General features: G+C 36.2%; 2 protein-coding genes, 1 long non-coding RNA gene, 1 other non-coding gene and 2 pseudogenes across 5 annotated transcripts; 3 read left to right on the top strand and 3 right to left on the bottom strand.

Moving 5' to 3' along the window:
* The first annotated feature begins 22,164 nt into the window (after positions 1-22,164).
* Positions 22,165-28,939, top strand: LOC147502244 (protein ROLLING AND ERECT LEAF 2-like; annotated as a pseudogene). Its single transcript, XR_015221640.1, has 6 exons — positions 22,165-23,757; positions 23,915-23,989; positions 24,633-24,847; positions 27,741-27,961; positions 28,053-28,702; positions 28,820-28,939. The product of XR_015221640.1 is annotated as a protein ROLLING AND ERECT LEAF 2-like (transcript).
* A 3,786-nt stretch (positions 28,940-32,725) lies between these two features.
* Positions 32,726-32,817, top strand: TRNAY-GUA (transfer RNA tyrosine (anticodon GUA)). Its single transcript is given in 2 exon segments — positions 32,726-32,762; positions 32,782-32,817. It is a non-coding gene; the product is annotated as a tRNA-Tyr (tRNA).
* Positions 32,818-33,690: 873 nt separating this feature from the next.
* Positions 33,691-34,705, top strand: LOC147502242 (3'-5' exonuclease-like). Its single transcript, XM_086603865.1, has one exon. The coding sequence runs from the start codon at positions 33,741-33,743 to the stop codon at positions 34,488-34,490; it is 750 nt and encodes a 249-aa protein (XP_086459991.1). The 5' UTR covers positions 33,691-33,740; the 3' UTR covers positions 34,491-34,705.
* An 8,099-nt stretch (positions 34,706-42,804) lies between these two features.
* Positions 42,805-43,200, bottom strand: LOC147502241 (uncharacterized). Its single transcript, XR_015221183.1, has 2 exons — positions 43,157-43,200; positions 42,805-42,991 (listed from the first exon to the last, which is right to left on the bottom strand). It is a non-coding gene; the product is annotated as an uncharacterized LOC147502241 (long non-coding RNA).
* Positions 43,201-44,738: 1,538 nt separating this feature from the next.
* On the bottom strand, positions 44,739-48,892 carry LOC147502240 (carbon catabolite repressor protein 4 homolog 1-like; annotated as a pseudogene).
* Positions 48,893-60,183: 11,291 nt separating this feature from the next.
* On the bottom strand, positions 60,184-61,255 carry LOC147502239 (uncharacterized). Its single transcript, XM_086603864.1, has 2 exons — positions 60,711-61,255; positions 60,184-60,635 (listed from the first exon to the last, which is right to left on the bottom strand). The coding sequence occupies exons 1-2, from the start codon at positions 61,194-61,196 to the stop codon at positions 60,294-60,296; spliced, it is 828 nt and encodes a 275-aa protein (XP_086459990.1). The 5' UTR covers positions 61,197-61,255; the 3' UTR covers positions 60,184-60,293.
* Positions 61,256-66,275: the final 5,020 nt, after the last annotated feature.

The following is a 66,275-nucleotide window of genomic DNA, read 5'->3' as shown; positions in this document are numbered from 1 at the left end:
TTCACCATTGAGTAATAATGTAAATAATCTTTGCATCGGTGTTTATGTGTTTCTTCATCGGGTCAAGTTTCAAGTTGTTCCCAAGGCTTATTTCCATAACATGCAGAAAGGGTCCAAGGCAATTTTGTGGCCGGTTCCATAACTGAAACAAAATCAGAGATCATGGTGGTGTATGGTAGTAGAGTTGGAGGGAAAGAAAACAAAAGAAAAGGTGAAAATGTGCAAAGATACTAAGCTATTTTCCTAAAGATGAAAAAGTTCAAAAGAGAAAGATTGTTTTGGCCGTTTGCCGTATTGGGGTCCTTTTGGACTTTAAGCACGATTAAGGTATTTCGTCTGCTTCTCAAAGGAAAAATGAAATAAGAACTCCAAACTTCACTATTCCACCATAAAAGTAAGTAAGATGAAAATCAATCAACTTTGGCTTAACAAGTTTTGTTTAAAAAAAAGTTGAAATATATACGAACAGAAAGATATATGAGAAGGAAAAAAAAAATTACTTGTGATAAACAAACTGGCATAACACAAATTGTGATTCTGAAATTGGAGAGAAAAAATAAACACACCTACCAAATTGCCAAAAGCAAACTGGCATAACACAAATTGTGATTCTGAAATTGGAGAGAAAAAATTTGTAGTTGCTATATTCAAATTACCAAATAGTTAGATGAAACGAATTCAACACATTTTACACAAACAATTTTACTGTTTCGTGATCTAGTGGCGCCACAAAACACATTGACATTCTTCGTAAAAATGTTTGGTCGTACTTGGTTGGATCTCACCATCATGCAGTCTATACTACTTAATTATGAATCACATATAAAATTTCAGATTATTGTGTTGAATTGTTGTAAAGGGTCAGAATCAAAATTGTCAATTGGTCACAAGTCACATAACACACAATCCATAGGCCTAAACCCTAAAGCAATGGACATGGTGGTAAACAAAAGAAAAAGAGTAAAACAACCCACGGCCACAGAACAACAGCAAAAAAAAAAAAGGTGGTGCAAGAGTGCAAACCCCACCACCAGAAGCTGATTCAGTAATGCACCACCCCCTGATTTTCCTCCACAACAAAACAAAAAGACAACCCCATAGGCCATATAAGAGCATCGTGAACGCGCTGTTATTTTTTATTGCTAATGTGACATGTAGCAATGTGGCAATTTCTTTCACCAAAGCACTGCTAAATTCCCGTTTCTATTTCAGTGATTGTTAAATTTTTGACCAAAATACTCACACATTTAACAGTGATTCGCACAGGACAAGTTTTCCCGTCATCCTGTTTCAATGTTTTGTTTTTTTTAGTAAAATAATTAGGGACAGACGGGACAACTATTCACGTTTCAATGTTTTATTTTATTTTTAATAAAAAAAATTGAAATGGGACGGAACAAATTTTGCGTAAGAAATAGAAACCCACAATTTAGAAAAATTGCGTTGGTAAATAAACTGGTTTTAAACAATTTCAAACCATATAAAATAGGGCATCTCCAATGGGGGGTGTAAAATTACGCCTCCACGTAGGTGCCATTAGGATTTTACACTTCAATTCTAATTGTATACTATATTGTATAGCCTATAAATATCCACACTCTATACTCTCCAATGGAGAAGTGTAAAAAAAAATTTGATTTTAAACTCGGACGTCACTTTAATTTAAAGTGGGACAAGTGACGTCCGATTTAAAAAATTACTTTAGAATTAGAAAGGGACGTTACTTAAAGTGACGTCTGAATTTTTTTGTTGGACGTTGGTTAAAGTGTCGCCCGAGCTATTTATCAATTGATCGATAGTGAGATGGGGAATTCCCCACCTCCTCTATCAACTAATACTCTATTATCTACGGTATACGACCCCCATTGGAAAGAGTTTTTTTATATTTGGAGTGTAAACTTTAGACTCTATACGGTTTACACCCTCCATTGGATATAAGGGCATCTCCAATGGGGTGTAAATGGTATAGAGTGGAAATTTTACACCCCAAATGTCAAAAAACTCTTTCCAACCCCAAATCAGTTTGACGCGACAAATAAATGTTGTACTCCTATAGGAGTTTCTCTTTATAGTTTTATTCATGTAACTACAACATTAGGAATTTAGGATTATGTATGTCTAGGCGACAGGCATACAGTGAACAATCTGCGAACTTGTGCCTCTACGACAACGATATTGGCCTATAAGGTATCGGTTCCATGTATACTAACAAAGTAAGCCCGGACGTTAGAATAGCTTATTGGCACTAACTACGGCCAAATCCTCCCGGAATAACATGAATCGAAATTTAGATTCATAAGTGAAAATGTCAAGGCAAATCACTTAACAAGAGCAAAGTCTAAGACATTTAAATTAATTAATACAGACTACATATACTCTCAAGACTCGCCATCAATTTAAGAAACAAATAAGTACGTTGCGCATTTAGGACTGTTATGAAGAAAAAACAAATTCTTGGGACTGTTACGAAGAAAACCGTTACAAACCCATACTTTTCTCTTAATACTCCCAACTCAAATTCGCATACCACTTTTGAACTTCGCCTTGCGTTACAATTATGACTACGGGTTTTCGACTTTAGACTTTTGAACTATGCCCAATTAAAAGAAGCATTTTCCAACTAAAACGACCATTATAAAGGATTCTTTGGAGTTTGGAGTAACGTTAGAATACTGAACACCAACCTCTCTTATGAAAATAGAATACCGAACACCAACCTTCTCTTATGAAAATAAATCGGTCTATTTTAGAACGAGGATCATATTCCTTCTTCTCTCTAGAACTTAAAATAATTTATAGCTTCTCTCTCTCTCAAATACATTTGGAAAGCCTCTCACAGCTCTCCCCCGTTTGCTCTCACTCTCTCATGTGCTCTCTTCACCTACTGAATCAATTATTATTTCTTCACTCACTAACGTCTACGAACCATACGTCTACCAATAAATTATATATTTTTTTCTTTTTCAAGCAAATTAAAGAAGAAAAGCTCCATTGCTTTAGAAATTAGTTGGATTGCAAGTTGTCACTGCTTTACTCTGTCTACTCTTTTTCAGGTATGATGTAAACTATTTCTAAATACATAGAACTACACTTCTCAACTACTCTTTGATTAATGTGTATCTTTTTCGCAATTGAGTTTCAGAAGATTGGTATTAATTTGGGACAAGTGTATATTTCTCAAAGTCCTACTACGGATCTCTTTGTACTTTTGTAAATAGTTAAATTAGCAGAGCTAATTACAACATTGGGGTAATTTAATTGAGGCTTAGAACAAATTGGTTTGTGATATTGGGATTGTAAAAGATTGAATAGGTTGTTGCAAGGTCGAAAACAACATTAGCTTACAGCACATGATAGTTTACTTAAACGACTTTTTCCATATACATTTTTTAGAATATGGGTTTTAGAAATTAAATGTAGTCAAGTTTTTCCCGTAGATATAGTTCTTTTATAACCGGACTTTCAAACTTTGTTATGTAAGGGGTTGATCTTTAACTTTTTCCACAAGAAGAACATCAAGCAGTATCCAAATCAAAGGCTCAAGCATTAACTATGGGAACCTATGAAAGATTAGATGACATTTGGTGTTTTATACATGTCAGTATGTGACACAAAGGGGGAGTTGAATTTTCGGGCTGGGCCTCCATTGGAAACCTTTAAGCTTAAGGGAAACACTTGCACAACTTTCATTATAGGCAATCAAATCATTTGGATGACTTATTATTATTATTTTTTGTTATTTTGTTATTTTTTATCTTCATATATACAAATTTCAAATGTGAATTGTAATACATTTTGCGTGTTAACTAATTCCATCTTGAGAAGTTTGTAAGGCAAATTTTTAGATCTAAATTGGTCAGTTTAGGTATTGCTATAGTGGGTTGCTCCTACTCACTGGAGCGGTTTTGTAGCTTCAAAATTTATGCACGATATACTTTTGCCTATGATATATAGTTGTTTTAGCTATATGGAGAATAAACTTTAATTTTGATTTTATATTTATTTTTCTCCAAGAAATGTATTATGATATCATATGAGATTAGGTATGATAACATTTGCATGCATTAAGCTAATTTTAGTGTGTTATTCTTTAACAGGTTTGATCAATTGGTTGCATTACAGGAAACAATAGTTATACAATATGGAGGTCAAATTAATTATCTCCTGCTATGTGCCCAAAACATATTGCTTTTTGAGCAGTTCTTTGTGAAACATAGTTAGATTGCATTGGCACATTATCTGCACCAAGGACGTTTATATTAGATGAAGCAGTTGCAAACATGGTCTTATTGCGACGTTCGTAGGATGCTTAGTGACAGTTGAGGTCAATGGATAAGTTCGGAGGACGTTAAGTAACAGTTAAGGTCTATGTCCCTACTACATGAATGTGTTATGGCCGCTATCTAGATTGGAGACTTTTAATTGTTACTGCCCGATTATCTGCCATGCACACATTTTACTTAAATTATCTTCTTTCTGACAAAAACACTTTTTTAGTGTGTGTGAGGAAATGATATTAATAATTTTGCAAACCACAACTTCTCATGGAGAATGCATTTTTTGTCATCCCATACCCAAAGTATATATGTTATTATTATTTTTCATTCTTTGTTTGTGTTTTTGTTTTTTCGTTACTTTTTTATCATATCTTGATTCTAAACCAGGTAATGGACATCTATACAAAAATGTTATTTAAGTTTGGGAAATACATTAGAGCATTGTTACTTAAATTCATTATCAATCCAAAAAACAAGCAAAATAGTGCATTGTTGATAGGAGACAATACGTGTAGCTCCAATCAAAAAAAAAAAAATACCTACAAATTCCGAAATATGCCACACATATGAAAATATCTGTTGACAGGACAGTACATGTACCATGATTAATACCTACAAATTCCCATATAATAAACACCTCATAACTAACCGTGGCGTAGCCACGGGTAATACCTAGTATAAAATAGGGCATCTCCAATGGGGGGTGTAAAATTACACCTCCACCTAGGCTCCACGTAGGTGCCATTAGGATTTTACACTTCTAATTGTATACTATTGTATAGCCTATAAATATCCACACTCTATACTCTCCAATGGAGAAGCGTAAAAAAAATTGGATTTTAAACTCGGATGTCACTTTAAGTGAAGTCCTTCTTTAATTTAAACTGGGACATCACTTAAAGTGACGTCTGAGTTAACAAATTACTTTAGAATTAGAAAGGGACGTCTGATTTTTTTTGTTCGGACGTTGGTTAAAGTGTCGCCCGAGCTATTTATCAACTGATAGTGAGATGGGGAATTCCCCACCTCCTCTATTAACTAATACTCTATTATATACGGTATACCACCCCCATTGGAAAGAGTTTTTTGATATTTGGAGTGTAAACTTTACACTCTATACGGTTTACACCCTCCATTGGATATAAGGGCATCTCCAATGGGGGTGTAAACCGTATAGAGTGAAAATTTTACACCATAAATGTCAAAAAACTCTTTCCAATGGGGGTGTTATACCGTAGGTAATATAGTATTAGTTGATAGAGAGGGTGGGAAATTCCCCCTCTCGTTATCAGCTAATAAAAATCCCGGGCGACACTCGAACTAACAACTGAGTAAAAAAAAAATCGGACGTCACTTGGAGTGTCGTCTCTATCTATTTCTAAAGTCACAATTTGAAAATTTTAAACTCGGACGACACTTGAAGTGACGTCCCACTTTAATTTAAAAAAGGACGTCATTTCAAGTGTTATCCAAGTTTAAAATTGAACTTTTTTACACTTCTCCATTGGGAACAATAGAGAGTGGATATTTATGGACTCCACAATAATTTACAATTGGAGTTGTAAAATCCTAATGACACCTAAGTTAAAGCCTATGTGGAGGTGTAATTTTACCCCCCAATTGGAGATGCCCTAACACAACCACATTCCCTTCTTACTCTTTCTTTTTCTCTTTCACTTTCACTTAACCATTTCCCCAAAAAAAACCCCCCAAATTCCATAAAGCCATTACATCATTCATTCTCATTAAAGGCTCTGTTTGGCAATCCAACATCATTTCGGTCATACACCCAAATTTTCTGACACATTACATTACATTTGCCAGTTAACACATTAAGAAAAGAGCCTTGAGAAAAACAAAAGAAAATAAATGAGGAAAGTACTCAAATTTCATATTATTGTATGAAATGATTATCTCTCTCTCTCTCTCTCTCTTTACATTAAAATTCCAATCTTTATCACAGATAACAATGGTGGATATTAACATGGGTAATTTCCCGATTAGACCATGATAATTGTAATTCCTTCTCAATTAGACCACACCCACACATTTTGACTTTTCAAAAGTTTTTTTGACTATTTTGCCCTTGCACATACTTCTAGACAAGAACCACGTGGACCAGCAAATTTGCTTTTGTCAGTTTCGTCGGTTCCCAACGTGATGTGATTTGTGTTAATTAGCAACCACACGATTAGGTTGAGATGAAAACTTGAAAATGAAGGGCAAAGATTGATTTCGCCAATTTGGATCAAATCATACAGTTTCATCCAGATACAACAAAGGGCAAAATCGTTTTCGCCATTTTTTACTGTATTGTTGAAAGTGAAGTTTGATTGTTGAGTGTTTCGACCCCCACCTACGTGGCAAACGTTCATTAGTAGGGGTCTCTATTTTATTCATTTAATCGACAGGGCTAAAGCCCAATTGGCAATACCATGGATCAATGTACAGGCCCATTAACTCATGTGTCTAAGGCTGAACCTTAGCCACATGGCTTGCCACTAATGTACGTTAATTTATGTCCAGATTCGTTTCTTATCAAAAGAGATAATTATCAGTTGAGAGTTATATTCTATCACAATGACTTAAGCTACAAGAATACTTGAGCTACAAGGATTCTCTACTCTACCTATATAAATACCAAACTAATTTTCATTCAGAACTACGTTCTTGAGACTTGATCCCATCGATAATTTGGGAATGCGTAGGCAACCGAAAAGGTACTGAGTCTCATCATTCTCTCAATCACCATCACTTTTCTCATTACTTTTCTACATAATTCATCTCTTTCGTCACCACTTAGTATTTTGATCATATTTGGTCGAAACATTGTGATTAGAAAGTGAAGTTTGATGGTTCAAATGATGAGAAAAATAATAGACATATTATAGTGCAAAATGTATCAACAAGTGCAGAAGAAAACAAGGGTAAAACAAAACAACATAAGAACAGAGAACAGAACTAACGAAAATAAAACCTGAACAACAAAATAAGACCAGACAAAATCAGTCTCTTCATCATCATTGTCCTCATCCAGCTCGCCATTAGCACCCCCATCATCGTCGTCCTCCTCGTCATTGTCCTTATTCTTCTTCTTCTTCATAAGAATATCTCCAGCATAGTAGGGATCCTGAAGCCAGTCATCTTCTTCTTTTTCTTCATTTGTGTAATCGTCAGTAAAGTAAGTATCCCACTTGTCCGAGTTCTCTTCGTCGGAATAGTCGATTGTAGGAGGGGTGTCATAATTTGGGATGGTTGGGATGGCTGGAGGTGGCATTAAAACTACTAAAATTAACAGGAACAAATTATTTAGAGACATGTTGTTATGTTGAAAGTATTTGCTTACCTTTACTGAGAGAAAAGTATGTTGGGCGGTGAATGTAGTCTCCACAAGTGTTAAATAGTAAAAAATAATAATGGGAAAATCAATGGATCGGTAGAAAATTTAATGGTTCATACTTATCTATAAATCTAAACGTATATTGGAAGTGAAATAGTCTAAATGCAATTAATTGTGTGAGTGAATTAAGTTTGACACATACAATAATAGAAAAATACTGGAATAATGAATGAAATTTAATTGCTGATAAAGTAAGAAATAAAGTATGTCTACCACAAGTCTATAGTGGTTGCATTGATAAGTGTATTTTGGCAAGAAAGAAATTTGGACATGTTTCCCCAAAAATTACCGAAAATTTATTAAGGTTGTTGAGTGCCACGTGTCAATCATCTCAATATATATCTAAACCCAATTAATTACATGAATTGAGGGGGGGAAGTTGCTATTTCAGATGAAATACGAAATTATGAGAAAAACAATCAAATTCGAAAGCCTAACTGTTATTGCCTTTCATTAAAATTGTCCAAATTCTAAAGTTTGAGTTTACTTGTTAGAGTTATTTTCGGAGAGAAATGAGGAAGCTAAATTTGACTTGTTGAATGTCACTAGATAAAATGCGCAAATTGTTCGATGCTTTTAGTGAGGAAGAAAAAGAGGATTTTCAGAAATCTTACTTTGGGAGTTTTATGCAAATTTAAATAAATATGCATGCAACAACTACACTTGTTTGTGCCATTTCTACGCACAGAGTTGGTATACTTTGTTACCGGATCGGTAAGAAAGATTTGGTGTTTAAAAAGAGTGATGTTGCTTTGATTATGGGTCTCAGTGTGAAACCTGTAGCAAACTCATTCTACATAACAGACGTGAAGAAGAAATCATCTGATTTTTGTTCGCGGTTTTTTAAAGGAACTACAGCTGGTGAGAAAGAAATATTAGCAGCTCTATAAATGGCAAAATCCAGTGGTAAGGATGATAAAACTGATATCTTTAGGCTCAATAGGTTGTATGTGTTGCTTCAAGTTGTTCTTCCTAGATCTGCTAGGACTATAGATGGAAGGTTTATTGATCTTGTAGAGGGGTATATATATATATATATCTTGCAAAGGAATTAGTTGCTTTTGATAAGTTTCCATGGGGCACTCCTTTGTTTGAGATGTTGGAGTATTGTCTAGATGATATTTACAAAAATGTTATAGCACAAAGAGATTCATATGCAGTTTATGGTTGTGTGATATGCTTCGATGTTTGGGCATACCTTCACATCCTCTCTTGGGGCTCGTAGGCGTGGAAGGTAGATTCCCAAGAATACTTGGATGGGAAGAGTTGCCTTCCAAGAACTTACATCTCCAAACTTGGAAGAAAAAACTCCAGCCTTTGAAGGGTAAGGTTGTAGCTTTTGACACTTTAGATATTGGTGAAGATGAAATTAAAGAAGATGTAATCAAGGAGGTTTTGCAGCAACAGGGCACCCAAAGTGCTGCATCAGTTTTAGAGCCCTACAGTAGTAATGAAATGCTTGAGAGACATGCTGAATTGCTCAAAGGCTTTGTAAGTGTAAAACTCTACTCTATGTGTTGGACGATTTACTAATATGTTCATCAAGTTGATATATTAACAATTCTGTAGTATTAATTGCCTTACATATTTAGTACTCATATGATATGCTGTATAACTTTGTTTATCAGCAAATACAATTTATTTATATATATCTTTAAATGTTTAAATGTGGATATTACCTTTGCAATGCAGGTAAGTGAGGAGGTTATGATGGTTAGGAAGGAGATCAATAGTGAAATAAGGGCAGGTATGGAGACAATAATGCAAGAGTTTTTTCAGACTGCGAGGAAAGTAGGTAGTGTAGGTGAAGGTTCATGTGAGGGGGTTATGAAGGGACCGAGATCAAAGAGAACAAGGGGAACGAATTCAAGGTCTCCCATTGCTGATGCTGTTGTCTAAGAACCTAGTGCAAAGTCTGCTCAGAAGAAGGTTAAATCAGTTGAGAAAGAAGTTATGGATTCAAGATCAAAGAGAACAAGGGGAACGAATTCAAGGTCTCCCATTGTTGATGTTGTTGTCCAAGAACCTAATACAAAGTCTACTAAGAAGAAGGTTAAATCAGTTGAAAAAGAAGTTATGGATTCAACAGCTGTGAAGAAGTCATCATCTTCTAAGAAAATTTCATTTGATCTTTCTGCTGAGACTACGGGGAAAAGAAAAAGACCGTTGGAAGATGGAACTCACATTGAAGTCGTCCAAGATGGCAAAATCCGTTTAGAGTTTATCAGTGACCAGGGAGCAAGTGAGAGTCTAGCCATCAAGATCAAGTAAAAAAGTAGCAGTACAAGCTACCAAAACTTGAAAAATTCAACATATGTGAAATAACTGAGAAAACAAAAGGATTGGAGATTAAGAAGGAAGCAAAGAAACCAAAAAGAACAAAAAATCTTATTCGTGCACATGAGTCAGAAAATGAAAATGATGCAGAAGAAACTACAGATGAGAGATTTGCATCTAATGTTTTGAGAGAGATTAGTGAAGAGATACCCAAGACTGGAGGGGATTTTGAAGTTGATAGTCAGCAAGATCTACATGAGGACGTGGTTTAGGTGCCTTCCAAAGAGCCTTTCAATGGTGATCAAGATGATTATGATTTTACACCATTGCCTTCCAAGGAGAATAATCAACTAACTGTTGCAGAGGATGTTACATCATTGCCTTCTGGACAGTTGGTCATATTTGTTACTCATTTGCAACAAACAATGCCCAATGCTATCTCAGATGTTGTTACTCCTGAGGCTAAAACTATAGATTTTCATGAAGATAATGTTAAGGCACTCTTTAACAATGAAATGGATAAGGTCCATTTCTCTGTTTTGCTTTCTGCCACTGGTGACATAATCGTGTTGCCAACTTTGTCACCTACCAGAGGAACAACTGATGAAGATGGTGTGGACTATCAACATGAAACTGTTGCTGAGCAGTCCAAACATGAGAATGATGTGGATGATGATGAAGATGCTGTGGACTATCAATATGAAACTGTTGCTGAGCAGTCCAAACATGAGAATGATGTGGATGATGATGAAGATGTTGTGGACTATCAACATGAAACTGTTGCTGAGCAGTCCAAACACGAGAATGATGTGGATGATGATGATGATGTTGTGGAAGATGATGTTGTGGAGGATGATATGGTGGTTCCTAATGTGGTCAAGATTGAGACTCAAATGGAGGGTCACATGGAAAAAAAACTGAAGAGACAAGCAAAAGAACTAAGAAATGAAGAGAAGGGAAGAAGGGTTGGTCATGACAAGAAACAATTGGAAAGGAATGTGTTAAGTTGATCAAGGAGGCTTTGTCTTCAACCTTTATCATGAAAACCACAATCAAAGGTGAGTTGAACATACTCCAGTATTATTGGCAGCTGTATAAAAGGAAACAAGATGCACATAGCTCTCCGGATGTGAGAGTGTTTGGATATAACTAGTCCATCTCAGTGCATAGTTTTCATTCATTGCATGGAAGATAGTGGGTGGATGGTGAGGTAAGTACACAACCACCATGACTTCATACACTAACTATGAGGTAAGTACGTAAATCACATGTACATTAGATTCCCTAATTAATTGGTTTATGTGATTTGAAGGTTATGAGTATATATATCTAAAATTTGTTGTCCAGTGGTACACCCAACATTGTAAGGATAATAACATTCTAGAAAAAGACTCATATATTGTCGTTCAGGATGTCTACTTTGCCGTAAGTTATCTCTCATTTGTTGATGTTTCGTTGAACAATTTCTAGACAATGTTCATTCATTAATTCATGATTGATGACTTTGTTGATGTAGAAATTCATGATGAGAGAATATGAAACCTTCCAGAAGAAGCTTAAAGAGCCAAGTTTTAGAGCAACATCACCTGATTAGAGACTAGAAAGTTTATCTTATCGTCCTTCTGAAGTCGTTATAGAGCACCTAGACACTTTTGAAGGAAGAATTAGAAATCAGGCAAAGCCAACCAAGGGTAAAGGTATTATCATTCCACTTCAAGTGCAACATAGTCACTGGATTCTTGAGGTATACAATTATTCTGAGGGAAATATCTACACATATGATTCTCTTGGTGGTAAGAGTGTTGGTAATGAGCAACTAGCATTGGAGTCATGTCTTGCTTATGTGATCAAGTGTACTGATCCATCTTCAGATCATGATATGAACACCTCTTGGACTTGTGAGTTTGTGCCTATGACCAAACAACCTGATGGGAACAGTTGTGGGCTATTTTGCCTAGCTTTTATGGATTACCTTCTTAGGGGAGTGCCTGACCAAGTTAACAAAATTGATATGCAAACCCATCGTATGTGGAAGAGGATTGGAATGGATATCATTAACTGTGGATTGAATCCAGACAGTGTTTGTAAAAGCCGACAACAGGAATTGAAGAAGCGTTTGATGGATGCCGAGAAGCGACTACCCACCATGGCGTAGAGGCAATTAAAGCGCATGGAAACAAGTGACACAGCCATAAATTATCAACATGTTGAAATTTTGTTAAACTCCTACACTCAAAGTTTGTTATTTTGCTTCAATTTTGTAACTCCCGTGAAGTTCCGATAGTATCTTCATGGGAGTTTGACTGTTCATGTGTCACATAGTTCATTTGACATTATATGTGTTTAGCTGTGAGGATAAATTTAACGTTTATGTAGGATCTTACTTTGCTATATTGATCTTTCTTCATATATGGCTATGTTTTGTGTAGAATCTTATGTCACTAATTATATTATTTTGTTTTGTCTACCTTGGTAGGTAATTGTTGCTGGCAACTTCAATGTAGTATGACCGTTGTAACAAATATTTAACGCACAATATGACCATATTTGCGGGAAACCTTTTGGGTGGGACCTTTTGGGCGGGAACATGTTGCTATATTAGTAGTCACTCAGACTTGTATTTCATTGGGTATTTCATTTCTATTTCTATTTTCTATGTCCAACAAAATGGGTGGGGGAGAAGGAGAAGGTGAAGGTTCTAGCAGTAATAAGGCAACTATGGATTCAGCAAGATCAACAGACAATTATTTTGGGTGCGGATCAATTGGCCATTGGAAATTCAATTGTCCATGGGCAAATATTAATAAGTGTCCAAGATGCTTCGCCACAAATATGCGGTATGCAGTCAGTAAAAAGGAATGCAGTCTGGGGAGACGATATCTCTCATGCAGGCAAATGGTGAATGGTGCAACGGTTTTAGATGGATTGATCTAGCAGGTAGAGACGACCAATATTTGGTTCTAGCTTTGGTGCTGTATCAAATCACTCACGTGGGCTTGGGCTAGATTGTGGGTTTCAATCACGCGGTTTTGCCAAAACCGCGCGAGAGATTGGGAAAGAAAAAAAATAAAAAAGTTGATCGCGCGGTTTTTGAAAAACCGCGTGGGCTATATGGCACGGTTTATCCAAAACCGCGTCATTTGATGTCGAAAATTTGATGTTGCTCCTAAAAATGGTTGGTGTTTTTTTGGTTTAGTGTTTGGTTTGGTTCAAAATTTTGGTGTTTTTTTTTGTTGCTCTCCTAAATATGCTCTGATAGTAGTTATAACAATTGTTACATAATATATCTAACTTAGCTTCGACTACTTCATTTATATTTTTATCCAAATCCGTCGGCGACACGTATCACTAGGGTAATCGAATGGCTAATTCGTTGTGGTCAGTCGCAATCACCAAGTACACCCAGAGATTGCGTGTATCAGGTAGGTCAGAGAGTGTAGCAGTTCCAGTTCCAGTTCCACGTCAGTTTTGTCCCAAAATACAACCAAGGGCAAAACAGTCAAAAAAACTTTTGAAAAGTCAAAATGTGTGGGCGTGGTCTAATTGAGAAGGAATTGAAATTATCATGGTCTAATTGAGAAATTACCCTATTAACATTAAGAATCACTGGTGGCTCGCATCCTATCATCATACTAGTGTTGATTTCCTTTTTCATTCTTACTTCCAGGATAATATTTAGTGCACACAGCAATGGATTTTGTGATCACACACACACATATGGAACTCGGGAAGTTACTGTTCCATCCATGACGTGGGGTGCAAGGGACGATCCTGGTTTTGTTGTTGCTACCTTTGGGTGGAACAAAGCAGTGACTGTCAGCCAGTGCTCTCTTGCCAGGGAATCCCATGTAATAATGGTCTACATTTTTGTCATTCTTCTTCTAAAGTTCTAATATCAACTACACTTGTAGCAAGCAAATCACAGTTGAGGTTCATTATGTTGTTTGATAAAATTCAGGGAAGGAAAACAGTGAATTTTTGTGAACTCTGTTCCTTGGCATGTTGTTTAGTGACATAATACCCCAGATGTGTAGATTGTGATACTTTTAGTTTGTAAATTACATTTTTGGGTATTCAATAAAGTGATGAAATATTTCTTAGCTTAGACCTTAGAGCAACCGACATCTATCTACAGTACTGTAGTTTTGTCTCGACTCGCTGTTGCTGATGCGGAGAGTATTTAATTTGTTGTCTTATGGTCTTACCACACTACTATATGCAACTTAAGCAAAATTTAGGTCTCTTTTCTCGTGCTGCTCTCCCATATGCAATAGGATCTGGTTGTCTGCCAGCATGTTCAACGATTCAATTATTCCTTTTAGCAATCTTTTCATTAACGAAGTGAATTGATATGTCATTGCATTATCTGCTATTTTGGTAGCTAGCAATGCTGTAACCAAAACTGTAGCTAACTCATCCTAAAAATACAAAAATTTGGTTTGATAGTCATTCTCCTAAGCTGAGTAATTTTTGGTGAGTATATGGGATCAACTGATGACAATTTGAACGCAGAATGCAACTATATGGTAGTAAAGTTGGAGGGAAAGAAAACAAAAGAAAAGGTTAAAATGTGCAAAGATATTCAGCTAATTTTCCTAAAGATGAAAAAGCTAAAAAGAAAAAGATAGTTTTGGCCGATTGCCGTATTGGGACCCTTTTGGAGTTTAAGCACGATTAAGGTATTATTTCGTCTGCTTCTCTTAGAAAGGGAAAAGGAAAAAGAACTCCAAAATTTACTATTCCACCAAAAAACTACAAGAAATTGGTCCCAAAGTTCAAATTCGATTCAAAACATCTCTAGAGGACAAATTTTTTTTATAATCACTCACAAGGACAAATTTCGAGTGAAAATAAACTGGAAAACCAATTTTCGAATGAAAAACCAATTTTCGAATGAAAATAACTTTCAAGGACAAATGGCCCAAATTTGAAATAAATATTTTCCGATTTTATCCTTTTTGTCGTTTTGCTATGAACAATGAGTGTTTATACCTTATGCTGATATATGAACAATGATTGTTTATACCCAAATAGGCGAACGTACCTTATACAATATATTGATGTATGAACAATGATTGTTCATAGTTCATATTGATATATATATAATGATTGTTCATACTCTAATAGGTGTTCTTACTGATCATACATTATGTTAATATATGAACATTGATTGTTCATAGCCCAAATAGGTATTAATAATAAGAATAATTATTGTTCATATCCGAAAATAGATATGAACAATTAATGATTGTTCATACTCCAATAAGTGTTCTTATTGATCATACATTATATTGAGGTATGAATATTGATTGTTCATACCCCAAATAAGTATGAACAATAATTATTCTTCATGTATTAACAATTATTGTTCATACCCCATACCCCAATAGGTAGGAGTGTAAAAAACCGTTGACCCATCATCGTAAGGGTACCCGGTCTTCACCAAGAACCCAAACCCGCGACCGAAAACAAACCGCTCGCCCGCCCGCCGGCCACCATTTTAACCCAACCCCGTTGACCCGCACAATTTCAAGACTTTAACTCTAATATTTTTGTATTTTGTTTATATTTTCTTTTAACTTTTGTAAGAATTTAGGAGATATGAACACAAACTTAATTATGAGTTTAACATCAATTTCAAATATTTAAGTTTGAACATTGGGTAAATATCAAAAGTTCAAATTCAACTTTTGAATTTTAGAGAAGATGAATCATTCATCCTTGTATTAATTTTGAATTCTTTTAGTTTATATTTTATTGTTTTGTACCATAGATCCTCGCTCTCATCTTCATTTTATCATGCTATGAAAAATAATCAATTTACAAATGGTAAATCACGATAAAGAAGTTTCAAATTTACAGATATGGTTTTGGGTTCAAGTTCAAGGTTTTTTATTTTTTTTTTATTTTTTATTGATATATTGATTCCATTTTTTTCTCTATGTTGTGAATTGGAAATATATTACTTGCAGAATTAAAAAGTTTTTTTTGGGTGAAATTGGGATAAAATGATAATTTCCACCCAACCCGGATGACCCGCCCAAAACCCGCCTCGTAAACTGACCCAACAGGCCGGGTGATGGTACTAAGATATGACAGTTCAACCTTCCCGCCCGCCCGTCGGGACCACTGATTTGTATCCCCTAGACCCCCCCCCGCCCATCACTATTTGACCCGCGGTTGACCCAACCCGCCCTGTATTACACCCCTACCAATAGGTATGAACAATCAATGGTTGTCCATACTCCAATAAGTGTTCTTATTGATCATATATTATGTTGAGGTATGAACGAGCATTAATTGTTCATACCTCAAATAGGTATGAACAATAATTGTTCATATGAATATTGATTGTTTATACCCCAAATAGGTATGAACAATGATTGTTCATAGCTCATGTTGATATATGAACAGTGATTGTTCATACCCCAAATAAGTATGAACAATGATTTTTCATACTCTAATAAGATCATATATTATGTCGAGGTATGAACATTGATTGTTCATACCCCAGATAGTATTTAACAATGATTGTTCATAGCTTCATGTATTGATGTATGAACATTTTTTGTCCATACTCCAAATATGTATGAACAATGATTGTTCATAGCTCATATTGAGGTATAAACAATAATTGTTCATACTCCAATAGGTGCTTTTACTGATCATACATTATGTTGAGGTATGAACAATCAACAATGATTGTTTATATGAACAATAAGTGTTTATACTATATACACTGGGTCATTTCGATTGGGCATGACAGTTTATTATTTCATACCAAGGGTATACTTGACATTTCATCTACCCGAGCCGTTTTTAATTTTGCGTCAAGGGTATACGTACTTGACCTTTCATCTACCTAGTCTTTGTAAGTGATTAAAAAAAAAAGTCCTCTAGAGTTACTTTTTCCCCCGATTTGTCCTCTAGAATTACTCACTGAAAAAACTAAGAGTACGTTTGGCAACCTTGAGAATTCTCATCTTAATCGAAATTGGTAGGTTTTCTTATTCTCATGTGTGTTTGGTTGCAAATAACTGATGAGAATTGGAATTCTAATAAGACTTGGATTCTCACTTTGGTGGGAATTTGATTCTCACCTAAAACCATGTTAATTGGGATTCTCACGGTAGTTAAGGGTAGTTAATTTCTTAAATATAGTTAACAAAGAAGTGCACCTTTAGAAAGAGGAGTTTGTGATATAGTGGTCCGAAAATATGGAATTTTTTTAAAGAACCATTATTTAATTAAATGACAAGTGTACATGTTTTTAATGGACTAAGAGAATTCTTACGAACAACCAAACGACTATATTTCTCACATTATCATTGAGAATTCAATTCTTCGAGAATTTTAATTCCCGTTTCCAAACGTACCTTAAGGGTGTGTTTGGAAATGAGAAATGGAATTCTCATGAGAGTTAGAATTATAATATAATCTGATTCTCATGATTATGCGAGAATTATGGCTGTTTGGCAAATTATGATAATTCTCGGTAATTCTCATTATCAATTTCCCACACATGTTGTTCGGCTGCTAAAAATTCACACATCAATTTTCCATACTATTTTTGTTAATTTTTTTTGCTCAAGTATTTCATAAAACCAAAATAATAGTCATTCCAAAACACAATAAATGCGAAGCTCAAATTTCATACATTACAACATATTATACATCATCAATCTAATTTATCTAAGCTAACATATAAAATGAGTATTGTCAAAATTATAGAACATCAATTTATTTAAAAAGAGTTGTAGCAAAAAAATAAGAAACAAATGTCCTGTCATAGAATTTTTATGTACTTTAGACAGAAGTACATAAAAACTTATTGAAATAAAAAAATCAACTAAAAATACTTAAAGATAGAAGGACATGTTTTCAATCGTCACATTACAGTACTTAATCTCTAATCTCTTCAGATAATTGGTTTTCAATAGGGAGTTCATTTTCATTCATTATCTTGATCGTTAAAATATTTAGCAAAACGTTGGTACAAAGGAAGTGATCTTCCCTTATATCGTAGCAAACGCCTTCTCTCCTGTCAAATTTACAAAATGTGTAAATCATGTGTGTATTAACTAAAATGGCATGTAGATAGAATATTTGTATATACAATTTGGTAGTACCGGCATTGTTGATAGAGAGCTCCAAATAGCTTCCTCGGCTTGTACCTGATTTGATTCATCATCCCATGCAAACCCTATAATTGACATCAATTTTTGTACATCCTCTTTGATCTTTTTCCATTGACGAACCCGGCTTGTAATACTGTGACCTAAGACGTCAACACCACATATGCAACTTATCTTATTGGCAATACGAAAAGAAATAATTCTAAATTTTCCCTTCTACTTATATTGTCTTCCAATTCTCTCAATGTGTCTACCAAAGCAGAGTCCATTTCAACTGTCTACATAACACGATGACGTGGTTGGAAACTTTGTATACATGTCTAAATAAGTATTAACACCAAATATATATAACTAAATATATATATAAGTATTTCATATAACTAAATAATGTTTAACAAAGCAAAAACACAAACTAATAAACAACCATCATCATTAGTACATCAATTATTTCAAAAACTTAATAAATTAAATAACTACTTATTAGCCTAAGCAAGATAACCATCTCCTAAAGCCAACTAGGAATAAAAAGTTTAACGAACCTAAAAACGATAAATCTTAAATGTGAAATAAGTGTTTTTCACACTATTTTATTATACTAAATTGTAGTTCTTTAGCTTCTACCAAATGTCAACTAAAATTGAAATGAATATGACATCGGGTAGTAATTAAACTTCCTAACGACCCATCGTTGACGTTGATGTTCGTTCATATTGAGAAACATTTTCCGCTTCTCAACATTTTGAGCAAACCACTCCATAGTTTCAATTTTAATATCTTCATGCACATCAGCAAAGGCTTTTAGAGCTTCCCTCAAAGGAGCCCAAAGAGAATCATTCATCTCATTTGTCGACTCCATAGCACCTGCAATGTAACCAATTTTTTTACGCATTCCAACTATCTCACGTTGCATCCTTGCAATCATAGACCTACGACCCTTTAGTTTGTCATTTGGTTGAGCAAGGATTGAGTTGAAAGCAACTTCGGCTAAGTAAGTTTTGCTTAATAAAAAGTAGAACTATATACAAACATAAAGGTATATGAAAAAAAAAAAAAAGGGGGGGTTTTACTTGAGATAGTTTGACAGTTCTGCTAATTGAAGATCATTCAGTCCTGACAGTATAGATAGTCAATTTATATAGATTAAAACACCTACCAAATTACCAAAAGCAAATTGGCATAATACAAATTGTGATTCTAAAATTTGAGAGAAAAAAATTGTAGCTACTATATTCGCATAGTTTGTTGAAACGAATTCAACACATTTTACACTAACAATCTACTGTTACGTGATCTAGTGGCGCAACAAAACACATTGACATTCTGCTGAATTCTATGTTAGTGGTGATGCTAGGAGAGTTGTGACATTGATATATTAGAGAAATCAAGAATAAGAACTGAGAAGACTAGAGATTGATTAGGGTTGGAATATAGAGTCTGAGAGAGATTGTTCTCTACCCAGATTTACATACTTATACTAACCTAAAACTTGGGAATAGAAACTACTAGATATGGATGTCCACACTTATAGAAATGTGGGACTTTCCATATTGGACATATTCTAATACTGACATATTCTAACACTCCCCCTCAAGCTGTAGTTACGCAAACTATGCAAATTACAGCTGGGATTACAAAAAAACGAAAGATAAGAATATTGCTCCCATTTTCGCATAGAACTATCTTTAGTTGAAGAACTCGAACAACTGTTGAGACGTTTTGGAGGTGAAACTGTCGATGTAGGCAATGACCTAACTTGAATACTGAAGGTGTACCACAGTCACAAACTGAAATCATAACACCGGTTTAGTGGTGTGCTCCTTGGTTACTACTCACTCCATTCGTTGTTATGGCTGTCATAATATAAATTGAAAACAATAACACTGACTTGATGTGTACTTCTTGGCTGCTACTATCAATATCACTGTTAACGTTAACAAAATACTATTATGGGTGCTCCGAATCATGAATAATTTGAGTGCGGTTATAACTTGATTGCTACGAAAACATACTTGGAGATTAAGGCTTGATCGCTACACGAAACATATACTTGCCGTTTAGGCTTAATCAAGCACGAAGCGATGAGTGCGGTTTAGGCTTGGCTGTTTACGAAACATACTTGCAGTTAAAGCTTGACTGCTACCTGAAACATACTTGCAGTTTAGGCTTGACTGCTACTTGAATACTGAAGACTGCAGTTTAGGCTTGACTGCTACTTGAATACTGAAGACTGAATAGTGGATATGCCTTGTCATGAAGAGTTCGTCAAGGCATCTTTGGAATATGGAGACGAAGTACTCTTTATCATCGTCTCCATATTCTCCTTCCCTCATATACTAATCAATGTCTTCATATATCCCTATTCCCCTCTTAAGTTGAATATACACAAGGTAAAGTAAGAACATATAAAGAATTGTCTATTCCGACTTGAACTTGAAGCAGAGAAAACCAAATACCAACTTATACAATCAACCAATGCCCACTTCAAAAAACAATACTTCATACTCCAATACACAAAAAAAATTCTAACAGATGATGCATCAAACAATACTCACTATAGAGGGTGGAGGGTGGGTCACGCCTTTTTATGACTGCAAACTTCTAGAACAATGGAAGATGGAAAGAATAATTTCTCATGGAATAGGGTCATGTGCCCTTATAATACTTCAAACAAACAACTTGATCATGTTAGAGATCGAGGCGTACCAATTGCAGCGGAAGCTAGAAACGGCATCAATACCAATGAGTGCAAGCTAGAAACTCAAACATCCATAAGGCGACATACACACAATACTATCCATCCAATCCTCGAATGAGAGTGCAAAACTACCTTTCAAAGGCTTGATACTTCAAAAATCTCGAAAATTGATGTGTGTGGATACATGGGCTTTTGAAAGTGTTACTTGGGATATAAATTAGAAGTCGAGTTGTGCGCGCTCTTGCTTAACTTCGACTTCCGATAAGACTTTTGAGGATATAGCCATATACCGGCCGACCGAGTAGCCCGCAAGTTCTAGCAGACTTGGTATGCGTCTTCTCTTAAAAATACAAAATGAACAATACTGAAAACAACTTTTGGCGTGCGGACTGAGCACGCGCGCGTTTCATCCAATACTAACTTCAAAGACTCCGGGATACAGAGAGGTTGTGCCTCCTTTACCAGTACTAAGACAGAGAGATTGCAGAAGACGTAGATTGTGAAAGCAAAACAATACTAATAAACCAATACTAAGAAACTTTAGATCTCTCTCCTAGCATTCTTCAAACAAACTTTAAATTCTAGCGGAATCTTGAAAACTTACTTTAACATGATGATGAATAGTAACGATGAACAGTGACGGTGAACAGTAGTGGTGAATAGTGCTTGTGAACAATAAATCCTTTTAGAGAATGATTGAACTTCTTCTTGTGAGAAATCCTTCTTCTTCTTGAAACTTAACTTGAATACTATACTGAAAAACTTAAATAAATTTGATTTTTTTCTTGGTGAGGGATTTCTCTCCTAGCATACCACTGAACCTCACTCTGATACCATGTTAAATTCTATACTAGTAGTGATGCTAGGAGAGTTGTTACATTGATATATTAGAGAAACCAAAAATAAGAACTGAAAATACTAAAGATTGATTAGGGTTGGAATATAGAGTCTGAGAGAGACTGTTCTCTACTCAGAGTTACATATTTATACTAACTTAAAACATGGAAATAGAAACTACTAAATATGAATGTCCACACTTATAGAAATGTAGGACTTTCCATATTAAATATATTCTAATACTGATATATTCTAACACATTCTTCCTAAAAAAAAAAATCGTCCTACTTAATTGGATGACTTGGATCTCACAGTCATGCTGTCTATACTACTTAATTGTCAATCACATATAAAATTCCAGGTTAATTGTGTTGAATTGTTGTAGAGGGTCATACTCGGATAAAGTTGATAAATTATCAAATGGTCATTAGGTCATACTCACAAGTCACAAGTCATACCCCTGATGGCTGAAGCAATGTGGAATGTTGGTGAACAAAAGAAAAAGAGTAAAACAACACACGGCATCACGAAAGAAAAAAGGTTGTGCAAGAGTGCAAACCCCACCACCAACAGCTGACTCAGTAATGCACCACCCCCTCATTTTACTCCACAACAAAACAAAAAACAACCCTCCTCTTTCTCTTTCCACTTGACCATTTCTCCAAAAAAACCCCAAATTCCATCGAGCCGTTACAGCATTCATTCTCATTAAACTTTAAACCCAAGGTCATTTCCGTCATCCCATCCCAATTTTCTGACACATTACAATTGCCAATTTGCCACATTAACAACTCACACTCTCTCTCTCCTCAGAAATGAGGAAAGTACTCAAATTTCTTATTATTGAATGAAATGATGATCTCTGTCTCTCTCTACATTAAAAATCCAATCTTTATCACAGATAACAAGGGTGGATATTAGCATTACCTTTGAATCACTGTCTCAGATTCCTTTTTTTTCTACTTTTTTCATCATTGCATTTGCTCTGGCACAATCTCTAATGACTAGTTCTAAATAAACAGGTACCTACTCATTTCTCTTTCTTCTATTCAGTTACCATTTCGAGAATACCACCATTCATTTTCCTCTTACCACCTTTTTCTCTTTCTTTCTTTGAAGTGGGCTTTTTGTTTTATGGACTATTGAGGTGGTACTTTTATAAAAACTTGTTTTTAGAACCTGGGCATTGTGAATGGTGTTTGTTTCTTGAAGTGTGGGAGTTGAAATGGGTTGTTCAAGTTCTAGGATAGACAAGTGTGAAGCTTTAAGGTTATGTAAAGAAAGGAAGAAGTTTATAAAAGAAGCTATTGATTCAAGGTATGCATTAACAGCAGCTCATTTATCTTATCTTAAATCACTTAGAAGTATTGGGGTTGCTCTTAGAAGGTATGCCGAAGCCGAGGTTTTGATTGAATCTTCGTTGTCGACAACTGAGGTGGATAAGACCCCTTCTCATTCTTCATACCCATCACCATCTCCTTCACATAATGCTGAAATTGTTGATTCACCATTGACTAATGGGAGCCCTTATACACCACCTAATAATGTGTCAAGTGTTAATTATATGAAAGCGGCTAGAAGTGATTCGGTTACTTTTAAGATTGATCCTAGTTTGAGTAGATTTGGTGATGAGGAGTCTATTGATTTCCCACCACCACCTCCTCCTTTTGAGATAGGTTCTACTTGGGACTTTTTTGACCCTAGTGATGAAGCTAAGAGATTGAAGTTTTATGGAGAGAATGGGTTGAGAGAGCACGGTGGGGAGGAAGTTGGTGTAGGGGAGAGGTGGGGGGTTGGTGTTGATGGCAATGGAAACTTTGACAACTTCGAAGACGCTGAACAGACACCTTTTGATGATAGAAAACTGCTCAAGCCCAAACATAAAGCCACTGTGTCATCGGCTGGCGATGATGCTGTTTTGGAACAGGCTAGTTCGAAAAGGGAGAATATGGAATCAGAGAAAGAGTTGTGTGCGAAAGGGAAGACCCTCTGAGTTTATCACCCACAGGGCTAAGGATTTCCTGTCAAGTATAAAGGATATTGAACACCGGTTTTTTAGAGCTTCTGAATCAGGCAAGGAGGTTTCCAGAATGCTAGAAGCTAGTAAAATCCGCCTTAAATCTTCTGAGACCAAAGGTAGATATGCTTTCCATGTATGTTTTAGTATTGAACTCTTGCAAATGGATATCAAAATGTGAAGATTTTGTATTTTGATGAACAACGCATAATTTTTTTTTTTTACATTGGAATATGAATTCTGCTGTGTGTCGCTAACTAGTTTTAGTTTACACAGGAAGATCACCTGCCATAGAATTACTCGCAGCTTTCCATCTAGCCTGTTGTCGGGGAGATAATGTCATACCCAATGGTAGGTACCTGTGTAGTTATTTATGAGAAAATATCACTAATTAATACTTTCTTCACACTCTGGTCATCTGCCGTCGTGAAGTGTCCGATGTGTCAAACACATTTGGAATTGACTTAGTGACATTATATTTAAATTTTGAAGTTTAGATGCCCCTACCTATTGGTTACTTGTACCTCTTTTTACAAAATATGTCTATAATGATACATTTTATCTAGGGAAGGTTGCTTTTTTACTACGTCGAAATAGCAGTGAAAATATGCAGAGCTTCTAAAGACTTGAAAGTGATTTTTTTTTAATTAATTAATTAATTTATTTATTTACTTTTTATTGGTAATGAATTATCAAAAGGAGGAGGATATGTGCGTACAAATTGCACTGCAAGTCCTTTCTGAACAACAAATCCTATTCTCCTGAATACAAATTCATTAGACCCTGCAGTCATCACATGTTTTTGTTTTTGTTTGTTCTCTTCCCCCCACACATTCTTAGAACTATACCAAACCAGGTAAAAAGTACAGCATGCAAAGATGGGAGGTGGGGAGTGTAGCATCTGTATGAACTTAGTATCACTCTTTGACATAGTAGCAGATGTTTCTTCATAGATGTGGATTTTTTTCATATCTAATTTTGAATCTCTGTCCAGAACCTCCACAGCAAGTGACAAAGGTTATTACGTGGCACCGATCAGTATCTTCACGATCGTCTTCATCAAAAAATCCCCTCAATTCAGCATCAAAAGACGACATTTCTGACAGCGGAAGTGATTTTGTTGATGAATTCTGCATGATTACTGGAAGCCACTCGTCAACCTTGGAGAGACTCTATGCATGGGAGCGGAAACTCTATGACGAAGTGAAGGTATTCCATTTTTATAAAAGAAATAAATGTGAACTTGTACTGTAAAAGTGGGTGTTGCTTCTATCATATGTGAAGTTTTCTTTTCTCCTTGGCTCCAATTTAAAGTTTGGAACGTCATCATACTATTTCTAACTTTAAATTTGTTTCATCGGGTCGCTACCTGTGATGCACGTGCTCTGTGTGTGATTAAACTTGTTTTATTTGGACAATTGTTTACCCATTTGATATTTGTTAATCACAATCATCTCCCCTGAGATATAAATATATGGGGAGGAATAGGAAGCATACGAAAGAACTCCCTGGACACTCTGTGCAAATAATATACCTACACAGTGAATTAACGCTGATATGGTGAAGATGATTCCCACACCATGGAGATCATCCTTACTTGATATAACTGATTTTTTTTTTTTATTTTTTTTCAAACTTTGTGAAATGAGGGTTTCAAATTGTGGTATGTGGACCTTTGTGTTTTCCCCCGACTAATGTACAAAATATGCAAATGAGTTAATTTTTATGGGCTAATCTCCATAATAAAAATCTTCTTCACCTAATGTTGGTCCCACCGGCAGCCGGATTACTAAAGAAGGGTTTCTTTTACTTTCTAAATAGTATGTTTGCCTGTCCCTATTGTACATGTGTATATTAAAAAATAAAGGGGACTTATCATATATGTATCTGGAAGACACACTGAAATGAAAACTGTTTTTTTATGCTGATGAATTTTCAGAAAATATGTGATGGAAAAGGTAGAAAGTTTGAACATTAGGTACACAAACAGGGTCAGTCAATTTTAGAGTTCAAATCCCAATGCTTAGCGTGCTAACAAAGATAAGCGGTTAAATCCCTGTAGAAGAGGACTTGCAAGCTATGTAGATAGGGATCATACTTGAAACGTGACTTTTGAAATCCCCTTCATCTTAGGCTATATATTGTGTGATTATTTTTCGTCTTCGTATCTTTTAGGCCTTCCATTTGGTGTGGAATAGAGAGGTAATGCTATTTGGATCCATTCAGTTTAAATTGGCTGGTTGGAAAGGCTGTCTGATATCTAAAAGTCAAATTCATACCTCATGGACTCTTTTTGTTTCCTGTCTATTGTATGTATGCCTCTCTTCCATATTCTGAAAATTATGATTCATAGGCTTGAGTTGATTATTATAAACCTTCCTTGGGAATACTGTGGAAACTTGCGAATTACATAAGTTTAACCTGGCCCCATCGGATAGATGATTATGAAGGTTCACTGAGAAGAGGAAGAGCATGTGAGCTGGCTCCTGTCTTCAGATTTTGTGTCTTGGAGGATTCAAATCTGTTTGATTACTTGACTGGTCCTGTCCAGTCTACTTATCCGTTTGTGGATTGAGGCGCATTTTTAATGGATTTGATCTTTTTTAGAGTTTGTGAGGATGGTCAAATTTGTCATTTTTTCTTGTTTTCCGCTCTAGAGGTCTTAGTGGCTGGGGGATGGATTTTGAAATAGGGCTTTGCATTTATCATATTTCATCTCTTTACATGAGAACTTCCCTTTTTTGAGTTTGTGGTCTTTGGAGACGATTTGATAGCTTGTGAGACTAGTAGAGGATTTTAGGGCTAGACCCCCCCCCCCCTCCCCACTCCCACTCCCCCTCCTCGTGTGTACTGGTGGCATTTCTAGTAGTATTTTAGTGCTATCTTTGTCCTATCATGAAACATGATTTTTGAGTTTAATGGTATTGTTTCATTTTGAAATTCTAATCAATCCTGCATCCTTATTATCTGATTTTCCATGAATTAAGATGTTACTTTAAACTCATGAATGAACACATTCTTCCTTCTACTATATGGAGCATTTAGGTCTGGTTCTGTTTTAATTCTTTCATTTCATAGATGGAACCTTTGTTTCTGATTTTCTCCGAGTTAAGATCCTACTATAAACTAGTGAAAGAACACATTCTTTCTTAAAAAATAAAACAAACTGAATACGTTTTAACAAGATTACCTATTTGACTTGCGGGTGATCTGCAGCAAAATTAAAGTTAGGAGCTTCAGCAGGTTATTGGTAACAGTAACAGACTGACAAGCCTGAAAAACTATTTAGACGAATCAATCATTCTTCAACTCATATGTGTTGCATTCTAATTTTGTTTACTACTTTACTCCTTTTTGGTTTGCCCTTGATTTTAGTTATCAGGATAGCGTGCAGTAAAAATGTAGAGATACTTGTTCCATCTTAAATTTTCACGAAGTTTAGAATATAGAGATCTAACTCTCAGCTTAGATCTCTGTATATCTTCACGGAAATTGTTATATATAGCAATGTGTGGCTGGTGTTTGGAAGAGTTCGATACTTAACTTGAAGATTTGAAATTGGATGGTGTTTGGAAGGGTTGACAAGGAGTTACTAGACAGTTGAAGGGAAACATGGCATTAAAATAGCTGAAGGGAGTAAGTCAGAGACATTACTCTTCAAGGATGTGGATTGTTTTCTAGAAAACATTTATTCTCGCACTTTATATGACATTCTCACAAGTCAGGGATATGGAATGGTTTCTAGGAAACATTTCTTCTCACACTTTATATATGACACACTTTATAAATAAAGTTGTAGATACTTAAGAAAAACGCATTGTTAGGCATCTGAATGTGAGTGACTCTGAGGAAGAGTTATCATATCCGCGCACATGGTTTCCTGCCAACCTGCAGTTGCGAAACAAACTTTAAACAACCTGGGGATAACACTTTCTTAATGGTGAAAAACTGCGGATACAATCCAAATGATAAAACATCCTATTTTTTGGGTTGTGGGGGTTTACTGATCAAAGCACTTGCAATGAACATTATAGCACCTTTAGTAATTTCATCATTCTGATAGGCATAAACAGTTTCTGACTAATTTCTTTATCTGGTTTAGGCAAGTGAATCTATCAGGAAAGCATATGATTACTGGTGTGACCATCTGAGGCAACAATTTGCTAGAGATGCAAAAGTCGGCGATTGACAAACGCGAGCTGTTGTCAAGGATCTTCATTCGCAGATGAGAGTAGCCCTTCATGCTGTTGATTCGATTGCCAAGAGAATTGAGAGAATGAGGGATGAAGAGCTGGAACCACAGCTGGCAGAGCTGATACAAGGGTAATTTCTTTATCCTGCTTGAAATACTTATTTCCATGGAAGTTATATGCCATAAAAGCTGTCATATTCATGATTGTTGGACTCTCCACAGATTGATTCGGATGTGGAAGGTCATGCTTGAATGCCATCATGCCCAGTATATAACCATATCGTTAGCCTACCATACAAAGAGCTCAATAACAGGACCTGCCAACAAAGAATCCCAAAGGCTGGTTATCACTCAACTTCAGCATGAGATTGAATGTTTTAAGTCAAGCTTTACAGATTGGATTGTCGCACACAGATCCTATGTTGAATCTCTCAATGGTTGGCTCCAGACCTGCATTATACTGCCTCAGGAGCGGCTCTAGGGGAAGAAAAGCTTTCTCCCCTCGTAGAGCTCTGGCTCCACCTATATTTGTTCTTTGTCGTGACTGGTCAACTGGGATTAAAACTCTTCCCTCAGGGGAGGTCTTAGATGGCATCAAAGCCTTCGTTGCTGATCTACACAGTTTAGTAGCACAGCAGATACAAGAACAAAAGTCAAAAGGATCCTTGGACTCAATTAACAATGGAGACGCAGAGAGCAGGGAGGATGACAAAAGTGATGACTCGTCAAACTTGAGCAACATACATACGAGTTTGACAAAGGTACTTGATCGTCTGACAAAATTAGCAGAGGCTCTGCGAAAGTTGTATGAAGATGTTCGGCAGGGGACTGACACAGCTCAGGTGGCATATGCAAATTACAGGACTAGTAGAGTATGAAGAGTGTTGTAATTAATTTTGTAGAAAGCTAATGCGTACATATGTGTCATTAAGCTTTAGTTGGAGTTCATTTTTGATGAAAATTGAGTAAGCTTGTGGTTTTTTTTGCAGGAAGCTCAACAACAAACAATAGAGCAAATGGAAAACCAGAATGATATATAGTTATAAGTTGTAACGGTGTTTTCCACGTTTTCGATATCTAAATGCTATCTATTGAAATGGTGTTTCTTCTTTCTTTAGCCTTGGATCTATCAACAATACATTATTTTTTGGGTTAACTAGTATTACCCCCTACTAGATGAGCCAATTAGGATTTCTCCCCCACTAGTTGGGAAATTAGGGTTTCCCCCTTAAATACACGGTCAATTTGGTTTAACCGTTAACTTTCAAGTCAAACAATTGAAAATTACGCAAATGCTCTCATTATTTTCAAAAAGAAAATGTTCAATTTTAATTAGGTGGGGGTATTTAAGTCATTTTCAATTGTTTGACGTGAAAGTTAACGGTCAAACACCAAGTTGACCGTGTGTTTAGGGGGGAGACTCTAATTTCCCATCTAGTGGGGGGGGAATCCTAATTGGCTCATCTAATAGGGGGGTAACACTAGTTCACCTTTATTTTTTTTTATTACATTAAACGTGTATGACTATATAAGCACAGATTTAGGCTAAGTCCAATGGTTTGGTGCGACAAACCACCACAGTAGCGCAGTTGATAGGGTAAGCGCGATAGAGTTTATGGACTAAATGGTTTGTTTTTTAACCCACAAGTGGTCAACCCATCCTAGCATAGGAAAAAAAAATTGCCGCATCATCCGCCACTCCTACTGGCGTGCAGATTTTTCTTCAATTTTGCTTCTGTACCCGCCACTCCTACTGGCATGTAGAACTTCATTTTTAACACCCTACCAATTTTATTCCTCCCACCTCAATTTATTAATTTCTATGGCTGCCACTTGTTCTGCGTGCAGAGCATACGCTATATAATTAAAATTGGCGATATAGATAGGGAAACTTATACCGATAGCATTGGCGAGTTAGCGTTTTGACGCACCATTGGATCACAATTTATATGATATTGGTGTTTTGCTGTACCATTAGAATTAGCCTTATAAAAAAAAATAGTCTTTGAATTATTTTCAACTGAACACCTGTAAGCTCCATTTATACTAATAAATTATGGCCACATCAATACAAGACGCATGTAGTCATGTACATCAGGACATAGAGACGCCTGAGTGAAAGTTTTTGTGTGCTGAACAGTATGCACCTATAATCCTAGTTTAGATAGGACTACGACTAAAAGAGATGAAATCGAACAAATTTACACAGGAGTAAGAAGGTGTTTACCAAGAAATGGGCCTCAGCCCCTCATTTTGGTTCAGTTATATGTAAATCCCCTGCTTACGGACGTACCCATAAAACCTCCCTATTATTCAAATTCAACCAATTAACCTCCCTGCTTTCTATAATGGACGCAAATCTCAGTCTAATTTTTATCTCCACACTTATCTATTTTCTTTTTTGCCCTTCTCAATAAATAACCACCGTATGTTCTTTTTTTGTTGAGTTCGTTCTAACGAAGAAGCCAACGAAAACACTGATTTTAACTTCGTTTCTTTCGCCATTGAAGAGAGCCATTGGTATTTGATTCTTATGTGAAAATACTCTTTACTACATACATCTTTATAATGATATTTATAAGCCAATGATACATTTTAGGGAGTTTGAACCAAGGCATTATTAGCACTCGATAATTGATGAGAGATTAGTAGATTGAGTGAAATTTGTTTGATGAAATGTTTGTAGGAAATAAGTTGGTGTTTATTTGATCTGAATAGGTTAGTGAAGTAGAAGATCTTGCATGGGAGAGAACGATCGTTTTAATCTACTCAAAAGTGATGGGTAAGGAGAAACCAAAGCAAATGCAGAGACAAAATTGGAGAGTTGAAATTGTCTGATGTCTTGACAAAATATATGTAAATATATATTTACATAATAATTACTATGCAAATTTAAGATTGCATAGTAAAATTTAAGATTGTAAAGTAAAAGTACTATGAAAATGTAAGATTGTAGAATAAAACCACTATGAAAATTTAATATATATTGCATAGTGAATTTTAGGATTGGGGTAAAACTATTATGAAAATTTAAGATTGCGAATAAAACTACTATATGGACTGACAACCTTTAATAATCGAACCAAAATAATATTTCGACTTAAGTCTTGCTATGTACCATCATCGCATGTTTACATCCCCATAACTGCATATTTGTTTTCTAAATAACTTCTTATAATAACAGCTTCAAAGACACAAACACTCAAAGACCTACCTATTAAGGCCTATCAAAACTCTAACATCATGAATTTTTTAATTGACTACTTAGAAAATATAATAATGCATAGTAACAATTATTACTTGATCTATGACTTTCCCTTTCTAAAACACAATATGTTTTCAATTCCATGAATGAACTAGCCATTGACACCATACCAACTTTAAAATCTGAACAAGCTCGATTTCTGATTTTCATGTGAAAATTTAAATTTACATAGTTACATAGTAGTTTGACATATGAAAATTTGAATTTACATAGTAGTTTGATATATGAAAATTTGAATTTACATAGTAGTTTGATATAAGAAAATTTAATTTACATATGAAAATTTAAATTTATATAGTAGATTTGTGAAACAAAACATGTCTGATGAAAAAATATTTGTACTATGCAAACTTAAATTTACATAATCACTGGAGCTATGAAAACTTAAATTTACATAGTAACTTGATCTATGAAAATTTAAATTTAATTAGAATAGTGTGTTTACAAATATGCAACACAAATAAGAAACTATATATGCATGATAAATTGTTTTCACATAACATTTCTTTGAAATTGACTAATCTAATATCTGACAAAATAAACTCACGTAATTTTATACAACCTGTTAAAATGTATTTTTACACAGTAGATTACTACAACTAATATCCGACAAAACTAATCTATGTAAATTTAAATTTACACAACTTGATCTATGAAAAGTTAAATTTTCATAGAAAAAACATATCATAACCTATGCAAAATTATAGTATAACTGATCTACTATACAAATTTATTTTTCCATAACAATTCTAATATGTAAATTTATTTTTGCATACAAATGTTATGTAAATTTATATTTGCATACATATTTTACTGTATAATTTTTTTTTTTGCTTAATATTCTAAAATAAAAAGTTATTTCAAAGAGCGATTCTTGGCCAGTGCTTTAACCCCCTCCCATTATTAATAGTTGCAATTAGTGTTATCCCCCTATTTTCAAAAATATTAGTGATACCCCCCCAGCAAGATCCAACGGCTACGAGATAATTTTTTTTCCATATGAAGAAATCTGACCGTTGGATTTTACAAATGGGAGGGTATCACTAATATTTTTTGAAAATGGGAGGGTAACACTAATTGGTAACTAGTAATGGGGGCAAGTCTATCTAACCCATTATTGTTTTTTCCAAAAATTCAGAGATTTTCAAATGGATTATGGTTTAGATATGTTTTTTAAAAAACCAAACTTGTTTCTTTGATTTTGGTAGTGTTTTATGACAAAAATATTGATATTTCACATATGAATAGCGAGATGTTTCTACACTAATTCAAAAATGATAAATTTCTGGATCTTAAATAGAGAATTGAAGAAAGTGGACTGGTGGAGATGACGGGGGTATTTAGGTCATTATTAGTTTTATTTTCTTATTTCGAAAAACAGGGAGCTTTTGTGGGTTAGTCCGCAAGCGAACGGTTTTAACTGAATCAAGCCGAGAGAGATTTATCCGAAAACCTGTGGTACTTACTGCTTGGGAGAGTGTTGCTCGTAGCAGAAGATTATTTTGAAATTGAGTGAGCATCCCAGATTAAGCCATAAGTTTCAACGATCCAGTCCAGAAATAGGGGGGCTATGGACCCTGAATGGATTGTTTTCAATAAGAATAACACTTTGTGCCTGTATATCAGCAATCCGACTTTAGCTCAGTTGGTAGAGCGGAGGACTGTAGTGGGCTAATGCTTTCAGTAATCCTTAGGTCGCTGGTTCGAATCCGGCAAGTCGGATATTTATTTTGCATTTATTTTTAAAAAAATTCTACACATTTCAGAAAAATCGAGCACACAAATTTAATTAAACTTAAATCAAAATTTAGCGTTCACTTTTATCTAAATTTACATAGTCTACACTCTACAGTGTGGTACTTCGAGACTTGACCCAGTACCTTCCCAGTTTCGTTGAATCAGCTAGTGCAAAAGAGCCACTTCCTATTTCTTCTGATGTGTCATTTCGGCAAGGTCTTCTCTGTAAGGATTATAGAAGATCATCATGTACCGAAATCATAAAAGTTTATGTTTGTTAAAATTATAATATTTGGCAACTTAAGTCATTGGTTCGATGAGAAAATTCAAAATGTAGACGAAACTTCACTAAAATAGTCACTTCCTATTTCTTCTTCTGATGTGTCATTTCGGCAAGCTCTGTAAGGATTACGGAAAACCATCATATGTACTTATGCTTGTTGAAATTACAATACTTTGCAAACTTATGTCATCGGAATTTTTTCGATGAGACAATTCAAAAATGTAGATGAAACTTCACCTTCATCAGGTCGATAGAGCATAATCCGTAGGTGCAGACTAACAAAATCGGTAAAATTTTTAAGTAATGATATTAGAGATCTGAAATTCGAACCCGCTAGCATCAAAGATCTTATTTAAAACAGACTTACCAATAATTAAAATATATATATATATATATAACAGAACCAAAATGCAATATTTGTTTTATGAGTATCGTGCACTCCCAAAAATAAGAGCCAAGAATCACGAGCCACGAGGTCTAGAGTCTAGACAATAAACGTTTTGGTCAAGAGTGTAGGGGCCTATATGGAAAACCCAAACACTATATCTGTAGGCTGTAGCTCTATTCCAGTATTCACACGCAAACACTCTCACTAGTCACTAGTCCAAAGTCCAAAGTGGAGCAAATGGAGAATGAGGACCTTGAACACCACCGAAACTCAAACCGGAAACTCCCAGAAAATCTAACTGTTACAATCTTCGGAGACTGGAGAGCACGCTTTGTTTCATACAAAGATGAAGAAACAAACGAAGACATCAAAACCGAACAACACCCAAACCATAACAATCCAAACAAGCCCTTTCGAGATTTCACCGTTACAGTATTTGGAAACCGGGTTACAACAACAGTAACACGTAGAGCTAAAGTTGTTCGTCAATGGATATCAAGAATCCGAAACATGAACCGCTACAAAACTGATAAAAGTATTGTAGTTGGTCTAGGTGTACAATGGCGTCCACCAAGTAGCAACAAGGTTGCAACATTACAACTTTGTGTGGGTTCTCGTTGTCTTATATTTCAAATCTGTAGAAGTAACTCAATCCCATGGAGTCTTCGTGAGTTTTTGAGTAATGGGGTTGCTACATTTGTTGGTGTAAGGAATTATAATGATGCTGATATGCTTTTTAGAGATTATAAACTTAGAGTGAAGAATGTTTTGGAACTTGGAAAACTTGCTGGTAATAGAGGTGCTTCTATGGAATATTTGGCTAGTTCTGTTCTTGGGTTTGATGGTGTGATGAAGTTGGAGGAAGTTGGAAGGAGTGATTGGGGTCACAAAGAGTTGACTCAAGAGCAAGTTGAGTATGCTTGTGTTGATGCTTATGTTTCTTTTCAGATTGGGAAGAAATTGCAAGCTTGGAAATATGTTTGCTGAAATTACTGACTGGGAAAATATTATAGTCTTTGAGGGTTCACAAAGAGTAAATAAAAATACAGTTAGTTTGTTTTTGTTGTTTTGGGGTAAACTTGAAGCCTTGAAGGTGGGTTTTTGAAGAACTTGTTGTAAAGGGTCAATATAGACGAGTTCTTTCATCTTTGGATGTTTACTGTTTAGTTCAGTTATATGGTATTTTGCTTCAGTTGCATAGATAATGGATTAGCCTACTTTCCATTTACTTATTGTTTTATGTTTTACTTGTGTATGATTAGTGGTTAATTTCATCAATCTTTTGATGGGAAGCTAAATCTTTCACACTTCACAGAATCCTATGTTGAGGTTTCTTCACCATGAAAACCTTGATTTGCATTGCTAGCTGAAGTAAGTGGTGATGGTAAACATAGTAAAAAATATCTCGATATATTGCGATATCTATTGATTTTTCAGAGAAGGATAGGATAATATCATAAGAGCATTTGCAATGCAGAGAAATAAGGGGGGTTTGTGAAAATTTTCACCTAGTTGGGTCCAAAAGTGTAATGCGGTAATGTAGTGGTGAAAAACTCAGTGACTATTTTCCCCAGTTCAAAACAAGGTGAAATTGTCCACCGAGATAGTCACTGACTTGTTAACCCGGACCGGGATGTTGGATTCCGCCCGGATTATAAAAACTCACCGTGACGGAATCCAACATCCCGGCCCGAGTCCTAACGGCTAGTTTATTGTTTCACCCCCACCTACGGCAAAGCGTCCATTGGTAGAAGTCTCCATTTTATTCGTTTGACCGACGGGCTAAAGCCCAATTCGCAATATCATGGATCAATATAATGCCCATTAACTCACGTGTGTGCAAGGTGAACCTTAGCCACATGACTTGCCACTTATGTACATTAATTTATGTCTAGATTCGTTTTCTTATCAATGAGATAATTATCAATTAAGAGTTATGTTCAATTAAGATTACTTGAGATACAAGGACTCTCTACTCTACCTATATAAATACCAAACTATTTTTCATTCAGAATTACGTTCTTGAGACTTGATCCCATCGATAATTTGGGTATGTAGGCAACCGCAAGGTACAGTCTCATCATTCCCCCGATCACCATCATTTTTCCAATTACTTTTCTACGTTCTTTGTCTCTTTTATCAACACTTACTGTTTTGATCATATTTGGTCGAACATAATTGGCGCCGTTGCGGTTCTTATGCAAAACCGACGATCACGTTCTACAAAGGTTATGACAAATACTCGACGAGCCTAAGTTCTCGATGCACTTACTGACGATCATCGGGAATGTGCGGTTCCAGGTCAACCTGGCGGTATCAAACTACTCCCTCCTATTCCTTTTCAACATCCGATTGCATACGACCCGGCTACCGTTCCACCGATGCGCCAAATTATTCAACACGAAGTTATTGCCTCTGACGGATAATGTCCGTCATATGTCTCGAGGCATTCTTGTATTGAAAATATTACACCGGGCCTTGTTTCATGCGCCGGGGCGGGCTTAAGCTTATTTTAAAGAAGGAATAGTCGAAGTTTATACTTGTCGAATATATCCGCGCTTGAAGTTTTTCGCAACGCGTCTACGGATCGAGTCATGAGAATGGAAAAGTTACCTTTAAGCGTTTACAACATTGTCTCTGACACTCATACAATTAAATAGAGACAAACTTTGGTTTCGCTAATGACTGACTTTCTTATTGATGATATTTCTATGTCGAAAGCATTACTCGATGAGGAAAACGTCGATCTCTAATTCTCATTACCTCCCGGGGGTGATGACTTGAAATATTTATCGAATATATCAGCTACTTGCTAGATTTACACCGATAGTTCGCGATAATAAGTCCGCCCGGTCTTGTTTGTGTCATCTTGAAGCTGAATGAAGACATAATTGAGAGGTCTCTACATTGGGGATTTGACGCGTTAAATAATATGGTCGAGTACGAAACTATCATTTGCGGTATACGCACAACTCTTCAGTTGGGGGCGACTAAGTTACGATTAATTATTCTAAATTAGTCGCTAGCCACTTTGAATGATAATATGCAGCTCGCAATGATAGAATGGACGTTTATTTGGACTTCGTTCAACGAATTGCATGAAATTTTACATCTATCAGTATTGTACAGTATCCGCGTTATGATGTAAGGCATCCTGATTCTATTGCATACTTATCCGTGAAAAATCAAGTCGTCACTGTAACGACAACACTGGATTAACCACTTATGCTGTCAGATGATTCCAACGAGCTTGGCACTAATAATGTTTCGGTATCTACCGACGACGATCATGCAGCTGACGATGCTCAGGAATTCCCGGGGGCGAAGTCTCACTCACATAGCAATGACCCAATGGTATTGGTGGCCATACATGCCAAAGGATGTTAAGCGTTTGTCCGAGAAGTGTGTGCCTTGTCAAACACATGATATATAATATGGGTCAACTTCCCGCGACAAAGCATCATCCAATCTATAAACCTTGGTCATTTGCGAAATGGGGCTTTGACATTGTTGGTTTATTTTCGACAGCCCCTGACAGTGTTCGTTTCTTGCTCGTCGCAACAAGTTATTTTACTAAGTGAGTGGACAAAATTAACAAGTTGGACGAAAAACCGGACAAAAATTTGTTAATCTGTTTCCAGTTCAATAGTTTCTTTTCTGTTATCATCTTTGCACTTTTCAAGATTTGGTGATCAATAAAGTCTTTCTTTCACTTTAATTATAATGGCATAATTTTGTTTCCATCGCAACATTATTATCGCTACGGACAAAATCTGACGAAGTTACCGCGTTTAGCTTCGTCAGTCTAAGTTTGAACGCTTTTACACTCGCTTAGTTCGTTACTATCTTTACGACAAAATTTGACGAAGTTACCGCATTTAGCTTCGTCAGTCTAAGTTTGAACGTTTTTTGCTAGCTTAGTTCATTACTATCTCTACGACAAAATCTGACGAAATTACCGCGTTTAGCTTCGTTAGTCTAAGTTTGAACGCTTTTACACTCGCTTAGTTCGTTACTATCGCTACAACAAAATCTGACGACGTTATCACGTTTAGCTTCGTCAGTCTAAGTTTGAACGCTTTTACGCTCGCTTAGTTCGTTACTATCTTTACGACAAAATCTGACGAAGTTACCTCGTTTAATTTCGTCAATCTAAGTTGAACGCTTTTACGCTTGCTTAGTCGTTACTATCACTACAACAAAATCTGGCGAAATTACCACGTTTAATTTCGTCAGTCCAAGTTGAACGCTTCTACGCTCGCTTAGTCGTTATTATATCGCCCGACAAAATGAATTTAAATTACCACGTTTAATTTCTAAGTTGAACGTTTTTACGCTCGCTTAGTCGTTACTATCGCCCGGACAAAATATGGCAAAATTACCACGTTTAATTTCATGGGCCTAAGTCGAACGCTTTTACATTTCGGCTTAGTCGCATTATCGATATACAACAAAAAACCGACGGTTACCACGTTTAGCCGTCGGTCTAAGTTTGAACGCTTTACGCTCGCTTAGTTCGATTACTATCGCCCGACAAAAATATGGCGAAATTACCACGTTTAATTTTCGTCAATCTAAGTTGAACGCTTTTACGCTTTAGTAGTCGTTACTATCACTACAACAAAATCTGGCGAAATTACCACGCGTTTAATTTAAATGGGTCTAAGATGAACGCTTTTACGCTTAGTCATTCATTACTATCGCTCGACAAAATCGATTTAAATTACCACGCGTTTAATTTTGTTAGTCTAAATTGAACGATTTTACGCTCGCTTAGTCGGTTACTCGCGTTATGTCAACATCTGATGAAGTTACCTCGTTTCATTTCACGGGTTAGCGTACGACATTTTTTCACTCAATCTAATTTTGCAAGCTTAAAGTTAGCATTGGGGGCGTTTCATTCTATTTCGTGTCATCTATATAATTCAACAACATTGTCAGTTTTCCACAGGTATGTTATCTGACATCACAATGATATTCAATTGCCAACACATACTTTAATTTATTCAAAAAGAATTTTTAGCTCTATGGTATTACAAACGCACAATCACATGATCATTGGTTTGGGTAAATCCAATTGTTCCTTACAAACTTTTCGCATATACAACTCGTACAAATCTTTGTAATTCATCTTCTTATGTTCTAGTTCATCTCCCGTTTCTATTAAAGTCTCTGTCAATTGTCTTACGGACGATTCACAATGTGCCATTTGCACGTGATCTTGGCCGAGCCGCTCATTTAAATCTGTCATTCGCTTGTTATTTTTCTCTGCCTCTTTTTGCGCATGTTTAAGTTCCTGATCTTTGGTCGCCACGAGTGCCTTTAATTCTATCACATCTGCTTTTAAGTGTTTGTGCTCTTCCATTATCTCACGGGCTTTCCCAAAGTCTTCGTGACGATCTTTGCTCAACTTCTTCCGTCCACTTTCGGTTAGTTTTTGTTTTTCATCTTCTAACTCTCTGTTGGTTCCTTTTAACGCTTTGTTTGCCTCTTCCAATTTTCGGTTGAGTATTTTCACTTTCTCTATTTCTTTCTACGGCATTGACTTCATTCGAACGATACTTTTCTTCGCGAACTTTTTCATGAATTTCTTTGGCCCCTTCACTACCGCCGTTTTAACTGCGTCGAAAAATATCTGTTTTCATCAATCTTTCGGACTTAAACACAAGTTTGCAATAACCCGATAAAAAAAAATCTTGTCATACTGGGTTCATACTATCGAAAATTATTATTGATTTGCTCTGTCATATTCTCCGATGTTCTCCGTGATTCAGTCACAGTTTTGATATTTTTCGAGCCCCTCCATTGGCGTGGTCCCTGGCGATACCTTCGCTTCGTCTTCCAGACTTGAACATCTTTGCTTTATCTATCAGTTTCATCGGTTTAGTGTTGGACATAAATTTCTTTACCATCCTAACGCAATAGTAAAAGTCAACGGTAAACTTACTGTTAACAGATTCTATGGTTTTCCTCCATGAGTAGTATTACCCCGGACAGTACTTGCCAGTGGTGGTTGGATTCTTTGCTCTTGCATATTGTTTTGCCGTTTGTGTTCTTTCACCAACTTTGTGTTCTTCGCTGCACTATCTTTTGTAAGTATCACTGTTTCGTTCTTTTTCCCGCCATTCTTTTCCTGTATACACTAAACCAGAGCGAGATATTACATCTCACCACACTTTTACTTATCTATGTTTTCTACGGTACATACATTTTCCTCTTTATGTTGAGAATGTATTATATTTCGTCTGGGATGTTTTGTGCATTGTAGTCTCGTCCCTCGAAGCATCATACATTGTAATGTTGGTTGTCCCTCTTGGTCTCCGTTCGCCCGTTTTCTTGTGGAACATCTTTTTTTGTACAATTCGCTATTTGTGCTTGGCAAGCTCAGCACTAGTTCTCGCTGTGTTAATTCCGTTCCATCTTCTTTTTTTTTCACTATCGCTTATCATTTGCCAAATATTGCATTTCTGAGAATCTTATTCTTCTTCGCCATTTCACTATGGTGTCTCCTTGGACCTATCGGGTTGTTGTTCAATACCCCCATAGTGTTGGAAATCAACAATGTCATCAAAATAGCTCAGATCTACCAATCTTTCGTCAGAACATTCATGAAAGAAGAAACGAAGGTTGTTCTCCACTTCCTTGTCCAATTCAATGTCTGGTAGTGTACTCGCATTTTCTGTTAGACACAAAATAACTCATGTTAGTCAACAGTTTAGTCGTAGTACAATTTTCAATACTTATTTTTTGGCTTACCTTGAAATTTGTTCTAAGACTTTAAACTCTGGCCGGATTCCACTTCCCTGCATAAGCGTATGAAATCTATCCCATCCGGTGTATACTTTTGGGAACCCTTTAAAAGTTCTGTTTGAATTCTTGAATTCAACTTCAAATTTTATGTACCCTTTTGTCAGTATGGCTTTCGGTTGTATCAACGCGAAGATTTCTTGAGCCCCAAACCTTCTGTTAAATTAATTTTGTAAACGGTGCGCTCTCGTAAAGATTAACCAGAACGATATTGGCAATTGTCCCGGTGCAATTTGCCACCATTCCAATAATTGCGCAATTTCTTTGTTTAACGGAATTGTATTCCTACAATTTAATTGTGTGTAAGCCATTACTACTTCATCTTTTTCGACTTTCGTTTCAAATTCGTACACTTCTTCCATCTCAAATTTCTCGAGTCCTAGTATTTTATAGTATTTCCTTAAGCGACCATCGACGCGGTTTCAGGTAGTCGCAGTAGATCACCTTCTTTCCACCTCACCAAGTCTCCGATCGTCATCGAAGTTTTTTCTTCTCGATTATCTTTCATCCGTGTAATATCTGATCGTTTAAAAAAAAAAAAAAACGGGTCGATAACCCAAAACCGGATGCACTAGCTCCACAAGGTGAACCGGGTCAGATCAAGGCAACACAGGTACGATGCCCCTCCTTGGCTGGCACGGCACCGTATCATGTTTTGTAATTTCAGTTCCGGATGCACCTGGCCATATTACAAAAGAGCAGGTACGGTGCCCTTTATTAACTAGCGCTGCACCATATCATATTGGTTAATATGAGTTTGAACATGAGCGCCATCTTCAGTACCTCTTTCTCACCGTCTTCTCCAGCAGGTCTTCAGGATCACTACAGCAAAAAAAAACAAAAACCAAAGTTAATATATTTTTGTGTCGCCACCACATGTTCCATACAAAAGACATTCCTAAGGAAAAGATGCAACAATTCTTTCACGACAACAGAGTTGTGTTTTTGCATATGACGAGTTTCTTCTTCATGATTCTTTCTGTTCCGATTAGATGCGGGTGGAGAACGGTTAAGGGAGAGGAAAAACATGATACCACCGTTCATAACGCACCCAAAGCTTAATCGGCGTCATCGTCAGTATCGCCTTCACAGTGTTTCTTCCTCAGCCTTCATATTTTTGAGTGTCCAGTGTTTCCTCCACATGCAATGTTCTAAACAAACCTAAGTAAATCTATATCTAAACCAAGATTGATGTCGAGGAAACGTACCTGTAAGGCAACGCGAAGGAGTGCAGCTGTAACTCTTGTCAGGTTGTTAGGGTTGTTTCGCGAACAAAATACAGTTGCGTGTTTTCGCGTACTTGACTATTGGGAGCCTTGATCGATCTTGGTTGATGGCGTCCATGGTTTTCATAGGTTGGAATATCGCACAACACTTATATAAGGTTCGAATTTGTTTTTCAAGATGTCGGTGGGATTCTTTTTTCGTTCCAAACTTCATCCGTCATCTCAATTCTTATCTACTCCATATTCTTATCACATCCGAACACTTTGAGTCCAATTAATATTTAACTTCCTTTTATTACTATTTTTACTAAACTGCCCCTACGTTTAATTTTCAATGGTATAATCCAAGTATCGCTATTCCGTTGGCACGCATCGTCGAATTCAAATTTCGTGTTATTACGTGATGCGTTGATGCATGATTTTCACCAATCGAATTTTTTGCAATTTTATTTCGTGCATATTTTATTTTTTTTCGTGCATTTTCGCCATCTTTTATTTAACTACTGCGTCAGGTATCGTTAGTTTGACATTATTTCGTTCAGATAATTCACGAATTTTTTCAACGATCAATTTTCCAATTATTTCTTTTCGCACGACACTTCGTTATACATTCCGCTCATTTTTCTTTCTTCTTCGCCATATGAAGTTTGTTCGCATGCCAAAGAGGGGGCGGTGTTTCCACTACACCATAACAGGCTATTTGCAACGGCAAAAAACCGTTGCTAATAATTTTCGCAACGCTTTTTAAACGTTGCAAATATGGCGTGGGTAAAGTGTTGGAAATGTTTGCAACGGTTAATAAGCGTTGCAAATATAAATTTCCAACGCTCATTAACCGTTGCAAACTGAAATTTCCAACGCTTATTAACCGTTGCAAATAGAAATTTCCAACGCTTATTAACCGTTGCAAGAAAAACTTTCCAACGGTTTTTAAGTGTTGCAAATATTATTTGTAATGCTTGTTATGTTTGTTTCGTACAAAATTTTAGCAACGTTTTTAAATTTGTAACGGTTATGAACCGTTGCTAATGGGTTGCAAATAAAAAAAAATCTCATATTTTGTAACAACCCATTAAACCCGCCCCATTTTATTAGAATGCACTTAACCTGCAAAAGTAACACTACTTGTTCTATATTAAAACAAACATCTCATTTCCATATTGAAACAAACATCTCAATTCCATAATAAAGTCCCCATTTCCTTTTCATACCATTTGACAAGTAAATAATAGCAAACACAAACAAAAGACTGAAAAAAAAATAGGATATTCGTTAAACCATGTATGCAATATAACTTCAAATTTTTTTCTAAGAGTTACAAATTCATATTTACAAATAAGAGTAACAAATTCAATACGATTTTCCAAGCAATCTCGAATCATTGCAATACCAAGTATTGGTGATGGCTTCACTCACTATAAATCCTAGTGCAACTCCACAAAGTCCATCTAATTCCTAAAAATTCACAAAACAAATAATGAACTTAGAAATACAATAGTACTAATTAAACTCATGCAATTAATTAAATATTTGAAAATCCAGCTAAAGGAAGTAAGAAGTTGAACAAATGAAAAAATGGAGACAAATGAGAAAATGGAGGGTGGAATTTTAAACTTTTACCTTGACGAGGAGCTTGAGGTGAGCATGATCATTTGATTGGGGAGCATTATTTTGGTCTGCTTCTTGCTTTTCCCTCCATCAAATTGATACCCTACACAGCACACTGAACAACACAACACATTGAACGACAACAAAATAATCTATCTAACTATTCTAAAAGGCTTTGAAACACTTTATATATAAACAAAAGCACCACTTCTATAAACCTAGGACTGTCCAAAAATATTGTCCTGCATCAACATGTACTAGCAAGCCATGGACCCAACATAACTCTAAAAAGGAGGGGTCGGAACATAACAATGTATAGAGCAGGTCGACCTACTTTGTACCAAGTGAAATTCAAATTTTCAAACATACACTTATGTCCAATGATAATATATAGAACAAATAATGTGGATTCTCTAACCATTGCATGACACCCAGCTAGAAGCATCTAGTCATCAAGACATTAGTTTCAAACACGGAGATAAATGGTGTAATCCACTACATGATACTAGTGTAAGCACAGAGAAATCCACTCGTTTTCTATTTTTCTTTTTCCACTACATGAAACTAGTGTAATCGGCTCACACAAAAGCGGCACACACGCTTGCATAGAGAAAATAAAAAATAATAACACAAAAAGAAGAAAGTCGAAAGCAATGTACCCACCCACCCACCCAAATTCATCACATATCTTGTTATGGTATAGTTAATTCATGAGAAAAAGTCGTTCATCCACCCCCAAACACATTCACCACATATCTTGTTATGGTATAGTTAATTCATGAGGAAAAGTCTCCCATCCACATTAAACTAACAAAGAATCCCTAGCGATTGCACAACACCATAACTTTAATCAAAGCTACTTCAAACAACAATGTATATAGAGTATAGACACTTAACAACTAATCTTTTTCCATAGGAAAATGCTATAAACAGGAAACTCATTGCAAGTTATCAGCAAAACAAACACATCAATGCACATAAAAATTTACCTGAAACTAGTTAGTAGTTTCCAAACTCCTTAGTATTATGAGCAGAAAAGTGAAGTGATCCTAGCCTTCAACAATTCATGTGGTAACTTTTCCATCCTCCAAGTAATGTTGTGGCAAGAGTACAACATACGAAATCAAAACAAAACCTATAAGTGAAACAGAATTGCAAACACACACTTCTTCCACTATACCCAATCAAACAAGCAGTACAACGAACGGGGAGGGGGAAGGTAAACTAAAAGAAGTGAACTACTAGTGAAATTAGGAATCTAGTGATTCATCTTGGATCTCAAGAAGTTCACATTTTATAAATATAACGGGATAACTATGAATGCACTAAATAAAATTACGATGAGCATCTATGGGCGTTCTTTAAATGGTTGTTCTTATTTCCGAAATTTGTTGGTGCATTGGCTATTAGCATATTATAAGCAATATCTAAGATAACCTGAAACTTTTACAGAAATCAGAAGAAGCTTGCAGCATATTAGAATTTTGTGCGAATAACTCTACATGATATCGGTAAAGAAATTTGAGAAATTGTAGGAGGAGTTCTGAGTAGACACGACTGTGAGTTCCTTCAACATAGTAGCCTAGAAGTCGAACTAAGTTTTTGTGGCCACATGACCAATAGCTTCAACTTCAACTCTGAACTCCTTCTCTACTTGGCCTCTTTAAAAAAAACGAGCAATACATCTTTTAGACAAGAAAAAGATGTACAAATATAACACAATTTGAAAAAGAACCATTTGTCAACTTACAAATTGTTGAGGAGCTTCTTAACTGCCTTTGGAGTCCCATTGATCAAATTACCACGGTAAACAACTCCATATCCACCCTCCCCAAAGGCGTTTTCCTTCAAAACCGGTTGGTTGCAAGCTCTAAGTCCCTCAATGTAAACCGGTGTCCCCAACCAAGGTGAGAGAACTTCGAGGCGGGGCCACTAAGTGGTGAAGGCTTGATTATATGATAAGAAGAAAAAATGACCTATATCTGATGCAGATCCACGAGCTTCCTTCTTGTGGCCAAATTCCAGTTCAAGTAAGTTGATAATATCACATATTGTGGTATACATAGTAGCATTATAAGATAGTCGGACTTATGTGAAAAGAAGTATATCCTAAAATAACAAATAATTAGTTAGAATAATAGTCTCCTCAGCTTAGTGAGTTACCTATCTGAATTAGCAGTGTGTAGTGCTAAATCTTGTAAGTTTGACTTACAAAGCATGATCAAATTGCACACTGTTTCTATCATGGTAATGACAATATTATCAGCCTCCAACTAAAATATAATAATAGTATCTAGATGAAGCTATTTGCTACTTATAGATAATGATTGTTCAATTAGAATTACAAATCATACTGATAATCAAGAAATTCAGATGATTAACACTTTTATCCGAATAGAAAATACGAGAAAATATATTTAAAATAAAAAAAGGTGGGGAGAAGAAGAACTAAAAGCCATTAACTTACGGTTGCAATGATAAGAAATCTTTGCGACGAGATATTTCTTCATTCTAAATGGAGGAGCAGAATATATGGTCCCAAGAAAAAAAGGCAAGACAGGAAGTAATAAATGGACCAAAGTTGAAGCTAACGATCGAAACACACCGCAACTACAACAAATAAGACCAAGGACCATGCTGATTGAACTGAGAGATCCCTACGGCTATAGGTAAATAAGGCTTGTTTACCACGCAAACAACAAAATGCATCGAACCTAAAAATAATAAGAACTATGTAATAGATGCTTATATCATATGAGGTTGTGTATCATTAAATGATTAAGGCAGTAAAAGCGAACGCGGATCATTACGTATTTGCTTACTTGTCAATACCAACATCATAGATCTGATTAATGCCCACTATATAACCATTACCACATATAAGAGCAAAAACAGCACATAGTGCCTTGAACAGCAATGGCCACTTAATTAGATCTGTGTTTTCAATCAAAGCTCTTGATACCAAAGCACTGCAATAAAAACAAATAGATGAACAACAATCATTTGCTTTGGGGACTAACATAAACAGTAAGCAAGGCCCAAATATACGTTTGACAAACAAGTTATTAGCAAAGCACTAGCATGATTACTACTTACACAGAACCCAATGCAGTCCCCCGTATTGTATGTGGCCTTAAGAATCTCCAAAATGCATCTTTGAACACTAAAAACTTTTTTAATAATGGATCATCAGATCCGCATCTCCAACTTGAGTAGAGCCCTACACATGTACATATCAAAATGTGTAAAATTAGACCCGAGCTAAAAAAAATGATTATTAAAAACAAAACACTCATTTTCATATAAAAATTCTGATAACTTAACATACCCAAACAGAGAAATGCCTCGTTCTTGACTTGGTATCGACTTAGTGAAGTTTATCTTGCTAAAAACTGGATGAATTCTTGGTGGAACAAGTTTTCGGTCGTGTTCTTGAGAAGAAACAGAAGAATACCCTTTCGCTTACTAAATTTAAATATAATTTGATTTAGTTCCAAAATGACAATTCCATTCATATAAATCGTGCTTGAGCGGACCTTAATCATATTATATAAGTAAATTTTCATCACTCTTTGAGATATTTGAGATATTTGATGAAAGTGCACCAATCAATACACACTTTAATCGCTCTGCCATTGACAGAAGATGCTAAAAGATACTGAACAGGGCAAAACTCGTGTTAGGACACATTAAGCCTCAAAACAGAGCAAAACTTGTTTTAGGAGACGTCAAAGACAAGTTTAACCCTTTCAAGAATTTTTTTCCTCAGGTATCACTATGAAGAACTACAAAGATGGATACAATATGCAAAGCACATTATTACAAACTCGAACTGTGGTGTAACATGTGAATCATGCTTGGGGGTAAAGCACAAGCTACTCCTTAGAAAAATGGGGGCGGCGAGAGTGAGATGAAAGGTCTCCCTCAACAGATCCCAAGTTCCATTATGTATGAAAAAAAAAAAAAACACAAAAAAACACAATTCCGACCAAATCAAAGAGTATAAAGCTGGACTAAGTAGCATGTTAAACCAGAAAAAGGAAGAATAAAAAGTTAAATTCCTAAGTCATATACTAACCACACAGAGAAGTTGTCTTTTTCCAGGGGTGTATGCCGAGTGGTTCTTGAACTTTTGCTTAAAACTGCTATTAGAGCGGCGTTATCCTGCAAATTAATGGAATATTCACAAGAATTAATAGGTTACGGACACCAAGGAAAAGTACTTGAGAAAAGAACACATGGTGCAGAGACCACCAAACACCGAATCAAATGATTTTTCATAATGGACAATAAAGCGTAGAGTACCTCTTGAAGGCAAAGGATGTGCGACGATATCCAACAATCTCCCCGCAATAAGTTTTGTGCGGTAGGCCCAAGAAGGGCAATAACTGTATAAATCATTTGAAGCATACACATCGGCAGAATATTGTATGAGAGCACGATAAAAGGTTTCTGAAGGTATGACCGTCAAATCTAAATTGCCCATCACATCAACACCATTCACTTTGGAACCAAAGCCTCGGACTAGGGGTTGGGGGTGGAATTACATGGGAAGTCAATATTGTATTAGCATGACCAACATGCAATTTCTTTTCTGCAACAAATGGCACACACTCAAACTTGAGAACATGCCCAATATCATCAGCTGTTGGTGTATAGGTCTTCAATCGTCCGACCTCAAACCAGGTTTCACCACCACTCCTTTTCGGTGCAATGTTTCTTTGGATATGAAGGAGTAGATCCATTACTTAAACTAGTATTGTGCCCTATACTTGGAGTAGAACTGGGACGGGCTCGCATTGCTAGCTCCAGATCGAGTAATTAAAGCGTCAAAAAGCTCTTCCTCTTGAGTGCCATTTTCATTTACAGCATTAGCTGCCCTTTCATGTAAGGTACGATGATGCTGCCATGCATCTGAAAAGCACCTAGGAGAGCAATGGTAACTTTTCGCAACATGTATCTTTGCTTTGACACAACCAAAGCACTGCAAGGTTGCTTGTTCAAAAGGATGCACACTGCAAATTGCAACTTTTCGATCACTTTGGATGCGATACCTATAAAAGAAAACATAAATGTAACTACATCACATGAATGACTTTTGCAATCTCAATAACAAGATAGCATGACTATGCATTGCTTGAAACATTGTTAGAGAGAATTCAAGTGGATCGAGGACAACCGTCCATTTCCATCATCACAAGCAGTTGTCTTACTAGCGTCCAATAAATAGGTCAAGATTACTTATTATTTCCCTTAGTTATGAACAAAAGTAAAAACTAAATTAAGCTCTCTGCCGAGGCTATAGGCCACTCTACCATGTAAAATGTGACTATTATTTTAAGTATAGATGCCTCCAAGCGTTGGGCTTTACCCCCAAACAATATTACTTACTAACATACACAAGCCAATAACATCATATGGAAAATAATATGAGAGTATCTCCTATTAGTCTCTTACACGTCCATATATGTGTGCCTAATTTTCACTTTCTGACATTATAGGGTGAAAAACGAGTAGAGCATAAAAAATAAAAAGAAGAAAAAAAAGTGGGAAACTTACCACCTATACCTCAAGCAAAAACCATAAATAGGGGAAGATTCAGGAACATCATCAGTAGTAATAGAAGTATCAGGGCATTGTAAAAGTACATAAGAAGTTAGCTCACATCCTACAATTGGAATGTCGGACGGAAGATGTACTCTAAGCACACTTAGCATTCTTCTTCACAATCTTCTTCTTCACTCTCAAAGTAGTAAACTTCTTCTTCTTCTTCTTCTTCTTCACTTGTTAAACTCGAGGGCCGGATTGTCGAGGCGGATCCGCCATCACTCATAAACCATTAAAACCCGCCAGCCTTTAATCACTCTCAACTTAACCCTTTAAAATTCAATAAATATAACCATATTAAGCCTTAAACCCCACAAAAATCACTCTTTCTGCATCTGAGAAAGAAAATATTAGATTTTTTTTTTGAAGTCTTGAGTTTGTCAAGAATAGATGGTTGAATTGAATTGAAGAGTGAGAAAAGGGGAATTGAGGAAATAGAGAGAGAGAGAGAGAGAGAAAATAAGTATAGAGTTAGGGTTCTTCCAGTGAGAGTGTGTGTGGGCCGAGAGAGGGAGGGAGGAGAATGGAGAGCGTAGCGGCGGAGAGAGAGGGGAAAGAAAGTAAAGTTAGGTTTTATATTTCTAATTTGCAACACTTTTCAAACGATTTCTAAGCGTTGGCAATTAATTCCTTAAATTCACCTAAATAAACTAACGCTTTGTAACATTGCAAACGCTTATATAGCGTTGGCAATTTGCTAACGGTAAATAACCGTTGCAAAGAAAAAAAGGTCTGTGTTGCAAATATCCTATTATGGTGTAGTGTTCGACCCCTACCTACGTGGCAAACGTCCATTGGTAGGAGTCTCCATTTTATTCGTTTAATCGACAGGGCTAAAGCCCAATTCGCAATATCATGGATTAATGTACAGCCCCATTAACTCATGTGTCTAAGGCTGAACCTTAGCCACATGACTTGCCACTTATGTACATTAATTTATGTCTAGATTCGTTTTCTTATCAATGAGATAATTATCAATTAAGAGTTATGTTCAATTAAGATTACTTGATATACAAGGACTCTCTATTCTACCTATATAAATATCAAACTATTTTTCATTCAGAACTACGTTCTTGAGAATTGATCCCATCGATAATTTGGGTACGTAGGCAACCACAAGGTACAGTCTCATCATTCCCCCGATCACCATCATTTTTCCAATTACTTTTCTACGTTCTTCGTCTCTTTTATCAACACTTAGTGTTTTGATCATATTTGGTCGAAACATTTACCAATGGTCAAAAAGTCAGAACGGTCAAAAACGGTCAAAATAAAAAATGTTGGTATATATACAACATTTGTTTCATTTCAACTCACACTTCCAACAATCATATATCATATTTCTTATTCTTTAAAATCAGTTCTTAAAAAAAACCAAATATCAAATGGCATCAACTCAAGCATCTCAAGCAAGTGGTAGCACTCAAGCAAAAGCGAGAACTCAATTTAGCATGTCCGATGACCAAGCTCTATGTCTTGCTTGGATAAAAATTAGTGAAGACTCCATTGTTAGTGCTTTCCAAAATGCAAAAGGATTTTGAAATCATGTAACAAACGAGTTCAATCAAGCACGTGGGTCGGATAGGTCTTCTGATTCAATTAGCGGTAGGTGGAAATATATTTCAAAAATGATGAAAAAGTTTGTTGCAATTGTGAATGCGGTGGAGGCTCGACATGCAAGTGGTACAATAATACAAAGCCGGGTAATTACAACGTTGTCAATTTGGAATTTATTGATTATCTTAGTCTTAGTCTAATTATTTCTGTCTTAGTCTAATTATCTCAGTGTATTTATTATTTCCATTTTAGTCTTAGTCTAATTATTATCTTAGTCTAATTATTATTTTAGTTTAATTATCTTAGTCCTAGTGATTATTTTAGTCTAATTACCACCATTTTATTTTTTAGTTGTCCGAGGCAAGGATGACGTACCAACTACAAGAAAAATCAACTTTTTCACTTGATCATTATTACGTTATACTCAAAGATAATCCAAAGTGGAGTAACGTTTTTGAGGCAAGGTCAAGCCGCCCCACAAAGGGAAAAGGTCGCAAAAATGATGGTGAAGATTCAACTTCTAATTCACCAAGTGTTGGTGGAGTTGAATTGGAGGGTTCTCAAGAAATAGAGCATCCAAAAGAAATGGAGCGTCCTCTTGGATCGAAGAAAGTCAAGTCCAAAAAGAACCAAGAAAAATCAGTCGGTATGTTGGAGGGTTACTTTACACGTTTAGAGGATACATTTTCACATGATGCAAATGAAACACAAAAATGCTTAGAACTTAGGGAAAGGGAACTTGCATATGGTCAAAGAACTGTAATGGTAAGAGAAGAAAAAAATCGGATTCATGCAGAAAAAAATCAGGTTCAATTGGAAAAAAATCGGCTTCAAAAGATGTAATATGAAGCTAAGATTTTAGCGACCGATACAAGTGTCCTCCATCCCGATACCGCTTTTATAATCGAGCAACAACAAGCTGAAATACGTGCTGAATGGGCAAGGGCTAGAGGTGGTTCTAGCTCTAACTAAGCTTATGTAATATCTAGTATTTTATTTTAATTAAAGCACTATGTATTTTAATTAATGCACTATGTATTTTAATTTCACTGTCTTTTTAATTAATGCACTATGTATTTTAATTTCATTGTATTTTTAATTAATAAACTATGTATTTTTATCTAACTGTTTTTTTTTTAATTAATGCACTATGTATGTTCTGTCCAATATAATTATTTTCATAGAAATACAATTACCAATAAAATTAAAATACATAGTGCATTTAGTTCATTAAAACACAACTCATTAAACACATAAGAACTTATAGGAATTACATAGAAAATACATTAGGAAATACATTGGAACTTAATAGTTCACGTTAGGAAATACATAGAAAATACACTTTCATTTCCATTTTAATTTTCGCCTCCTTCTCTCTCATCTGGATCCGACCAATTTGGATCATAAATTGGTACTGGATCTGCTGTTTCTTCAATGCCAGTCCAATTAAAAACATGTTCAACTAAGTCCTTTTGAAGATTAGTATGTGTAACTTCATTTCTGATCTTATTTCTTGCTTCAATCATCTGATAGACAAAATGAAAACCATCATCTTCCTAAAAGAGCGCAGGTATTGTTTCTTTCTTCTGACCTTTCCAATTCCAAACTCCACTTTCACGTTCATTCTCAACAATCATATTATGCATTATAATGCATGCCTTCATTATGTCTCCAAGAACAACAACACTATGACGCGCTTAAGCCTTAACAATATGCCATCGCGGCCTGCAAAACTCCAAACATCCTTTTCAACATCCTTTCTTGCAGCTTCTTGACGTTGAGTAAAGATCTTTTCATGCTTATTTCTTGGATAACGAATGGCTTGAACAAATGTGCCCCATTTTGGGTAAATACCATCAGCAAGATAATATCCCATAACATAGTCATTACCATTCACATTAAATGCAACAGCAGGAGCCTCACCTTGCTCTAATGATTCAAAAACATGAGAATGATGAAGCACGTTAATGTCATTATGCGAACCTGGTAAGCCGAAGAAGCAATGCCAGATCCAACAATGTTTGTCTGCAACAGCTTCAAGTATCAAAGTTGGTTCCTTCTTGTACCCTACATGTGTTCCAGCCCATCCACTTGGACAATTCTTCCACACCCGCATCACGATCGATTGATCCAAGCATTCCTGGAAAACCCCTTGCCGCATTTTCAGCTAATATCCAAGCACTGTCTGCCTCAGTTGGTCGTCTCAAGTACTCTTCCTCAAACGCCGTGATAATTGCCTTGCACCAACGCTTCATAGATATATTTGCTGTGTAATCTCCAATTTGTAAATACTCATCCGTTGAATCAAAAGAACAACCAGTTGCTAATTGTGCAACTACAGCTAGTCCCTTCTGTAACCCAGAAATTGTTTGTCAACCCAATCCATCCACCTTGTCTTTAAAGTAATCGTCGAATGATGCAACAGTATGCAACATATACATAAAAAGCTCTCTTGTCATCCTATACCTTCATCTAAACTTATGAGGAGGCCACCTACAAGGTGTTGTGAAGTAATCCCTCATTATCTTTTGTTTACTGAAATCACCACCATCTCTAAACGTGTACTCTCTGCCCTTCACAGATCCACCGCGTTTGTTTGTATCCACATCTTTAATTTTAATGGCTGCTTGAGTCATTAATGCCCCAGTAGTGGATAATAACTGCAACCTCCTCCTCCTCCTTCGCCTCATCATATCATTATGCTCATCTCTTTACTTTTTTCCATGTAGTCATCGCCAAGGTAGTACGGAGCGACTTCGGTGAAACCAGAAGACAAACTATTACTACTAGATCCTAGGGGTGTCAAAATGGCCCTCAAACCCTTAGCCCGCCCGCCCCGACCCGGCCCATGGGCCGAAAAAGCCTTCAAAATGAGGGCCCCTCACACATTTAAATTTTGGTTTAACCCGCCCTCAAGCCTTTGAGGGAGAGGTAAGGGCCCTAGACTTCAAACTTAAGCCCTCCCTTAAGCCCGGCCCCTCATTAGGGCCCTCAACATTTATTACATATATTTTAATAAAAAATTTTACAATATATTTCATTTTAACATTAATATGCTAAAAATTACTTAAAAAAACGTTTATCTATTAAGTTTGCCAACCTTATAATTTCATTATAATATTTTATGAAATGAATTTAATTGATCTTAATTGACTAATACAACTTTAACAAGTATTTTTAGTAATTTGAAGGTTTAATTGTGAAGTGCATTCGATTTTATCATTTTTAACTAATGTTTCTAAATTTATTTTGTAAATCAAATGTATAACATAGTATCCGGCCCTCACGTTTGGCCCTCAAGCCCGGCCCTTCAAGCCCTCTCGAGAGGGTTGAGGGGTGGGTAAAGGCTTCGAGATTTAAGCATTGGGTCCGACCACCCCTCCGAAGTAAATGAGGGTAGGGCTGGCCCGACCCCTCAAAGCATGAGGGGCTTCATTGTTGAGGGCAGGGCCAGCCCGCCCACCCATTTGACACCACTACTAGATCCTCCCCATAACCTTTGGTTATATGCATTTCTTTCTTCTCTAGACATTTTTTCCTATTTTTTAGCTTGGTTGTGGGAAGAAGATGGTTGTTTGTTTGTTTGATCTAAAAGAAAGAAGAGTAAAACGAAATATGAAAGGTAAGGTCACATGTGATACTTCGATTTTGGTCCACTTACCAATTGACAACACATTTTATCAGATTTTTGTTCACTCTCCAAGTGACAACACATTGTATCCAAATGTCTATCCAAATGTACCTTCAATAATTCCAATGGGCCACCATCCCCATCCATAATTCCAATGTTTGGAATAGTAAAAGATGCAATGAGAAGGACTTAAAAACCAGACGGGATGTTACATTCCGTCTCGGTCTAAAAAAACCAGACGAGATGTTACATTCCGTCTCGGTATCCCCATACACTATTCCTGTCAGAACCAAACCACCTGCAAAAATGAGTGATATTCTATCAAAATTTTGTGTTTCAACAAAGACAGGAAATTAGTGAAACGTATGTGAATTTTTTGGAAACATACGAACTTATAAATTTTTAATTTTTTTTTGCCATAACCTCATTTGTTTTATTGACATATTCATATCCAAAACCTGCTAATATACTTTGAAAATAATAAATAAGACAAACAACAATCATGAACAACACCCAAGTCTAACACGTAAACTTCGAAAAAAAAACTAACTTATAATTTCTAAAAAAAAATTGGACATAACCTCCTTTGTTTAATGACATATTCATATCCAAAACTCATCAAAGAAAAACCTGCTAATCAAAAATTCATTACAAATAACAATCCCAAACGCCATAAGACAAGTAATGGCGCACAGTTATTACAAACTACAAAAAAAATATCTACTGAGACTCCTCCCCCTACGAGAAGGCTCGGTCGAAGAGCTCTCCCCCTACATCGTTGTCGCCTCTCTGATTGAGGTTGAGCTTGAGATACTCCACTTCCAGCATTCTCCAACTCTTGCACACGTCTCTAAAGTTGCAAAGTTCGATTTCGCTCTTCTTGTAAGTACTCAAAACTGCGACGAGAGGACTCCATGAAGGACTCACGCATGGCATAACTGAGAGAGTTGTAGTTAAGGAGCTCTTACCTTACTTCATCCTGTTTAACAAAACAAATGCATGTTAGGGGTTATAGTGAATACTAATAATAACAAATCATGAATAAATTCAAATCATACTAACCTCGACTAACTGCTCAAACTGTATTGACAAATCTGCTACCACTGCAGCATCTACTAGTGGAATAAGTATTCTCATATCTTGCCCCTGAGAAGTAATCATGCTCCAGTGCCAAAGGTCATCATCATCAAATATCTGTGGAGTTCTTTGCGGCATCTGAATATCATGAAACACCCTGGGCTGTGACTGTGGCAACTCCACTCCTCCTGGGAAATGAATGTCGGGCCTCAATGCTACAGAAGTAACCCTTTCAAAATTGGTGCCCCGGTATAACGCACCTAGCAAGAGACCTCGACCAACCCTCTTCCAATATAAGTCATAGTTAAGCCCATAAAATGAAAGCGATCGTCTAGCCACTCATTTGGGTTTCCTATAGTGTGAAAGAACGGAAGAAGAATATCGAGAGGTCATCATATCTATGGGTGGTGGGTAAGGTATAACAATCTCTCCAGATACTTGCCGCCAACATCTGTCCCCAAGGTACCATGCAGTGACTGACCCTATAAGTATCATTCGCTGATGAGAAAGAAACCTTGCTCTATGACACATATATGATAGTCTACGGTACTCAGTGTTCTCTGGAACATCTGGAATATCCGCATAAGGGGTCTAAAAGATGAAGGACTCGGCCCAGGGTTGCCACTCAATTTGGGTAGCTCCTAAAAGCTCAATCTGCTGATGAGTGTTATGAATATTATGCGATAGGTCCCCATACCCCCTCTGCCTACGATGAAGCCCCCATGCTTGAATACATGGAATCAGGTCATGAGTCTCATCCTCTTCCAACCTCTTCAACACAAGATGCATCACACGAAAATGTTCGTACCACCAATACTGCCATCAATAGATAAAATACAATATCAATATATATATAAACATGTCAACATTAATAATTAGATAAATAAATGAAATGAAACAATAACTTAATAAATAAGACTTACCGGTATAATCCAAACAAAGCCGCACAAATTGCCTTTTAGACTTTTGTCTCAATCTGCGAGGTCTAGCCGGTAAAGGTATGCCAAGATGGATTAACCCGGTCATAATCCCACATCCTCTCTACATCTGAGACAGCGGCCATCTACCCGATACGTAAATAACTATCAGCATATCCAAATAATACCGCACCAACAAAGTAGAAGAAGAAGGCACGTACATACTCGTGGATCGACTCCTCACCAATATGATAGTATTTCGGCTTCTCCTTGAGTCTATTCGAATATCTCGAAGTAAACCAACTCATATTTATAGCTCCTCCCTTAAACTACTCAGCCAATAATCTCAAAAACCCGTCTTGCTCATCATCTTCAACCAAATCAAAACCTTCAAAGAAACTCATCACCGTAGTAAAAACCTCTAAAGTTTCATCAAAAGGAACGGCATCTCCATAACCAATTGGGATACCCGTGAGCATTGTGAAATCAAGAGGGGTAATCCCAAGCTCACCCCATGGGAAATGGAATGTGTGGGTAGTTTGCTACCACCGCTCAACTATCCCAAACAACAACGCCTGATCATTTTGTCCCAAATTAGAATTCAAAAAGTTCCCAAATGGTGTGGCGGATATAATGTCGGTAACCGTGACAAAATTAGGATCCGTTTCTGATTTCATACAACACCACCACGATACAACATTTGAAAGTGCACAACGCACTTTCCATAGGTGTACTTCCTACATTCAACCAACACGCAATACGATATAATTACAACTAATTTTTTTTTAAAACAATGCGATAAATTCAAACTAATTACACAACAACAAACTTGATATAAACTAACATAAATAATAATAATTAACATTAAAAAAATCAAAAACTTACTTGAGACTCCGCCACTCGATTTGCTACGTGTCGGACCGATGTTGACGCTACTGGTGGGTGTTCCTCGATTTCACAACGCGGTGGAAAATTGAACCCAAGTTCAATTTCGTCATCCTCGCCCACATTACGCGTTCTCGATGACGATCCTTTTTGCCCCTTTTTTTGGAAATTTTAACATTTCCAAACCATCGGGAATGCTCTTCATGTGGTGAGGTTGGTGGGGATGCATTGGGGGGTGGAGAAGTCATTATGAATGGAAGTTTGTGTCAAAAGGTTGTTAATGGAGGCTAGAAAATCGCAATTTTGGCTGGAAAGGAAGTAAAAATAGAGCCTGTTCGCGTTTGTTCATATTGAGTCATCAGACGGGATGTTACATTCTGTCTCGTATCAAAAACCTCCAGACGAAATCTAACATCCTGTCCGAGATATTTTTTATTACCTTTGCATTGCACAGCTTCACCTTGTTTTTCACCGAGTTGGTGAAAAGGGGGTGAATAAGTGATGAGGTGGCGGTGAATAGGGGGGAACTATCACCTACATTGCAAATGCTCTAATAATCATAATATTCTAGATATGGGTTTGATATTTTCTATTGGAAAATTGCAAATATCTTAAAATATTGTGATATTTGGCTGATATATTGATATTTTCAAAATATCGTGGTGCATATACTCTTATTTTTCTCTCTCATTTTTTACTTTTCTTCAATAAACAAACAATGGTTGCTTTCTTCAACATACTCAAAAAATAGTCAAAATATGCAAAATTTGCCAATCTCTTAGAGTTTTTTAGAGAGGAAGAACTAAAAAAAAGAGGTTTGAGTTTTCTAATTAATCTTGAACTTCATCTTCTCATTTTCATCTCTCTTGTTGCTTTTCTGTTTTGGATCCAAATTTTTGGATATAATTAAACTCTTTTTTGTTTTATTTTTCGGACCAATCTTTTTGAAAATCATTTGAATTTAGTCAGCAATCAAATATAATCTTTGTATATGCATATAGAGAATGCCAATTATAAAAAAAAAAATGGGTAAATCCAAGTTTCTTTCTTCTGAGTGTTTTTTGTTTAGTTCCTTTTATGAATTAATCTATAGAAGATTAAATAAGGAAATTAAGAATATTTTGTTTCAATTTATAATCTATTATTGAAAATAAAAAAGGGAAACTCAAAAAGCAGTAACAGATCTTTTGTTCCCAAATAAATCATTCTTAAATCTTTGGATGTAGATCTCAAATCTTAATAGGAGTATCTACAAAATTTTAGTTTATTGTCGATATTGTAAGATATATCGTGAATTTTTACAAATGTCACCATGTCAAATACCGACACAAATAGTGATATTTCATGGATATATATCGAGATTTGGGTGTTGGATATATTCCCCTATCGCGATACTTTGTTCTGTGATTGTAACTGCTGTTATGGAATGGAAACACTGGGTTCTATTCATTTTTATGTGTTTTGAAGCTATGCTATCAATATCGGATTAATCGGCCGATTAATCGCATATCGCTCGTAAACCGATTAGTTTTTATCGATTTTTTAACTTTTTCTCACCGAACCGATTTAATCACCGAATTGACCGATTAATCGGCCGAGATGACCGATTTCTCGCTAAACCGAGAAAAAAAATTATTGAAAATATCGGTTTCCCATCCAAAAAAATACGTAAAATTAACGAATTAAATTCTTAAACCGTATTAATAATAATAGAACTCAATTAATACACAAAGCTAAGAGTTTACTTATTTTTCCCTCATTAACAAAAGTTAAATATATAAATTATTGTATTATCTCTTTAATAAATATTATCGCATCTCAATCCCTTTATTCCTTTAAATATTTAACGTAATTTTTGTGTTTGACATATTTGTAGTACTCCAAAATTGAGCTAGTTAGATGTGATTATGAGAATTTGATATTTTTTGTTGTATCTCGGATCACTGTTTATAAATATTTTGTATGATTATACTAATATATATTTTGAAAACATCAAATATATACATCTGATATAACCGATTAAATCACCGATTAATCGCATATCGCTCCTCGACCGATTAGTTTCGAAAACCGATTTTAACTGCTTAGTTTTGAAGGAAATTTATGATGGCATTTATCATCTTTTAAATGTGCCAAAATTTAAGCTGTACATCTGTAAGTCCGTAACGGTAGTTAGAAATTTAGAATTAGATTTTGAGACCAAATGTCTGAGTTCAAATTTCAGAACCAATATTCTTTGTAACGTCGCTGTGAAATTTAATGTTCCTAGTCTTAAAATGGCAAGGAGTACTTTCATGATCCGGACTTCCGGAGTAGTAAAGGGTTGATACTTTGTTTTGATATTGGGCATTCTATGGGCATACATTTCCGGTTAAAGAGTCGAAAAATATGAAATATCCGAATGCATTCGGAATAAAAGCTGGAATTCCAATTTTTAAATTTGTCGGAATTCTAGTGATTTCGAAATCTTGAATTATTGGTAGATGTTGCACGGGAAAATTCAGACGAATCTATATAACAAAGAAGGGAGGAGTGGGACAACAAATTCCACCTCATAAAGTGATATTTGGTCGTGACACCCCTCACCATAGCCACTAGATTGTTTTCTTGGAGTGAGTTAACAAGTTTTTTGGGGTGAGTTTAAAAAAATTTCTCACCTCACCCACCCCATCCAAAAAAAAATATAGACTGTTTTTGGGTTGAACTTTTATGGGCTGTTAGGCTCTGGAAACATGAGTAGAGAAGGGGGCTGGATGCGGGGGGGGGCGCCATAGCGTATCTGTATTTAACGGGGCGGATGTGATCATGAGGCGCTACAGATCCGTGCCATACCGAGGGGGAATGTGCGTCGGAAGCGCCGAAAGTGCGCATATCTGTGCCTTACGGGAGGCGGATGCGCGTCGGAAACGCCGAAGACGCCCGTATTTGTGCCGTACGGCACATGCAAATACTAGTATATAACATATAAGAGCATCTTTAGGAGTGATATCAATATGAAATTTAGTGTTTTTTCAACTTCAGGAGAGCTACATGTTGATGAAAACACCAAAAAAACACCAAACCAAACACCAAATCGGCCAATATTTGGTTCTAGGTTTGATGTTGTATCAAATCACTTACGCGGTTTTCCCAACACTGCGTGGGCTTAGGCTGCTAAATGGGCTTCTATGGCGTGGTTTTGGCAAAACCGCGTGGGCTTGGGCTTCTATGGGCGCAGTATTGGCAAAACCACATGCGCTTTTTATGAAAATTAGAAATGTGGTGCATATAACTTGAAAAATTATGAGTTTTGCATAGAAGTTAAGAAATTAATAATTGTGCAATTGAAGAAATAAGAATTGTGATTCAAAATCGAAAAAATTAAAGAAATTAAAAACCTATGATTATGATTATGATTATGCAGTCCAAAATCTATGATTATAATATAATCATATAATATCCAAAATGATCCAAAACCTATCATATTACATCAAATTTATTTAGCTCTCTTCTTACGCCCCTTACCACTCGATCCCTCTCCTCTCTCTATTTGGATATTCCTAAGCTGCTCCTCTAAGTTCCTAACCTGAGAATCAAGATCTTCTCTGTCTGCACAAAGGTTAACTACCTCAGCCTGAAGTTCCTCATATCCCTGATGTTGTTGCGTGTACACCTGCTGAATATCCTCGTACGCTTTTCGAGTCTCGTCATACACATGTTGGGATTGCTGATATGTCTGAGAATATGCCTCCTCCCTTTCTTGGCTATAATGATACACGGCAGTCCTCATCCCATCAAACATACAAATCTGGTTCTCATATCTTTCCCGAATCTCAGCCTGAAAATCCAAGAAAATACATTATGAGTACATATTATATATAATTAATAAGAAAAATAAAATAACTAAACTCACCGTGGTATACTGATCAATTTGCAGCTCTAACTCATGGCAACGAGCACGAGGCACCTCAGGAATGGAAATGTAAGTAGTCTCCCCATCAGGTCCACACACGACAAACATCTGAGGATTACTAGCAGACACAGGAACTGGATGATATGCATTCAGAGGTTGTGGGTTGTAAACAGGCTGTGGTGGATGAGAAATACGTAGCTCACGTCTCATCCCTTTCAGGCCCACAAACTCGAAGTTGCTAGCCCGACTAATAGGGGGCAACAACGGACCCAGGGAGACACGGTTCCACCATCTATAATACTGATCAGCAGTCTGCTCAACAACAAAAGAAGACGCATCTGGCCAAGGACCACCACTAGCATAAACTTCATGAACTTGAGTTCTATCCCACGACTTCGCATCACTAACATCTGGCATGGGAGCACATGGAACTCCATAACGTCCAATCATCTGCCTCCAACATCTGTCACCACAGTACCAAACCATGCAGTCACGTGTGGCAAAAACAACTCTGTGACGTGACAACACACAAGCATGCTGCACAACTGGATCGTCAAAGGCATAGACAAACGCCAAGGTCTCCACTCAATAGATGACAATGATCTAATATCAATTTGAGCACGAGCCATACAGACATTATTTCTAATCTTCCCCCTGTTACGAGTCAAGTGAGGCCCTGACCAACTACCAAATCTACGGCGAGTATCAACAATCATGTCTATGTTAGGACAAAGAGTTCGAAAGTACTCATAAAACCAAATCTCTAAAAGTCCTGTGAATCCTGCAATTTGAGGACTTCTACTTCCGAATGTCTGTGAAGCTTTATATAACGCCGCTATCAATGTGGCATATACTGAGCTACCCAAGTCATAATCTTTCATAGCATGCAAACACTACACCTGTCACACCCCGAATTTCGACAGAATTCGGAAAAACAATATTTGTTCCCGACTCTTCGATCTTCGAGGTGTGACGCACTCTCAACTTCCTAAAAACCCATAAACAGTTTAAATATGCGGATAATTAAAAACCAATAAAAATTTAAACAAAAGTCCTCTTCATTACAAAAATTTACAAATAAGATTAGGTTACAAATCTCTTTTTAATAACTCTTTATTTAAAATTACAAATGAAAATGCAAATAACATTGTCTCAACTGAAAATCTATATCACCTCAAGAGAAAACAAAACCTATCTTGAAATGCGACGCTAACGCAAAACCACAAAAGAACCAACCTTCTTCAACACTAAACCTGTCAAGACTTATCAACTATGTTCATTTAATGAACACACCCGATAAGCAAATATGCAAATCGGGTCAGCATTATAAAAATGTTGGTGTGAGTAGCTCTAAAATATAATATATATTTATACATATACATACACAATCCATAAGGCAGTTAGTTCCTCCACCGAGGCGCCTTAACTTCCAACAACTAATACAACATTCTTAACTACAATAAGTAAGGCAGGTAGTTCCTCCACTGAGGCGCCTTAACTTCCCACTAACCACACAACAAACCATACACATAATAAAAAGGCATTTAGTTCCTCCACGATGCGCCTTAGGTTCTAACTAAACTACTAATCAGCCAAACATATTCTATAAATTACAGAGTGGGTCGTCTCTGCCCAAGTAATTAGTTTGACCCACACTTCTGCAAAACCATATACAATCATCTATCTAAAGATACATCATTAACCAACACATTACCATAATTATATTAATTTAGGCTTTCTTTACGTGTCCTTAAAATCACGTCGTATCTATGTCTTACCTAGTTTTCCTGTCTACCACAATCGCTTCCCAACGCTGAACATGTACATCCACATGCCTCCCCTTACATAATGAACCACTCCGTGCGTAACTACCCTGAGCGGGATGCCGCACACCAAGTAACCCTCACACGAAAGCCATTATGTAAGCATCGCCACTATTTGCATATAAAATATCAAGCGTCTCGTTCTAATTTTGCGAACGGAATAATCAAGCCACCATTCGGCTACGCCAGAAGGGCCATTCAGCTTCACTGAAACGCCAGAAGGGCCTATCACATTACTTATGCCAGAAGGGCCATTCAGATTCACTGAAACGCCCGAAGGGCCAATCATATCACATACGCCCATCACTAGGGCCAAATCACATGAGTTGTAGTAGCTAGGTTTTAAGATTTTCATTATGTAATTTATTCAGGTGTCATACATTAATATCTCAGAACCATACTTGTTCTTTCTCATGCCAGTATACTTAATTGTACTGAAGCTCAACGTTTCTCGTTATAATACAATCTACATTATCACGTGCCAATACTATTCATTGCACGATATCCAAATATCTCTATATCAAATCTCGAAACTTATTATTTCACGTGCCAATTATATATTGTACTACACCATATGGAATATCTCAAGCCTTCATAAATACTACAATCCATTTAAGTAGCAACTCATAATAGTAATCAATCATGTAACGTATTCGTTCAGTATATTTATGTGAACTCAAGTCACCATCAAAGCCCAATACTAAAGTCCATGAATCTAAGTCTGTATATAATTTAATTCTCATAAAAACGTATATATCTAAGTCTTATAAGAATTTCCCTCTTGTTACGTGCCAGTATTTATATTCTCTACACACTACTCACGTCAAATCTAAATTAGATAATGACAAACAAAGTTATACAATTTCCGATAATATTTTATTACTACATTTGTCCATATTCTTAAATATGTGAAAAACTAGAAAAAGTCAACATTCCTCAGTCAACGGTCAAAGTCAAAGTCAACACATCATTGTCAAAGTCAAACTGTCGTTTCCATGTTCAACAGGTTCATGGTCATAGCCATGGTTCATGGCTAAGGTCAAAGGTGCAGGGCTCATGGGCTCATGACTAAGGCAATGGTTCGGACCCAACTAGCCAAGCCCAAACCCAAACCTTAGAACCCGGCCCCAAAAGTCTAAACCAACTTATTATTCAACCTGACCCAATTGGGACATAAAGACCAACCCACATAAAATTAGAAACCGGCCCAAAGGAAACTAATTAGTTTTGGCCCAAACAACTTTGAACTGAAACCGGCCCAAAAACTAAAATATATTTTTGACCCAAACAAAACCAACCCACTTGGTCCCGACCCAGGCCCAAGCCCAAACCCAACCAAGTCGTCTCCCTCAGCTGCTCCAGCATCCTCTTCCTCCACCGCACCAGCTCACGCCGGCCACCATTCCTCACCTCCTGCTTCCAGCGGTTTTGTTCATGAACAAAAACCCTATAGCTTTAATGAAAGCTCCAACTCGATTCCTCACCTCCAGCGCCAGCAGCTTCTCCTCCACCACCAGCCACCACTAATCCCCACTCGTCCGACACTCCATCCTAACCGAAAATACTCACAACAAAAACCCCTACAACTTTAATTCACACAAAACCCTCACATCATTCAATTACTATTCTTCATCAAAACTAGATCTATAATTTCGACCTCCATTACTGGCTTCTACGAGCTTCGACAGCTCCCATTTACAGCCCTCACACACACTACACGACCCCCATCACCAACAATCTCTTCAAATACACAACCAAAACCCACCAACCAACAACAAAGTTTGAAATAAAATTGGGCGCCGCCATTAACACTCCTCCGGAGCTTCTGCAGCACTCATCCATAAACCCCGACAATGTAACCACCGATTTCAACCAACAAATAACACCATCCCCTAGTTCAAATAAAAATATCCACACCACCTCATTATCCCAGTCCGACAGATAAAGGAGAGGGTGATTGTTTGGGGCTCGCGCCTCATGAACCATCACTTAAGAGTTTTCAACAGTTTAACACTTCAACATAATTTAACAATACAACACGACGCCAAATAAAAACAGGATAATGAGCAGTAACAACAGACAGAAATCTTAAACAGAGAAATATGTCCGTATACACCAATACACGGAAAACTATAAATTCAGTGAAATAGCAAAAATAACTACTCACCTTAATTAACAGCTCGACGAATTTCTCCTAGTCCGAGTCGTCGCGCTCCAACGCTCGAGCAAACAAGCCGCCTCCATTTTTATTATATTTTATTCTCCAAGAACCCTATTCTCCAAAACAATATGAATATATACTTGGGTTTGAAACCCAAACCCAAGACAGACTCGGGCCCATAAACCAGGCCCACATATCCCAAATCCAATCCAATCAAATTTTATATAAATAATTAAATTAATTAATTAATTAATTAATTAATAAATAAATAAATACGTATTTTAAATACGGGCGTTACAACAACATAACAAACTATTTGCAACGGCAAAAAAGCGTTGCTAATAATTTTCGCAACGCTTTTTAAGTGTTGCAAATATGGCGTGGGTAAAATATTGGAAATTTTTACAACGATTAATAAGAGTTGCAAACTGAAATTTCCAACGGTATTAAACATCAGAAAATTGGGTATAGGTACACAGACGCAAATTTCTTATGTTCAGAGGAAATAGCAAACTTTTTTTTTGTTTTTCCTCCATAAATGCTGAAATTGGACAAAATTTGAGGTCGACTTTTACAATTTTAACCTCTTTTTATTAGTCCCAACTAAAGAAGCCAACTACCAACTAAAAAAAAAACTACAAACTGGGGGTTGCAAAAAATAATAGTGGGTTAATCAAAATAACTAAAATTCATCCAAAATCTACAAATTTCCAATTAAAAGTGAGATGAATTTCTAGAGAGACCAAAACAATGTGGAAAACATCAACTTCAAAAACGGAAAAAATGTATGTTGATTACAACTAATTTCAATACAGCTTTAACAATTTAAAATGCATCTCTGATAATTTTGAATATCATGTTTAAGCTTTGTTTGATGTAATTCAAATTGTGAAATTGTGAAAGGACAAATGGGTTTTTTTTATAAGACAATTGTATTATTTGATTGCAATTACATGTTGGAGCAATACACACGACCGATGATAAAGATGGCCTCGATTGACACACACACCTACAACTAGAATTACATTAGAATTTGATTATTATTTATTTGTGGAAGAAATCTTGCGATTACAAATGAAAGGGTAAAAGGAAAAATAAAAGTTTTAAAAACAGTTAATACACCCAAAAAAGTGACATGTTAAAATTGTAGTAGAATCAAAAGATAATATTGGTCTTTCTCTAGACAAAAAAGACACTAAAGAAAGTGTCTAGAGCCCAATTTCTAGTATTAGACATTGCAAACAGAAATTTCCAACGGTTTTTAAGCGTTGCAAATATTATTTGTAATGCTTATTTATGCCTGTTTGGTACAAAATTTTAGCAATGTTTTTAAATTTGTAACAATTATGAATCGTTGCTGATGGGGGTTGCAAATAATAAAAAAAAATCATATTTTGTAGCAACTAGCTAAACCTGCCCCAACCAAGGTGAGAGAACGCTAACATTGTGTCAGCACAATTATAAATATATGCTGGAGCCAAAGAGGCAAAGGCTGAGGGACTATCGGTTTATGGAGCTAGCCACAGCTTAAAACGAATCTACTACACCGATATCACTCCCTGAATCAAAGGGCCAGTAAGT

Source organism: Coptis chinensis, chromosome 4, assembly GCF_015680905.1.
Source record: "Coptis chinensis isolate HL-2020 chromosome 4, ASM1568090v1, whole genome shotgun sequence".
NCBI lineage: Eukaryota > Viridiplantae > Streptophyta > Magnoliopsida > Ranunculales > Ranunculaceae > Coptis > Coptis chinensis.
This window is presented reverse-complemented; position numbering and strand designations above follow the sequence as displayed.

Excerpts from the sequence above, each read along its gene's own strand:
- LOC147502239 (XM_086603864.1), bottom strand. The coding sequence starts at position 61,196 with ATGGTTTGGTACTGTGGTGACAGATGTTGGAGGCAGATGATTGGACGT. Across the intron at positions 60,636-60,710 it reads AAATTGATCAGTATACCACG|GCTGAGATTCGGGAAAGATA; the intron begins GTGAGTTTAGTT and ends TTGGATTTTCAG.
- LOC147502242 (XM_086603865.1), top strand. The coding sequence starts at position 33,741 with ATGGAGAATGAGGACCTTGAACACCACCGAAACTCAAACCGGAAACTC.